Source organism: Haliotis cracherodii, unplaced genomic scaffold, assembly GCF_022045235.1.
Source record: "Haliotis cracherodii isolate W230 unplaced genomic scaffold, xgHalCrac1.p SCAF_6, whole genome shotgun sequence".
Lineage (NCBI taxonomy): Eukaryota > Metazoa > Mollusca > Gastropoda > Lepetellida > Haliotidae > Haliotis > Haliotis cracherodii.
In genome coordinates this window covers 37167595-37235730 of record NW_027266319.1, presented here as the reverse complement: position 1 = coordinate 37235730, position 68136 = coordinate 37167595, and the positions used below count along the sequence as shown (strand labels likewise).

The 68136-nt window shown below is 40.6% G+C and overlaps 2 protein-coding genes across 2 annotated transcripts; one reads left to right on the top strand and one right to left on the bottom strand.

Moving 5' to 3' along the window:
• The first annotated feature begins 7507 nt into the window (after positions 1-7507).
• LOC139445906 (calcium-activated chloride channel regulator 1-like) lies at positions 7508-45291 on the top strand. Its single transcript, XM_071227163.1, has 13 exons — positions 7508-7660; positions 22159-22450; positions 26005-26119; positions 29907-30069; positions 35946-36084; positions 36621-36727; positions 37253-37477; positions 37938-38225; positions 38804-39019; positions 39416-39689; positions 40127-40300; positions 42197-42418; positions 43656-45291. The coding sequence occupies exons 1-13, from the start codon at positions 7508-7510 to the stop codon at positions 44195-44197; spliced, it is 2910 nt and encodes a 969-aa protein (XP_071083264.1). The 3' UTR covers positions 44198-45291.
• Positions 45292-62078: 16787 nt separating this feature from the next.
• LOC139444822 (uncharacterized) lies at positions 62079-66257 on the bottom strand. Its single transcript, XM_071225793.1, has 3 exons — positions 65975-66257; positions 64188-64385; positions 62079-62284 (listed from the first exon to the last, which is right to left on the bottom strand). The coding sequence occupies exons 1-3, from the start codon at positions 66255-66257 to the stop codon at positions 62079-62081; spliced, it is 687 nt and encodes a 228-aa protein (XP_071081894.1).
• Between the last annotated feature and the right edge of the window lie 1879 nt (positions 66258-68136).

Below are 68136 nucleotides of genomic sequence, written 5' to 3'. Positions count from 1 at the left end.
ACTTTCTTTTGCCCGGCAGTTTAGTTTTAGGCGTCCAAACTTAAGGACCGACCCTTTAATATTCTGGAGAGGAGTCTGGAATTATTATCAGAGACGAAATATTTTTAGTGAACATACAAAACTTCGGAGCTTAACAGTTCTTTTCGTCCCACAACACATTAATTTTCAGGACATCTAACACGTCGAGTAAAAGATCTATTTTGGTTGGTAAATCCTGAGGACAAATTATTTTGACCTGGCAATTCCCTTTACTCTTGACACAGGCAAGGACACAGACCTATCAGAATATATTTTTCACAGAGAAATGTCAAGAACAGAGTTGAAGCAATGTTTAAATGAGTTCATTCCTATCCGTGTCCTGCTGCGTTCGACACGTGTAGCTTAACACCCAAGGCAAATCTCCAGGACAATATCCCAATGTTCATACGCCCTCGTTGTCACCGTTTTGAAGTCTTACTTAATGTTTTAATTGCTGTTGGCGCAACTCTGGGACGTCTCAGGGAGACCTGGTTCAGGACCACAAACATCCTAAAGTTGGGCAACAATTCGTGCTGTCTCTGTACTGTCAAGAGCATAAGGGCACACCATTAGTTATATCACACCATGCATATGTACATATGTTGCTTATTAAATACACAGCGGGCTGGCTATTTGTGACGGTATTACGCGTATATTTTTGGCATCATTGTTGCCAAATAAACGTCCGTGTATAGGGAAGTATTTGTAATATTTATTTATTTTGCTATTACAAAGGACAGTAACAAGGGATATTCACACTTGTGCCTCTATCTCAGAAAATCCAAATACAATACAATAGACATAGGTTGATCTATAGGCCAATGTGCACAATTATTCTTGGCGAAACCCTCATTGATGTAAAGGTGAAAGTTTGTATTAATCATTAAGGTATAAACATGTTGATCGAGTTTGGCCCTTGCTTCTATTTCGTTATGCATTTGTTCAAATGAGGTTAGTTTCAAGAACATAAACAAGCATAGATGAACCGTTTTATATAATTCATCTTTCCAGACTTTGTATACACATCGGCCAAGTTCAGGCAAGTTGTTTGCTTTTCGAAGATCAAACGAGTTTCTTTTCATTATTTCTCTGTGAAAATTTGCAAATGTAATACGCTAGTTAGGAGTGGTGCCCATCCTGTCACAGATATACAATGTTATGTATTTACAATTGTAAGTATGCGAAGGTGGCGGGGATATGATGATCCTGTCGCCTTGTTATCTACGGTTTGTCATCGTATTATCCGTGCTCGAGTGTTTAACATAACCGGGACATGTCTTTGACCTGTACTACTCTGGACTTTCCTCGTCATGATATAACCGAAGTAGCAGAATGAAAAAGACTCCACCTTCACATAAACAACAGCATAATGGCACAAGTTCAAGAACCGACTAACGCTCTTTTATCGCCGTAAAATTAGAGTGGTGACACATGGGGTTAAGGAACCTACCAACACTCACTAATCACCGTTACATTACAGTGATGACACATGGGGTTAAGGAACCTAACAACACTCACTAATCACCGTTACATTATAGTGATGACACATGGGGTTAAGGAACCTACCAACACTCACTAGTCCCCATTACATTGCAGTGATGACACATGGGGTTAAGGAACCTACCAACACTCACTAATCACCGTTACATTGCAGTGATGACACATGGGGTTCAAGAACCTACCAACACTCACTAATCACCGTTACATTACAGTGATGACACATGGGGTTTAAGAACCTACCAACACTCACTAATCACCGTTACATTACAGTGATGACACATGGGGTTTAAGAACCTTGCAACACTCACTAATCACCGTTACATTTCAGTGATGACACATGGGGTTCAAGAACCTTGCAACACTCACTAATCACCGTTACATTACAGTGATGACACATGGGGTTTGAGAACCTTGCAACACTCACTAATCACCGTTACATTACAGTGATGACACATGGGGTTCAAGAACCTTGCAACACTCACTAATCACCGTTACATTACAGTGATGACACATGGGGTTCAAGAACCTTGCAACACTCACTAATCACCGTTACATTACAGTGATGACACATGGGGTTCAAGAACCTTGCAACACTCACTAATCACCGTTACATTACAGTGATGACACATGGGGTTCAAGAACCTTGCAACACTCACTAATCACCGTTACATTACAGTGATGACACATGGGGTTCAAGAACCTTGCAACACTCACTAATCACCGTTACATTACAGTGATGACACATGGGGTTCAAGAACCTTGCAACACTCACTAATCACCGTTACATTACAGTGATGACACATGGGGTTTAAGAACCTTGCAACACTCACTAATCACCGTTACATTACAGTGATGACACATGGGGTTCAAGAACCTTGCAACACACACTAATCACCATTACATTACAGTGATGACACATGGGGTTCAAGAACCTTGCAACACTCACTAATCACCGTTACATTACAGTGATGACACATGGGGTTAAGGAACCTACCAACACTCACTAATCACCGTTACATTACAGTGATGACACATGGGGTTTGAGAACCTTGCAACACTCACTAATCACCGTTACATTGCAGTGATGACACATGGGGTTCAAGAACCTTGCAACACTCACTAATCACCGTTACATTACAGTGATGACACATGGGGTTAAGGAACCTACCAACACTCACTAATCACCGTTACATTACAGTGATGACACATGGGGTTTGAGAACCTTGCAACACTCACTAATCACCGTTACATTACAGTGATGACACATGGGGTGAAAGAACCTACCAACACTCACTAATCACCGTTACATTACAGTGATGACACATGGGGTTCAAGAACCTTGCAACACTCACTAATCACCGTTACATTACAGTGATGACACATGGGGTTCAAGAACCTTGCAACACCCACTAATCACCGTTACATTACAGTGATGACACATGGGGTGAAAGAACCTTGCAACACTCACTAATCACCGTTACATTACAGTGATGACACATGGGGTTCAAGAACCTTGAGACACTCACTAATCACCGTTACATTACAGTGATGACACATGGGGTTAAGGAACCTACCAACACTCACTAATCACCGTTACATTACAGTGATGACACATGGGGTTTGAGAACCTTGCAACACTCACTAATCACCGTTACATTACAGTGATGACACATGGGGTGAAAGAACCTACCAACACTCACTAATCACCGTTACATTACAGTGATGACACATGGGGTTCAAGAACCTTGCAACACTCACTAATCACCGTTACATTACAGTGATGACACATGGGGTTCAAGAACCTTGCAACACCCACTAATCACCGTTACATTACAGTGATGACACATGGGGTGAAAGAACCTACCAACACTCACTAATCACCGTTACATTACAGTGATGACACATGGGGTTTAAGAACCTTGCAACACTCACTAATCACCGTTACATTACAGTGATGACACATGGGGTTTGAGAACCTTGCAACACTCACTAATCACCGTTACATTACAGTGATGACACATGGGGTTCAAGAACCTTGCAACACTCACTAATCACCGTTACATTACAGTGATGACACATGGGGTTTAAGAACCTACCAACACTCACAAATCCCCGTTACATTACAGTGATGACACATGGGGTTCAAGAACCTTGCAACACTCACTAATCACCGTTACATTACAGTGATGACACATGGGGTTCAAGAACCTTGCAACACTCACTAATCACCGTTACATTACAGTGATGACACATGGGGTTTAAGAACCTACCAACACTCACAAATCACCGTTACATTACAGTGATGACACATGGGGTTTAAGAACCTTGCAACACTCACTAATCACCGTTACATTACAGTGATGACACATGGGGTTCAAGAACCTTGCAACACTCACTAATCACCGTTACATTACAGTGATGACACATGGGGTGAAAGAACCTTGCAACACTCACTAATCACCGTTACATTACAGTGATGACACATGGGGTTCAAGAACCTTGCAACACTCACTAATTACCGTTACATTACAGTGATGACACATGGGGTTTAAGAACCTACCAACACTCACAAATCACCGTTACATTACAGTGATGACACATGGGGTTTAAGAACCTTGCAACACTCACTAATCACCGTTACATTACAGTGATGACACATGGGGTTTGAGAACCTTGCAACACTCACTAATCACCGTTACATTACAGTGATGACACATGGGGTTCAAGAACCTTGCAACACTCACTAATCACCGTTACATTACAGTGATGACACATGGGGTTCAAGAACCTTGCAACACTCACTAATCACCGTTACATTACAGTGATGACACATGGGGTTTAAGAACCTACCAACACTCACAAATCACCGTTACATTACAGTGATGACACATTGGGTTCAAGAACCTTGCAACACTCACTAATCACCGTTACATTACAGTGATGACACATGGGGTTCAAGAACCTTGCAACACTCACTAATCACCGTTACATTACAGTGATGACACATGGGGTTTAAGAACCTACCAACACTCACAAATCACCGTTACATTACAGTGATGATACATGGGGTTTAAGAACCTTGCAACACTCACTAATCACCGTTACATTACAGTGATGACACATGGGGTTTGAGAACCTTGCAACACTCACTAATCACCGTTACATTACAGTGATGACACATGGGGTGAAAGAACCTTGCAACACTCACTAATCACCGTTACATTACAGTGATGACACATGGGGTTCAAGAACCTTGCAACACTCACTAATCACCGTTACATTACAGTGATGACACATGGGGTTTAAGAACCTACCAACACTCACAAATCACCGTTACATTACAGTGATGACACATGGGGTTTAAGAACCTTGCAACACTCACTAATCACCGTTATATTACAGTGATGACACATGGGGTTTGAGAACCTTGCAACACTCACTAATCACCGTTACATTACAGTGATGACACATGGGGTGAAAGAACCTTGCAACACTCACTAATCACCGTTACATTACAGTGATGACACATGGGGTTCAAGAACCTTGCAACACTCACTAATCACCGTTACATTACAGTGATGACACATGGGGTGAAAGAACCTACAAACACTCACTAATCACCGTTACATTACAGTGATGACACATGGGGTTCAAGAACCTTGCAACACTCACTAATCACCGTTACATTACAGTGATGACACATGGGGTTCAAGAACCTTGCAACACTCACTAATCAACGTTACATTACAGTGATGACACATGGGGTTAAAGAGCCTGGCAACAATTAAACCTCGTCTTAAATTCAAAAACTGACTAGAAATCCTTCGACTTAGCGTTCAGTCGCTTGAGTTGAAAACCAATGTAGTTTGTACACGAATATTTAAAAGTATTTTTGCCAGTGGATTGAAAAACAATTATGAAAATATTTGTATCAGCTTAATCATTGGAATAATTTCAGCGCAAATTCGACAAGCCATTGCTGTGGCCACAGCAGCGCCGACAAGTGATTTTGTAAAACGTTCTTTGTTGGCCTATCGATTTGTACGGTGCTCCACTCATATCTCAGCACAGAAAAGTAGGCTTGAAATGGCAAGGTTGGAAACCTGACTTTCATATAGGCTAGTGGACACACTTGCCTCGGGAAGATAAACTATAATTTGCAGATACGTTATGTTTTTATCTTACTTTGGATTATCTCAAAAGGCAGTGTATGTTGTTCAGCATGGAGTCGGGAGAGGGACGGCACTGTTAGCTATCGAATCTATATTTATGTGATTCACTATGGCGATTAACAATATTTAGGACATGAGGTCTGTGAGGCGATCTTCGGAATGTTGAAATGTTGATTCGAAACACACAGTTTAACAAAATGAAAGGGCAGTGTTTGAAAATAAATACAATAATTTATGTGAAACACACCCCATGTCATTAATGTTCATCATGTTGATTCAGGGTTCTCCAACCATCTCAGCTACTTAAGATTGTTCCAGCTAAATTGTAAATTTCGATTGTAGCTTACAATAGGTTTGTGCAAGTGTTCCTACTTTTAGGAAACCCACAGAGGTGAGTGTGCTGCGGACAAACACATGCATGCTCCACATGCTCCAGTAGGAAAATTAAACAGTGCCCTTGGAAAGGTGGAACTACTACAGTAACTACTACTACTACTACTACTACTACTACTACTACTACCATCACTACAACTACCACTCTACTACTGCTACTACTACTACGACTACTACTACTACTACTACCAGTAATAATAAGAAACCGACAGATTCATTTCTATAACCAAAAGAAATCGCTACTAAAAAGTCCGTTGCATGATTTCGATTTAACTGAGGGGCAAAAAAACCGTGTCAAGATATATTGTTTTGTTATTGAAAATTAAATAAAAACACCTGTTAAATTTGATCATGTCTATTAGCATCAGTCATTCCTGCGACAGTTTGTAAAAAGTAATCTGTTGCTGTGTAATGTAGTGTAAAAGCAGGTGATGAAGACTGGCGTTAGAAATAAATTTGCAACACTATGACTCCTACCATGTTTGAAATGTTGTACATATGTGCCGATGAAAACATATTTACTAATTTTCAAAGATAAGATTTCAAAGATTCTCATCAGCAGTTGTGTCATTTTTTTAAGAAAAAGTTTTACATGAACTTATATTAAAAAAAGATAAAACCAAGTGGAACTAGTCTTTGAGTGCTGACAAAGCGCCCGTACAGTTCAATATTTAATATCACTAGCTTAAGGTACTTTCAATTTAAAATCAAACATATCAAATCAACTGAGAGGTTTAGTTTTTGTCTCCCCAGTTTAAATTATAAGCATGTGTTTAAGAAACTCTGTCAGGTAGTGGTGATACGAGGTGTTCGCGAAAACCACATTATCATTACCAGTGATTCTCCAGGTTGTGGTTTGATATATTCACTTATAAATTGTTCAGAGCTCCATTTCCATAATGCGTGATGCTTCATATTTCAAGACATCGAAATATGCCCGCAAGCATCTCAATATCAGTACATTTCGTCAAGAAGTCTAATTGTCTAGACGAAGAAATCATACACCTATTTAAAAAAAAAGTAAAGACGCCCACAATTAATTGAAAATGTGTCACCTGATTGTAAAGGGCGCCGATATGACATCCATCAAAAACAACATCGTTTGATGTCAAGGTCCAGATTGGCCCACTAATGTAGATAGACAGAAACACTCGCAACGTTAAATGACAAGGCAGATGACGAAGACAAAAAGAGGAGGTCGTAGATATGGTCCTTGTCGCCGCGGGCTGCATACAACGTTGTACCTAAATCATTCCCTGCTCGCTGCAAGACAACATAGGCTAACACCTTGAAACATCGTGACTGAAGACGAAGGACTTGGTTGGAAGACGGTTGCCAGCGACATTTTGAGTACTTCGGGCACTGGAGCCGAACACTCTTCAGCTCGTCCACTTTTGTTAGTGTGTAATTGTGAAATGTGAAGCATGAATATACAGAACTTAAGTGTAGTTTGTCTCTGCCTGTGTTTGAAAGTCGTTGCGAGCCGAATGAGGCTGAACAATCATGGATATGAAAGAGTTATTATATCGATCGGCAATCACGTGAGGGAGGACCCTTTGTTGATAAAGCGCTTACAGGTAAATTCATTTATTTTTTCATATGTTAGAACTGTCTTAATGGCAGAGTGAGATGGATGGATACAATGGTTGTCCGGGATCATTATCAACACGCAAATCGACCTTTGATGAAAATTGAGTGTTAAGTTAATTGCACTGCCACCTTGTTTGTCCGGAAACCCGTTAATCCGGACACTTACATAACGTTTTCACATTGTCTTTATTCCATAGCAATGATTCATTAATCCACAATCCGGACATATGTCAATCGTAACAATTTCACTTGTCACGGTGCCTGTCGGATTGACAGGGTTTTGTTTAATAGAAATGTTTTATTCAATGTCTAAAGCTGTACAGGCCAGACATTCTTGAGGATGATGAACAAAGGTCACCTTGCTAGTGAGTGCTATCATTGTTCAACCGCCTCAAGACAACTCACCATAATTTGTATTACCGCATAGACGAACACTTTCTTTTTAGGGGAGTATGTAGGCTATTACTGAAGGCTGACAGTTTATAGGGGAGTAAAACTGCATTTAATGTTATACTGAGGCATTTGACATAACTACGAATGCAGTAATAAGAAGGTGAGCAGATATATGTAACGCAGCACAAAAATGTCAGAATTAAATAAAGAATAATTCAAATGTAAATAACGAAAATACATTTTCCTCCACTAATTATTTTGAAATAACACCTTCAGATACGAGCATAGCATATGTGGAAAGATGTGTACCACATTCAGATACACAATAATATAATCTCAGATACACATAGACTTCAAATCCCGTGAACATTCCTGTTTAGATATGATCTTTAGCAACCAATGCTTGTCGAAAGAGGCGACTTACGGGATCGCGTCGTCGGTCTCGCTGACCTTGGTTGATGCATGTCATCGTATCCCAATTGCGTGGATCGATACTTCTGATGTCAATCACTGGATTGTCTGGTCCAGACTCGATTATTTACAGACCGCCGTCATATAGCTAGAATTTTGCTGAGTGCGGCGTTAAACAACAAACCAAACCAAACTACGAACTTCAGTGACTGATATATTTTCAATACAACATACGTGAAATTATAATACTTAATATCCAAAACAGCACCATCTGAATCAGGAAATAATCAATCAATGTCTCGAAAAGAAATCCTCTTCTAGATTTATTAAAGGAAGAAGAAAGGTTGTGTTTGTGAAAGGTTTGTAAAACCTTTTAAAAAAACAGAGGTCACATGAAAAAAATCATGATCGCCAACAATAAGAGTGAGTGAGTTTTGTTTTACGCCGCTTTTAGCAATATTCCAGCAATATCACGGCGGGGGACACCAGAAATGGGTTTCACACATTGTACCCATGTCGAGAATCGAACTCGGGTCTTCGGCGTGACGAGCGATCGCTTTAACCACTAGGATACCCGACCGCCCCCCAACAATAAGAAAGCGACGAATTAAAATATTACACCTAAACGTATACTTACAAATGACTTACATAACAACTCAAGCCTAAAGCGTTTTGTCCCGTTTGGCATCCCGCGTGCTGAACATTTGAATTAACTTGTTGAAATCATAAATATGCAACGATGTGTTTGGATAGAGACTAATTAGTACATGATACTGAAAGTAATTGTGAAGAAAATTTGAGAGGCAACGACCCCGTGGAAATTCGGGGATGCATTTGATCCCCAGGAACCTTGCTGACGTAAGAGGCAACTTTTGATGCTCATGCTTTCAGACACTGGTTTTTATAAAGACTTGAATTTTTACAGGTTGCCGCAATATAGTTTGGATACTGCGACGAAAAGCAACATTCCCACACTGACTGACTCACTCACCTACTCACTGGAGATATAGAGCCTATTATACGAGCATGTGTGTCATACTGATTTTACGAAACGTGTGTCAGAATGCTTGTATTTCCCGAGCGAGAGTGAGTGTAAATACATGAATTCATACACGAGTTCCGTCAAATCAGAATGACACACATGTGAGTGTAATAATTTCCTTATTACCCTTTATTTCTTAATTCCTTGAGGTCCCCTTTAGAAAAATGCACTGATCACCACCGATGTCCAAGAAAACCACAATTTGTCGAATGAAGTTTGGGGGGGGGGGGGGGGGGGGGGGGGGCTTTTTATTTCGAATAAAATCTTTATTTCTGTTTAGATTACCACCAAAGACAATAAATAGATCTTAATTGGCTTTATGTTTTGTTGTTGATGGACGCATGACGTCAGTAACACTCCTACCTGTCAACACGAACTAGTGTGTCAAGTGGTGACGTGAAATGGGGTTACACGTCGCGCCTAGGATTATTCACTTATATAGCATGCACGTATGTGTCTGGCTGCTTGTACTAGTTCAGACTGATGCCTATTTAAAGTGCTAACCCACCATGCCGTAGTTTAACATGAATATCCCACTTAGACACAGTATACTTGTCCTTGTTGCCCTGCCAGACAGGGTAACAACAAGTACCATCTTTTAACGTCTTTTGGTACGACGCGGCCGGGGATCGAACACCGGACCTTTCGTTCTCCGGACAGACGCTGTTTCAATTGACCACGGAGGCGGTCTTGTGTCAAGTGGAGGTTGATCAGAAACACTAACGAACAATGTACCATGCTGATCCTTCCAGATAAGTCTGTAACTCTGTAAATTAACTGATTGAACGCACACCTTATTTTCTTAAAATGTCCTAGTTATCGTCCAAGTAAAACGTCATTGCATAACAATATGTTATCTGCTTGAAGTCATTTTGCGATCCAGACAGGTATTTCTTGCTAATTAATACTTAATATCTTTATATCTAAAGGCGTACAAAATAAATTTTATCAATAAAAAGATTTAATCAACATTGTAATTTGCTCTAATTTGTAGTACTATTCATAGGCATCCCGTATTTTACATTTGCATGAAATATGCATGGAATGGCACTCTGAATAATACTACACCAGAGGCATTCTACAGGCATACACTACTACACCAAGTTCATTATGTAAATTGGTGATCTTAAACACAACACAGAAGTTTATAAACGTGTTTGAATTTTAATGTTGAATGTTTTAATGTTAACGATGACGTATACCGCTTTTAAAATATTGATTTAAATTGAAAGACCTCCATGAAATAGTTTGATATTGCTGACGAGCACCAGTTACCCTATTCATTCATCATGGTAAGCAGTGTTCGTGACAAAGATTATTTATCAGTAACAACACTACATAAAATGTATTTCCATTTTTGAATTGTAAAGTGGATCATGGACCTAAATTACTGGGACAACATATTAGCATACCCCATCTCCCACCACCTCATTTGCACGATCGCGAAACCCCAACAATGTTTTTGATAGTGGACCTTCATATGTCCAGGACAACAACTTCTATGTCACCTGTCACCCTCAACTAACTGTTGACCAACGAGACAGGCATGCTTATTACTCCCAGCTGACCTCAATGAAAGTGTGACTGACCTTACACAGTGCCGAAACTTACACGATAGTTAATGACACTTTTTTAATGTTCTTGTTCTATGAGATGCCCATTACACACGCCAACTCAGACAAAAGACACCTCTGCTCACTTCAAAAACAATTACACACACACACCTCCTCACACGTCACATACATTTATTCAACAGATACACATCTCGGACAACCCACATCTGTTCTCAAACAAAGCACACCTATTCACGCAACAGACACATGACACTTCAAACAACAAGAACATATACTCAAACATACACATAAACACACTAATACTCATACAAAAAAAACACTTCCACGTCACACACATATTTACCCACACAACACACACACCTCATCAACTCACACAATACATACATCTACGCTCAAAACACTCTCTCTCTCTCTCTCTCTCTCTCTCTCTCTCTCTCTCTCTCTCACACACACACACACACACACACACATCTACTCTCACACGTTCACAACGCATACACATCTCTACGCATAAGCGCTTATGCACACGCGTCTATAATCACGCAACACATCTTTTCATACAACATACAACTTTACTCACGCAATCCCCACGTCTACGTTCACAGAACATACACGTTTCACAGTCCCACTCTCACATAAGACAAATACCACTGCCCGCGTGACACACATCTACGCATAACACACACAAACATAAGACCGTCAAAATGCGCAAACATAAATTCGTCAACACACAACCTGGACCATATGACCTTCAACACACGAACATAAGGCCGTCAACACGCACAAGCACAAGACGGTCAACACACTCGTATTACACCCTCAACACACACATGCATAAGGTCGTCAGCACGCACAAGCATTCGTCAGTCAACACACGCACGCACACACACACACACACACACACACACACACACACACACACACACACACACACACACACACACACACACACACACACACACACACACACACACACACACACATGTGTAAGACCGTCAACACAAACTAGCATAAGACTGTCAATACACACAAGCAAAAGACACATACAAACATAAAGCCGCCAATTAAGCACAAGTATATGTCAGTAAACACACACAAATAAATAACACCTGAAACACACACATGCATAATAAGATCGTCAACACACACAATCATAAGACCGTCAACACACACAAACATAGACCGTCAACACACACAACCATACATATTATGGTACCATACATAGACGCATTCTAGACGTATTCTAGGCAAGGATCACACTGGACTGTAAGTGTCACGCACGGCACATAAACAAATGATGTACTGTGTTCTTTTGGTTTTTATGACAAGGTTAGTAGCAGTTTTATGTCGCCGGTGGTAGTAAGATTGGTAAGACCTTGTGTTTGATTAAAACATTTAACCCAAATGCATATATAAAACATGCGGCGACATAACATAGTTTCTGCGACCGTATTCTTGTTAAGTCCTATATTCTTTTGAAAGGAGCAATAAACAAGGGCCACATGTGTGTATTATTATGTAAGACTGCGCCTGTTCCTTGCATGTGTCAGTACGATCAGAATAACATTGCTGGGGAGGTTATGTCCCACAGCATGACATGTATATAGAGTAACGCGAACGACAGCCCTCCTCGTCACCTGTGTCTCCTGTAACCGTGACCATTACGTCACATTACTGACTGAGTTATGTCACATACTTTACCAGTCACGTGTGAGTTGGCGATAACGGTAACAATCGGTCACCAAATATGGGATTAAAAGCAAATGAAAGTGTGTTACCGCCATGTTGACATACGTGAATCAAATACATGAAGGTAAACAGCCATACCCTTGTGACATTTTTCGGATGGAGAGGGTACATATATATCATTTTTCAAAAATGTCAGATTTTCGTTTCATGTTCGTCTTTAGGACATATTTCTTTTGATGATGCTCTTGTTTCAAACCTTCCTTGTTTTGTGGTCGTATTTCTGTTCCGTTTAAAAATCATTTTCGAGTATAAAAACTGGAACTCACCTACCTCACTTAATACAGAATCCTAGAATTCCAGACACAAACTAATCGATTACTTAATACCTTATACGTTTTATGAAAACAACATAAAAACAAGTTTCAATCATGGATATGCATTTAGTCAGGTGATGATACAATATTAAGCCAATCACAACGAACTATTTTCACCTTTTCGGGACATTACCTTGCGGTATTTTGAATACATTAAATACATGTCTCTCCGCAGTTCATACTTACCCTTAGGAATGTCAACTAATGTGTGTTATATTGCGGTCCGTGGCGTGGTGAGTGCTCAGGGGAATAATACGAGGGGTGAGTCCCTATACTGTTATGTCAAGGTGACATTTATCTTTGTTTATGTAAGAAAATGTACAACTTTATGGATAACAGCTTCTGGTTTATTGGATACAGCGACGTTTTCGATGAAGATTATTACACCGTTGTCTGAATACTCCAGCTGGATAACGGTGTAAGAATCTACATCGAAACGTCGCTGTAATAAACCAGAAGTTGTTATCCATAAATTTGCACGTGTTCTGATACACTCATCAACTTCAAGAATGGCAATTAAACAGTTTTCTTTGTTTAGACCTTTGTTCATCTTTGTTACTACTCAGACAATTAATGTGATCTTTGGCGCTGGACCTGCAAAACTCACGAAATTAATGTTTTTTTACGTTTGGTGTCCTATCGAATTTATATAATTTAGTTTTTTGGAATAAAACTGCACTGAAATAGAAAATTAACACAATAAGATGCAACTTAAGTCATGTCCATCGTCCTTTAAAAATCTAGCAACATAACTCTTGTCCTTAGCTTTAGGTGCAATGGTAATCCCTCTACTTCCATACAGCGTTACAATCTGGGGATAGGAAAAGTTAGATATCATAGAAGGAGTTCATTTAAACTTGCTGTGTTGTGATTCAAAAACGAATAGCTAGTAGCTACTCGTTTTTGAAACAACCCCGAAACGTGATGTTGTATGGTGAATTGGGACGATCCTCTTACAGTTACAGTAGAGTGTGTGAGCGAGCTGTTTCATTCGGGCATAACTTGCATCTGTGCACATACATTATCAGCTGTATGCACTACCATACAAATATATGATAACTGTTAATAAAGAAGTTGTTAACCGGCAATAATGTATTGGGAATGTACTACACAACCAAGGGGTTCTCTGTATGTGAACCCATGAGTATTTTGAACGCAGTGGTTGGTACCAATGGTTGACAATACATTGTTGAATAATCTACTGTCGAAGCAAATTTTAAAGGATGTTATTTTTAGTCAACAAAGCTTGATTCTGTAATCAACCGTCTTTTAAAAAACATTTATTGCTTTTAGAATAATTTTAATCATGTATTTAAACCCCCAACCATAACTTATCAGTTGAAACCGGACGATGGCTAAACATTCCCTGGGAAGACCATCGATTTCAACTTTGTAAACATTTTGCTGTTGGAGACAAGTACTTGTGTGAAGCTCTTCTCCAACAACGAAAAGTTCATATCAGTGACAAATATCTTAAATTCCCAAAGCTATATACATTTAAACACTATTGACTACCAACAGTGTCAAAGGAGAAAAAAGATCTCCCCAAATGCCTCAAATGTGTAAATAATACAATTATTAAAAACGAATAATGTCAATTACTTATATATAAATGTAATTATATATATAACACCATTGTTACGTTCAGCTCCACCCATTCCTTATTTCCAGATATTATGATTCCATTGGAAATATGTACATATGACATTGGTCCAAATTTGGACCATTCGTTCCTGCTGAAAAGAACGTTATGTCCATCTAAATGGTCGCGAGTACTTGGTCATTATTTATAGTGACCTCTATGCTGACAAGTTTAATATATTTGTATCAGCTAATTCAAATTATTCTTGTCGTTACCACCATGAAGATCAACTCCAGTATTTCTTTACTCCAACCAACTGCACATGAAGTTTGTACTCTAAACTATATACTCTAAACTCTGTTCTTTATGTTAAAAGCGGCGCTAAACCCAACTCACTCACTCACTCACTCACTCACTCACTCACTCAATGGTCTTTATGGAAATGGAAACGTTACAGAAAAGATCAATAAAGAAGTATTAAAATATGTTCATAATCTTTTATCAGCCTCTTGCAGCGTTCTAAACTTGAACAAATTGCAAAATTCAAAGCGGCGTCAAACCTAACTCATTCACTACATATGCAGTTATATAAGAGTAATCTTGTCACTTGTAAATCAGATGACATTAAACAGAACAATAGATTCGAGTGTCAAGATTCGAGATCTAGTGCCTATATTATCTTTGAACTGATTACAACTCAGTGATAAGAACTTTATTTAGTTCATTTATTTAGCTAAGTCACTCTTTCGCATACAGTAAACTACCCTGAGCCACGCGTCTCTTTAAACTTTCACAGTGTCATTACATGATTGTTTTTGAAAGTCAAGTGTCAAACTTAAGTCACGCGGCTGTAGCACATTTTATATGGGCGTTACAATTGTCAACGACAATACATTAATGCCACCATTGACTTTAATTCCATCTGTATCATTAATACATGAATCTTTGTTAATTTGTTCAAAACGAAAAACCGATTTAACATACCAATACAATTTCAATTTTCTGCTTCTACATTTACCTCTTTCAAACTTTGTGGAGTTAAATTGTCAGTGTCGATATGTTTTTGTTTTTATGTTCTTTAACAATATTGTTCAGCAATATTCCAGCAATATGACGTCGGTCTGTAAATAATCGAATCCCGCAGTGTTCTTGTTGAAATATTTCACATCTTTGTTTGTTGTTTAATGCTGCGGTCACCAATATTCGATCTATATGACTGCGATCTGTAAATAATAGTTTCTGGCCTAAATAATCCAGTCATTGACTTCATGAGCATCTCCGCAATTTGGATACGATAACATGCATCAACCAAGTCAGCGCGACTGGCCACAAGATCTCCTCTTATAATAAGCATTGGTTGCTGAAGACCAATGCTTACATGGATGTTCACGAAGCCTGACGCAAACGACATGTCTTAGTGGTCCATGAACCACGTAAGAAGAAACGCCTGAGGCATATGCTACTCATGCTAATTCTTACTGTTAAGCTCAATAATGTTTCATACTTACTTTTAAATTTTACATCTCTTGCCTATGATAAACATGTCAGGAAAATTTAATAGCTGGCAATGCTGTTCATAATCACTAATCATACCATTCGTCACTATATGGCTGAGATACTGCCGATATGGGTTAAATTTTAACTTACTTACCAATCATACCAAGTAACTGTTTTTGCTGACATAGCATCTTACCCCCATCATCATGCAGATCTATCAAACTAATAATCAGTTTCGTATAAGGAGGCAATTTGATATTAACTATTCAACAATATATCATTTAGTGTTGTCAGTTCATGACGCGATCCGCCACGTGTTCCCGAGGTCATATTGTATTACTAATGTATTATGAATGTGGGCGTGTCTGTGTTACTCTCAATACATATTTATATGTCATAAGACGAAACATGAAACAACGTTCTCTGTCATGTTAGAAGTAAACGTGAGTAAACTTGACGTCATGAAATAAAATATTCTCCTTAAAACTAATGTAGTAATTGTTGTGGAGTATAAAAACATCCTGCAAGTACGCAGCAACGGTGCTGGGTGTGTAATCTATTGATAAATCTAGTTTTATTTGAGTTGGAATTTTGAAGATACGTTAACGGATTCGGAACCTTTTAACAGGGGGGTGAATTTTTTCCGGTCGCTGTTTCACACATATAAATTGCGTATTTCATTTACACAAACCTTCTTGCATGTCCAGTTTTTTTAAACAATCTTAAAAGCCACAGCCCATGTAATATTTTCAATATTTATGTATTATTTTGTGTTATATCCAGTTTTGTTATATGTAATTACAGCAGGTATTCTTGTGGTGGATCAATAACTACTATTAAATATTTCTCCTTAAAGAGAATGGATAATAACAAATGTTAACTTAAAAGTAGAATGAGTTGTAATGGAGTGTAACCAGCCAGCAAGGAGAAACTTCAAATTATCTGTGCCCCAGTTTTTATTAAGTTACATCGGTGAAAAAGTACTTCCACGAATATTATGTAGGGTACCCTCAGTAGGGTACTGAGGCTTATTTTGCTCAAATTTAATATGAACGTGCTCAGTCCCACGTTGGGCGCAAATGTAGCGGCCATAAAAATGTCCCGTGATGGGATTCGAACCACGGACCTTCTGACCCGAATCGGACGCCTTGTCCACATGACCAACGAAGTTAACCCAAAGACATAACCAAAGAAGTAAGAATGTCATCTGTAGAATGACACAACGCCCTGCTACATTAGCATAATTTATATTTTTAAGTCGAAATGTCTCGTTTTTGTCAATAATTTATTATTTTTTATCAAGGTTTGTTTCTCGTTAATTCGATTATGTTTTCTTAATGTCGATTATTTTCTCGTTATTTCAATTTCATGTTTAAAAAAAATGACATTTCGAATGTTTTCTCAGTATTAAAGCCCATATAACGAGAAAAAAAATTTGAAATTACGACAAAAAACGAGAAACAGTCGAAAATTCGAGAAAGTAATGACTTCTATATACTAGTGTCTCAGGATTATATGATCTTAGTCACCGGCTCATCACACTCTATAATAAATTACCAGTCACCAAAGTACATGCACGTTTGTTTGACAGGGTTAATAATCGAATACTTCAAAGGTCACATGATTTTGTTCAAATACAATATATCAAAACATGATTGATAACATGTATATTTGGTTTGTCAAAACACCTGAGAAACGAATTGCGTTTTCTGGAAGGCTGGATATCTTTTGTGTCGCAAATAGTCCCTGATTACGTCAAAACGTGAGTCAGGAATATCCCTCTTGGTATAAGAAACAATTTCAGTATATTTGACACACAACTGCTATCATTCATTTTGTGTCAGTCATGAACAACTGATTGACAGTCGTGTCATATTTATATTCCCGCTGTTGATGTTAAAGCACGTGTCTGATGTAAGATCCATCACCGTCACACCTCGCACGTCCTCGCCCTTGCATTCTTATTCTCAAACGTTTTTTTTTTAATTTCATTTATACATAACAACAATTAAAAATAGAATTTTTAAATCATGTCAGACAATAGATCCAGGCACCCCCGCTCTTCCCTCAATCGCATATATTTACCAATTATAATGGGAGGGCGTAGTTTGATTCGTGATGATGCTCTTGATGACCGAATTGTATTGGGCACTTTTGTAACCTTTATTTGTCTCTTGTGAAGCATGTTGAGACATGATGAAAACAAGGCATTCCGAAGTTTTCCTAAACGAGCAAGGATATGGGACATAATCTCAATGTTGATTTTGTTGAAGGTTCTGTACTGCTGGATGGTACAGAAATGAGTGTCAGCCAAGTGAAGTGCCACATCAAATCGGGCTAGACTCAGCTTTTCAAGGAGAGGCTATCTGAACGACTACTGCATCGCGTTTATGTGAATTGTGTTGAAAAGATCAGTAACCCTGCAGAGTCCTTCGCTTGGATGAAGTCGGCTTGCCTGAAAAGTGAAACAGAAGGCTTTCTGTTTGCTGCTCAGGACCAGTCACTTCCCACACGAAGCGGTCATTGTGTGATTTTGCATCAAAATGTAAATAAGACATGTCCATTGTGCAATACATTTAATGAGACTGTCCAACACATTGTCAGTGGATGGCCAGCTTTGGCACACACTCAGTATCTTAAGCGACATTGAGTGGCTCGATCATTCTTCGCCATGCTTGTGGTTTTGACACAGAGGTTCATCCCTTGGTACGAACCAGAATATATGGAGAGCGACATGAAAAAATCTTTGGAATAGGTCCGTAGACAGGAATCCATGCCAACAAACCTGATCTTGTCCTTTTTGATAAATCCAATGAAATCATTATTATCATTCAATTTTATGTCCCTTTTGTCCCAAACCTGATTGATAAGATTCAGGAAAAACATGTCAAACATGCGGACCTCGCTTTTAAAATGTCACGCTAGCATCCCAAGTACCAAGTTGTCCGACTCCCCATATAGTTCTCGGTGCCTCCCAATCTTTTGACTGACATTTGGAATGTACCCGCCAATTTGTTGCCAAGAATACAGCCCATCTGACAATCTGGGTGATTTGACTTGCATACCTGAGTGACAGGCTTAATGTTGGCAGACAAACCATTCTGACGCAGGACGGAATCGCTCGAAGGACCCCAGGGCCCACTTGCACAAAGCGATCTTAGTGCTAAGATGATCGTAAATCCCATACTTTAACATAGGCTTACAATAGTCTTAGCGCTAAGATGATCGTAAATCCCATACTTTAACATAGGCTTACAATAGTCTTAGCGCTAAGATGATCGTAAATCCCATACTTTAACATAGGCTTACAGTAGTCTTAGCGCTAAGATCGCTTTGTGCAAGTGGGCCCAGGAGCACAAGGATACTGAGTGATAGCCTTATAACAAGCGGACGCCTATAGTTGTATAAAAGTATGAATATTTATCGGGACATTTCCCCCAAAATTGTGGAGTGAGGTAGGGCTTTTCAAATTGTTTTCATTGAACACCTTTCCTTTTTGATCGAGCCAAGACACAACTGGGAATACATTATTTATTGGTTTGTTATTTAACGCCGCTCCCAGTAATATTCAAGTTACATGAAGGCATTAAGGGGCTAAAACAAGTACTGGGCGGCTCGAAGTCAGTATGCTGTGTCTAATTGGGGTATCCATGTTGAAGTGCGGGATGGCATAGTGACAGCACTATAAAACTTACACCGGTACAAGCAGCCACACACACACACGCACGCACGCACGCACGCACGCACGCATTCATTGTACTATTTGATCATCGTTTGATGTTCAATTAACAATGCGACGTCCGCAACATATAGAACGTTTGAGGGCAACTTGTCTCAACTCAACGTATTAGCCGGTACACTTAATGTGCAACAGCCTGTGATAAGCTGATGTTGGAACAGGTTTCAGGTTCTACGGAATCGTGATCCAACAGCTAATGAAAGCCCCCGCTCAGAGTTACTGGCGTTAGGGGTTCCTGATCAAACAGTTCCACAGCCTCGTCTGATCCCCCGTTTGACTAATCGCCACATGTCAACCTGACGCCAATGGTGTAGGCAATGTAGGCACTGGGACAATACGATGTGCGGTGTAATATCTGACGAATCCAGATTCAACTTACCCTTCGTGACAGTCGCGGTCATGTTGTAGACGTGTCACTGAACGTAACACCAATGCCAATGTCCGCCAGAATGAGGTGAAGTGAAATGGGGTTTAACGTCGCGTCCAAGAGTATTGCACTTATATAGCGACGTGCATGTACGTGTGTGTGTTTGTGTGGCTGCTTGTACTAGTCCGGACTGATGCCGATTTATTAGTGCTAGCTCACTGAGATACCATGCCGCAGTTTAGCATGAATACCCCACTCAGACACAGTATACTGACTCCGTGCGGACCAGTGCTTGTTTTAGCTCCTTAATGCCGAGCGCCAGACAGGGTAACAACAAGTACTACCTTTTAACGTCTTTTGGTATGACGCTGCTGGGGATCGAACCCCGGACCTTCCGCTCTCGAGGCGGACGCTCTACCACTAGACCACGGAGGCGGTCCTCCTCCATACTGACCCGTATGGTGGAAGATCAGTGACGGTGTGGTTGACAGAAGGATATTACACATTGATGGGTCACAGCAACCTTGACACTGGCTCATATCGGGTTCCCTTTAGCACTTAACAGCGGTCGACGTTGGTTTTCAAACAGTTTAATGTACGAGTCCACAAATTGCACTGCACTAGCAGAACACTATTCTGCTAATATGACCAGCAGATACCCCAGATGTTTCATGAGCAAAGAAGGCGTCTTCTTGCCTTCATCAGCTCCCAACCATGCTAGAGGAACTAGGCCCTGTGCATCAAACACAGTGGGACAACATATCCTAGGTGACCATGATCATTCGATGCCACCTTGAAGCAACGAATGCTTGTTGAATCATTTCGGTTTACCCTTGACTAAGGAACAATGTTTCCTTAGTGACTTTGATGAACTGGTTTACCTTCAGTTGCCCTCAAGGTTATAGACTCATGATAATTATGATTTGTCAATTCCTTGTCATTTTGATGAGCTACTTATTACCAACATTAGACAACTTTTCATATTTCTCAGATGTCATTATTTGACATACGGTATAATTTGATAGTACATCTTGATCTTGTGCCAAATGGATGTACTTCAGACATGAAGGTCAGACTCGGAGTAATGTTTAAAACGCCCCCGTGTGAGCACTGGTGTACAACCTAATGCTAGCACAACACAGATATAATTCTTGTTTTAGATGACCACTGGGCCACTATTAGTGGTATTTAGGAACCGGATATTTAGATGGGGATAAGTTTACCCCAGTATTTACAAAAGAGCAAAAAAAGCCCGTTGAACCCGGATATCCTGAAAAGAATGCTTGTGAAAAGAGCATGTCTTGAAGCAGTCCCCGCAGTCTCTTACAGAAATCCCTTAGTAGTTCATAAGTATTAAGTAATTGCACATTCGCTGATATGACGCAAGTGAGGAAAAAATAGTGTAATAATCTACATTCATTCACCTCATTTTGATATCCAATACATTTCCCAATTCTCAAGGGTGGAGTGTTGGGTTGAGATCATTTGTCACGAAAGACTTTGGGTCTACTCCTATACAGATTTAATGTTCAGATCTCTATTTGGTTGCCTTTTACAATCAGCATAAGTTCCGGTGGACCTTCTCTAACTCGGAGAGGTAGCCTTGTGGTTACAAAATCTCTCATCACGCCGAAGGTCCTGGTTTCCCTACATGTGTGAAGTCCATTTTCTGGTGATATATTGCTAAAAGTGGGTAAAATCGTTCTCGCTCACTCACTTTAACTTGTAATTCCCGTAACAATATGTGTCTAACAATATTTTCTATAATTCTGAAACTTGAATTCATTTTTTTATTATGAAATTATCTTCTTTTTCAGCAATATCTAACAGTCACGTCACAATCCTTGTTCAGGGCAACGAAGAACCAGATATACTTCCGAGACTTTGTGGTAGTGATTCCCCAGAATTGGACAACCCTTCCTCACTATGAGAGCGCCACGGATGCTGACGTCCACCATGCGCAAATAATCATTGACAAAGCCAACCCAGCCTACGGCGAAGCCCCGTATGTTAAACAGTACGCGACGTGTGGAGAGGCGGGGTTGTACATCCATTTGACCCCAAACTACCTCCTGGACGATGAGGTCACACTCAAATGGGGACTACCTGGTAAGGAGATCACAACAGAGTTGTGTCATATACATGTACTTCAACGTTATTGACCGGATATTTGACTGGGCTGCGATCCACCCAAATGAGTGAACGGCTAAAATCGCTTCGCTGTGCGGACCAACAATGGAACCAGTTTTACGCGGATAACGCCTTTCCCGTTTTCTGTCTGATTTCAGAGGAGTGCATATTCAGCATTATTGTTTTTATTACTTATACTTATGAAGGAGACTTATTAAAGAGTAGTCACGGTTAAATAGATAACATAAAGTCACTTTCTCTTGGCGGATTTCATTACATTATGTGAAGGGGTTGTAAATTGTCAAATATGTACACGAACAAGTATGTTCTACTACTTTTCATTTGGGGCACATTTTCTTTTCGAATTAAAAGTGAGGAATCGAAAAAGTACTTTCGAATTTACGAGTGAACTCTTTAACCACTTACCAACCGTTCCTGTCTGATGGAGCCACATTTTGGAAAGATGGTATAACTTGTTTTTGGCAATACTGTCTTTCCATCTGTGAACAATTGACATGCTTTTGCATGTGTTTGTGACTTGTGCCACCGGTGGGGCAGGATAGGCTCACCTTTTCGCGAAAACCTGGTATCATCACTATTTGATAGTAATTCATAAACACATGTTCATGATACAGTCGGAATGGTACAATAGACTCTGCCTTTAGCAGAGATTTTTTTATTCATAATACATTGTAAAGTTTTTCAAAAGCGCGCTTTAGGTCAAGTGCTAATTCTACTACCAGTTGAGAAATTGAATGTGCTTTTTTTACAGCTTCCCACTCAACCTACCCACATCATATAATAACCGGTTTTTACACAAGCTTTTAGAACAAAACTGTCGTTCAATCAAATATTTACGATAAAGTTTATCTATTGTCATTTAGCCTGCTAATCTTTGAGACTAATTCTGTCAAATATCCTCCATTGATCATCAATTTAATAGACAGCCTCCGTGGTCGTGTGGATAGAACGTTTGCCCGGAGAGCGGAAGGACGGTGGTTCGATCCCAGGCTGCGTCAAACGCCTCGGGGTCAGCATATTGTGTCTGAGTTAAACTGCGGTATGGTATTTCAGTTGGTTAACACATTACAATCGGCCTTATAGAAGATCCGGAGTAGAATAGGTCTTCAGCAACCCATGCTTGCGGTAAAAAGCGACTGTGCTCGTCGTAAAAGGCGAGTAACGGGATCGGGTGGTCAGGCTCGCTGACTTAGTGGTTGCATGTTATCCAATTTGCTTGGATCGATGCTCATGATGTCAATCACTGGATTGTCTGGTCCAGACTCGATTATTTACAGACCGCCGTCATATAGCCGGAATATTGACAATGTGTGGCGTTAAACAACAAGCAAACACGCTACAAGCACACACACATACACACGTGCATGGACGTCGCGATATAAGTTGAGTAATCTTCAACGCAACATTAAAGTGTCTGTAGTTCCTCAAATAAACCTGACATAAACAGCCGATTTCATTACAGACGTATATGTAAGCTTGGATTAAAATGATCATGTTTCCAAGTTTTATTGCTATATTGGCATCTGACACGTCGTAAACAACAATATGTGACAGAGAGACCACACGAGTCTACAATTCATGACAATGTCTGCATACTGTTTCATTGTCATGATCGTCTTAAATGTGACTTTTATTTTGACATGAGTAAATACATATGTTCCCGGAGCAAACTTTAACTTACAATTCACTTGAAAACTTTAGTGAACATGTAGGTTGAATCACGAGGACCTTATGACTGATCACCTCGTGGTCTATCTCATTGTCGAGCAACATAATAATTTTTTTTTAATTGCTTTTATAATCGTCTTCATCAGATATTCAAGAACACTGTTCTCAACTGTGAGAACACTCTGAGACGCCCTTCGGGGTGCACGTGCAATATTTTCCTGAGCCTTTGCACGTGCAACATGCTATTTAGGTTATGAAATGCATGTTCGGGGCAAGAATACGATTCAAAGATTATTTGTCAATCAACTAAATATTACTTGCCCATGATGACGGGCCCTATGGGAGCCAACATAGCTGTGGCAAAGAAGAGTAATTTTAACGAAAATTTACTAAATCGCACGTTCGCTCAATGTATTAATGCCATACTGAATAAATCACAAATATCGCTTTTCGTAAAGGTATTTGTGCGCGTGCACGTGCTTGCGTGCGAGCGTGCTTGTGTGTATTTGGCGGGCGTGGGGGTAAGGGGGGTCGAACCTCCTGACACCTCCTTCCCCACCCCCACCCGATAGATCCGCCCCAGTGCAGCCACATTCTATGACCTTCACGTGGAGTTTTCACACCTCCTTATTTACTTGCACGCACTGTAATTGATCGGTGGTCATACTTGATGCTTTTGTTGAAGTAGATCATTGCTCACGATACTTGATGACATGATTGAAAATTGTCTGGTCCAGATTCGCTTGTTTATATATCGAATCTTAATTCAAGAATATTCCAGGGTGCAGTGTTAGACAAATAAAACAAAACAAAACAAAAACAAAACGCTTACACTTACATCTTATAGGATACGCTTAGCCTATTCGTGAACACCTGGTGTCATCCGAATTTTCAGTGATCTTTGGTTCGACCAATGGAATTTGTTGCGGCAGATGACCGAGACTGATCGTTTTCTAGCGCTGATGTTTTGACTTAAGCTGAGTACACATGGTGCAGAAGTAGTCTGCTTGTTAAAACGCTAGCACTTCATATCCAAAGGGGGCACGGGTGGCCCAGTCGTCTAAGGCGCCGCGATTCGCTGTGCAGAGTCGCTTCTCCTGGACACGCCAGAAACCTATGATTGTGGGTTCGAATCCAGGTTCACCCCGATTATGTTTCTAGGTTTGTCAGCACCATACCCGTGCTTGTGGGTTTCACCGAAGTGGTAAACGTCTGAGGCCTGCATTACTTCGGGATTTCCTCCCACATTAAGCTGACACACCGTGATATAACTGGAATAATGTTAAAAGTGGCGTTAAACCCAACTCACTCACTCACTCATATCCAAATCCCGGGTTTGACTTTTCCACATGGGTGAACGTATGAAGCCTTTTTTTTTTGATGTTACACACTGTTATAATCCTTGAACATTGAAAATACTCACTCACACATTCCCGTAAACGACGCGTGAAGATTCGGGTGGAGAATAAGTCTTCAGCAACCCATGTTTGCCGTAAAAGGTGACTATGCTTTAGGCGACTAACGGGATCGGATGGTCAGGCAAGCCGACTTGGTTGATGCATGTCATCGTATCCCAATTGCAGAAATCGATGCTCATAATGTCAATTATTTGATTTTTTGGCCCGGACGCTATCATTGAGCGCCCGCCGTCCTATAGTTGGAATATTACTGAGTGCGGCGTTAAACAACAAAAAAAAACAAACAGAAATTCCCGTAATGCTTCTCTGAAAGGAAGTCATCTTCTTAGTTATTGTAATTTATCAAAAGTCAACTCATTTAAAACACCATGCATCGATATGTCTTCTACGTGATTTTCTTTATATAGACCGTGATTCTATTTTCAGAGAAGACTTTGGTCCATGAGTGGGCACATCTACGGTGGGGATTGTTTGATGAGTATCCCATTGATCCGCAAGATACACCCTTCTACAGACATGCCGGCAAGTGGGAGCCAGTCAGGTGAGACTCAGGCTCTTGTCTTATATAAGGATGTACATGTAGTAAAACAAGCAACAATTACATTATGATTATATTTTTTCATCATGTAACTGATAATGATAATAGGGCCCCTTTTGATAATCCAATGGACCGCCGTCATATAGCTGGAATATTGCTGAGGGCGGCGTAAAACAACAAACCAAATAATTATCCTATGGCGTATCATCGTATGGCTCTTTCATAAATTTTATGTCAACCGCTCAACGTAACCACGAACATAAAGTCACGCGATAGTCAATGAGTATGTATAACAGGACGGCACATTAAACTACATTAAAGTGCTCAACATTCAATTGAAGGGAAGTATGTACGTACTGAGATGGCAGCAGTTGGAGTATTTCATTGTCAACTTACTTTCATTAACTTTAAATAAGGCTGAAAATTCTCCAGATCCAAGCAGCTAATCACGCACATTCAGGTCCCACGCTCAGAATATAGCTATCAATTAATGCTGAGTTGTATATCTTGGTATTGTATACGACTAAAGATTGTTGAGTTCATATTTACTCGTAAAGGATATGAAATGGGTCAGGGCCAGGTTATCTAAAGCGCCGCTAATCTCGCTGTGAAGAGTTGCGTACCATGGACGTGCGAGAATCCTATGGTCGCGGCTTCGATTCCCAGATTTCCACAATAACCAGTGATCATGTGCTTCCAGATTAAGCCGTGGTATATACTAATATACATCTGCTGTTTAAAGCCGCCCTAAACCCAACCATTTTCTGTATGAAATATCAATACCAACTGGTGCTTAGTGGTATGAGTTCATACAGAGCTGGTTTCTGAAAACAATTCTCTCATTCTCGAAATCAGCAACTCGATTTTGTCTTAAACATGTTCTAGTAAATATGGCGAATGTACAAATAAAATGAAATTGGCATTCCTAAGATCTGCACTCGTATCAGTTGGTGCTCAAATTCTTGAAGAGCATTGGTGAGGGAGTGAGCTAGTTGGGTTTAAGGACGCTTTGAACAGTGTTTCAGTAAAAAAGGACGTTGAGAAAAGTACATCATTGGAAAAACATTCATGTGATAGTCAGATCAGAATTTTAAGTCTGAAGCTAAAATCTAAGTGCTTAATCATATATTCATATTTTGATAATAACTGTCAGTCCAAACATAATCATGAAATTAAATATTGGTTTCTCTGAATATATTTTGTTGGTTAATGATGAATAAAAGAACATGCTAGCTGACGGTAAAGTGGTAATATTGACATGACATGTTCTAACTTGAAATCCTTTGTTAATACACTTCTATTGTCTTCTGTCTCTTTGCTGCATACATAATCTCAGAGCAAATATAAAAGGTCACGTTCTTGGAAAAAGAATATGCCAATCGTGAATCCGGATTTTCTGAACATGTTTTTTATTCTCAACTCGTTTTGTTTATGGACATGTTTAGGTTTTAAAAAAATGTTTAGATATTTGTGTGGGTGAAAATTCTCTGTTCATGTATGGAGACCAAAATTAAGAAGAGCTATGTCTGTTTTACTGTATTGTTTTCCGTCATTTAAGGAAGAGTAAACAAAAATGATGTGCACACAAAACACAATGACATACAACTTATGACATTAATGTGAGGTGTGGCTCATGTAAATAGGACGATCTCTTGTGTCACTGAGGGAAGAAAAGGAGCAAAGCAACATCCCTGTTGTCACATTTACCACGCTTGATGTTGTTCTTTCATGTGGAAATGTATTGTTTTTTTGTACCAAGGTTCTCTTAATCTTTGAAAATTAAAATATGCTTGTGTTTACTTAGGTTTTCGATTAAGTATTTTTTATCTTTTGACAAAACTGTATAAACTGAAAATTCGAAATTCCAAAATAATCTCATGCCTTTCCATCAATGTTTTAGTTAATTATCGGGTTATTTTCCCACCCTATGTATAAAGCGTTCTGACGGGAAAACATTTTGAGTTTTGACTTTGTTGACCTTATTACACATGACATCAAGCTGCAACTATGTTGGGAAGCGAAACTGGACCTTCGGTGTGTCGAGCGAACGCTTTACACACTAGGCTATCTGCCGAAGTATATTTGTCGTACACACGTTACCTAAGGAGACGACTAGGCATACCTCATGTGATATATAAAAAAAGTATAATGGCCACGCCCTCATGAAGGTCAGTGGCCAACTTTAGGATTCTGATGGACAAGTGACATGACCATTGTGTTCAGGTGAAGGATCCTTCCTTCAACTGCTACACGTGAACAACACAAACCATCATGAAGTGGCTGTAATTTGTCACGTCATATAAAGTGATGATTTGAGGTCTCTGAAGTTGAGGTGTGTTTACATGCCTTCAAATGGATGAAGTTTTATCAGGGTTTGTCCTGTCGTTGGACATTATCTAAGCATGAACATTCGGAGAATTCAAAGGACGCGAACGATATCATGTGAAAGGCACGGCATTTCGTTTTCTATTGTCCTTTTGACAATACATTGTGTACATATATGTTGTAAATTATTATTTATGATGACTTAGTTGAACAGATCCCCCAATGACAATACATGATGAACATTTAGGTTGTAAATTAATTACTTAATACTTAATTAAGCAGATTCCCCAATGACAATACATGATGAACACTTGGGTTGTAAACTGATTACTTAATACTTAATTAGACATATTCCTCAATGACAATACATGATGTACATATAGGTTTTAAATTAATTACTTAATACTTAATTAAGCAGATTCCCCAATGACAATACATGGTGTACATATAGGTTGTAAATTGATTACTTAATACTTAATTAGACATATTCCTCAATGACAATACATGATGTACATATAGGTTGTAAATTAATTACTTAATACTTAATTAAGCAGATTCCCCAATGACAATACATGGTGTACATATAGGTTGTAAATTGATTACTCAATACTTAATTAGACATATTCCTCAATGACAATACATGATGTACATATAGGTTGTTAATTAATAACCCCCTACTTAATTAGACATATTCCTCAATGACAATACATGATGTACATATAGGTTGTAAGTTAATTACTTAGTGCTTAATTAGACAGATCCTCCAATGGCCAAATATGCTAGACACATGTGGTCATATGTTTGATTAATACATTATTTTTTAAGTACATATAGGTTGTAAAGAAATACACTGTAGTGACAGGACTGGATATGACTTAATACAAATGACGGAGTAGATGACAAGTGGGCATTCATCAATCTGGGATTCGACATTCAAGATCAGCGGATTGCGGTTGACAAAGCGACGCATACAGTGGTGCGACATTCTTGACAATTCATGGTCACATGCTTCATTTACAAGTATTGGCTTTAAAAAGAACATCTAGAATAAGAAACAGGGAGTGAATATTTAAAACAACTGACTTTATATCTTCTGATTTGTTCTAATTATATTCTTTTTGTTATTTATCAGCAGATGTCTTGCAAGATGGCTCACACATGATATATAACGATTGACATAATAATTTGCATACGACTTGTAAACTGTGGTTTCATTAGTGTTTTGTGTGACAGCAAGTTTGATACATATGCATGTTATTGCGAATATATTGCTATACCCGAAGAAATGCATTAGCAATCATAATCAGGTTGCCCGCGACCAGAGGATCCTTGCATTTCTAGGAGACCCAACTCTGCAAATCCAATCATGGCGACATTGAATTTGTCAACAGCGTCGGTTGTAATCCTTTGTACAAAACATGTATATCGCAAACTGTGATTACAGTTATCAATGTTACTTTTCCAGATGTTCCACGGAAGTGGAAGGGGTTCTGCGAAGCGAGCGCACGAAAGGCGAGTGTCCATTTGACATGTACACCGGACAACCAGGAGATGGGTGCAAGTTCTACCCCATAATGAAGCACAACCAGGGCGTGTCGTCCATAATGTTCATGCAGTATCTAGACAGCGTAAGTGTCACCATATATTTCATAGTTGCGAGATATATTTATGTATATTGGTTTGTTGTTTAACGCCGCGCTTAACAATATTCCAGCAAAATGACGACGGTCTGTAAATTATCGATTCTAGACCAGACAATCCAGTAAATGACATCATGCACATTGATCCACGCAATTGGGATCGATGACATGCATCAACCAAGTCAGCGTACATGACCGCCCGATCATTTTAGTCGCCTCTTTCGGCAAGCTCAGTCGACTTTCAAGCCAAGCATTGGTTACTGAAGACCTATTCTAACCCGAATCTTCACGGGTTGACATATGTATGATATATACTAGAAGATGGTAAGGTGAAATGGTTTAAAGCCAGAAGCAGATTTTAAGTTCAGGATTACTTCACGTGTAGGTGTCTCCGTGGTCGATTGGATAGAGTGTGGAAAGTCGATGGTAACTTTGATCCCCGGCCGCGGCACATGAAAAGACATTAAAACATAGTACTTGTTGTTACCCTGCCTGGCACTCGGTATTAGGGGTAAAATAAGGACGGTTCAGCTCGGAGTCGGTATACTGTGGCCGGTACCGGTATAGGCAGCAACACACAGGCGCATGCACGTCGCGATGTAAGTGCAATTACAGTAAACTACGGTTATAACGAACACGCTTATAACGAACTGACGGATATAACGAACTTCTTTTTCGGTCCCGGCTATTTGCTGTAGTTATGCTGTATATATGCTTATAACGAACTACGGTTAAAACGAACTAAAATTAGTTATAACCGTACTTTACCGTATGTTGAACGCGACTTTAAACGCCATTCACCTCGCCTCATCCCACATCACCTCACCTCACCTCACCTCACCTCACCTCACCCAAGCGTACCGCACCCCGTCTTTAACATGATATTTAGATAGACATGACAACGTATTCTGATGACGTACGTTTGACATTTAGCACATTAACTTTAAATAAATGTGTTTTTCTGACGCGGACAACCAATATTATGTCAGGATATTCAGCATAAAATATTCAGTATGCACACGTAATAGATGTTCCCCTTGTGACAAGTGCACCAAATACATGGCTATATTTTTCACATTAAACATGTCGAAAACACCCTTGTACTTAACCATCAAGTGTACAGCTGAACCTATTTTGAATTTGATGTCATGACAATCACAGAACTGATTAACTTTACTCATATGTTCAAAATTGGTGTTCTTTACTTTCTTCTTTTTCTACTTACTTTCGTTGGAAAATGCCAGTATGGCTTGTCAAGTCTTTGATTGCCAGAACACTGGCATATATACATATAGACTGGGAGTGACAGCCGCCATCTTGGTCCTTATTCAAGATTCCGTGTGTGTGTGTGTGTGTGTGTGTGTGTGTGTGTGTGTGTGTGTGTGTCTGTCTGTACTAGTCCGGACTGATGCCGACTTATAGTGCTAGCCCACTGAGATACCACGCCGCAGTTACATGAATACTCCACTCAGACCCAGTATACTGACTCTGAGCTAGCTTGTCCTTGTTTTAGCCCCTTAATGCCGAGCGCCAGTGGGGCAGCCGCAAGTACCATATGTCTAGCAAGTACCATATGTCTAGGCCTCTTCTTTACCTCTCAACCTGCATGAAGAGGCACGGGTGGCCCAGTCGTCAGAGTTGCGTCCCTTGGGGACACCAGAAATCTATGATTATGGGGTCGAATCCCTGTTACCCCAGTTATGTTTCCAAGTTTGTTTCACCAAAGTTGTAAACGTCTGAGACCTGCATCACTTCGGGCTTTCATCCCACATTAAACTGATACACCGTGATATAACTGCAATACTGTTCAAAGCGACATTAAACCCAACTCACTCACTCGCTATAAGGAACCAAGGAGTAGCCCAGGAACGTTGTTACAATCAATAAAGAACGTGATATCAACAAGGCTTTGTTATATTAAAATGGGTCGAACCCATGGCCAGCAAAGATGAAATAACATCTGTTGACAGCTTTGTGCAAAATATGTATATATATTCCAGCATGCCAGTGATTTACCGCCCACAACATTTCATTTTTACTTTGTAATATGCTTTTAAAAAAGCTCAATTTGTCATGTGTCATGTATAGTGTTTTTTTCGACACACGCTGACGAGACAAATGAGGCATGCTTTCACCATAAACACTGCACAAGTACAAGCAAAATAGAAAAAAATCACATATTTTAATAATTTATGTCTGTTATTTCTGTATAAAATGATATGATTGATGATATAGGGCTATTGACACGAACCAGCTCAACGTAAACTGTGACACATTGGGTGGGACAATGCTTGTGTTTCACTTCAGCGGTGAAGTCTTAAAAAACTTAATATAAATAATAATGTTGGTGTACCATCCTCGCGTATATCAAGCATCTTGACACCCTAAACCAGGTGACAAATCCAATGAGGATCACCTACCGGGGGATGATGCAGGGCTTGTTGTTTTAAGTAATAAAATTAAGCTGGAGAAAGATGGATCACAACAAAGAGTGGAATGTATTTAGATAACAGATTGGCACAAGGACACGTTTTGTAACCGAACGAGTTCACCTTGACCTGACCTTCAGCGAAGGTAAAGTTAGAGAGGCCTGCTTGTAAATATGGCTTAAGTGCTGTAACTTTAAAGCCTCTTTAAGTATGTCGGTTATGTAGCGGCGTGTCAGTTTAAGGTAGGATGAAATCTATTATAATGGAATCCTACAAGCGACATTGTCACCCAAACAAGCCAAGAGTATCATCACTAACTAGAGCGCGACATCGCGACAATGCGACAAATGGTCAAAATATCGCGTTGCCGTATTAACACATTGTCGCGCTTTGGTTAATTTTGACCCTTTTTACTTGTTCATTTGAGGACGACAACGGGAGAATGTCCTTTTTAGGAGTCAAAAGAAAACCCATGTGACACAGTTCGTGGGTGGGTTCCATATTGGTGAAACCCACGAACACAGGTGCTGATAAACCCTCATAATCACACGAATCTTGGATTTAAGCCATGTTGGATGAAAGCTCAAACGTTAACCATTACAAAACCCCTCGTTCTTGCCATAAAATTGTGTCGCTGTGGCGAACTGTTATTCTAAATGTCGAGCATGGTGCTAGTGAGTGAGTGAGTGAGTTCGATTTAACGCCGCTTTTAACAGTATTCCAGTTATATCACGGCGTGTCAGCTTAATGTGGGAGGAAAGCCCGAAGTGATGCAGGTCTCAGACGTTAACCACTTCGATGAAACCCACGAGCACGGGTATAGTGCAGACAAACCTAGAAACATAATCGGGGTGAACCGGGATTCGAAGCCACAATCATAGGTGTCTGGCGTGTCCAGGGGACGTAACCTTAGACGACTGGGCCACCCGTGCCCCCAGCATGGGGCTGAAACCTATATACTAACTGAAGAAGTGAATAAAGCAACTCCTATACACACGGACTCCTATAAATACAAAAGTGTTTACTCACATGTGTTTACTTGTTCAACACACCCGTAAAGATCCGGTTAGAGAATATGTCTTCTGCAACCCATGCTTGCTGTGAGAGTAGGAGACTAGGCTTGTCGTAAAAGGCGACTAACGGAATCGGGTGGTCAGGCTCGCTGACTTGGTTGATGCATGTCATCGTTTCCCAATTGTGCAGATCGATGCTCACGATGTCAATCACTAGATTGCCTGGTCGTAACTCGATTATTGACAGACCGCTGTCATATAGCTTGAATATTGCTGAGTGCGGCGTTTTACAACAAACAAACACACAAAACATGTTAAACATAAAATAAAAGCCAACCCACCCATCAATTTCGTTTTGTGTGCAGGATAATTTATTGGCAATCTAACGTCTCCTTATTTGGGAAACTCGTAAAAATTCGCATAAGATAAAATATTAATAGTAGAATGATGGTTTCATTGGAATTAATCCCTTTGGTATATAGGAAACAAGGAAGCGTCCTGCCAGTTTCCGGTTGACTGACTCTGTGGCACATGTCACCTACGCAGTTAATGCATGTGTCACGTGACGCATGTGTCAGATGAACTGTGTCAACAGACCACCGGAAGTTAGGCCGCTGTCATGTCAGTCCTCTGTCAGCATGTGCCCGCGCATGTTGTCTGATGCGTTTATCCTGAGTTGAAGCAGCTGAGGTGGAAATTGGTTTGACGGAGTGTTCAAGTTTAGTGCACTTATATAGCGACGTGCATGCACATGTGTGTGTTTGGTATGACGCGGCTAGGAATTGAAGGCTCTCAGGCAGACGCTCTATTCACCAGACCACAGAAGCCAGAATGATAGGAAAGTTTTTTTTAATAAAACAAACCCTTTCAGAAACATATACAGTAAACTACGGTTATAACGAACACGCTTATAACGAACTGACGGATATAAGGAACTTACTTTTTGGTCCCGACTATTTGCTCTAGTTATGCTGTATATATGCTTATAACCAACTTCGGTTATAACGAACTAAAATTAGTAGTCCCTTTGAGTTCGTTATAACCGTACTTTACTGTACTAGTAATCACTTCGACATGTAACAACGTATGCAGACATATCGTATGTAAAATACTGTATTTATCGGATGAGAGGCTTTTATTAACTTCATAAACAACACCCACAATGAGCGAGTGAGTGAATGAGTGATCAGCGAGAAAGTGAGTATTGTTTAGTGTCGCTTTTAGCACCATTCCATCAACAACACAGCGGGGCAAACCAGCAATTGCTTTCCATCACTGGACTACTCCACCGACCCTCGTCATACAAAGCACCGTGTCAGTAGAGGTTATATTATATCAATGTATGTGTCAGGCGCGGTCGGGTAGAATAGTGGTTAAAGCGTTCGCTCATCACGCCGAAGACCCGGGTTCGATTCCCGACATGGGTACAATGTGTGAAGCCCATTTCTGGTGTCCCCATATCTGGAATGTTGCTAAAAGCGGCGTAAAACCATACTCACTCACTCAATGTATGTGTCCTATGTACCTACCTCAGCATAGGTTGCTTGCAGTAGGGCGGCGATGCTTGTCGGGCGACTAACGGGATCCGGTGGTCAGGCTCGTTGACTTGGATGAGGCATGTCATCGTATCCCAATTGCGTGGATCGATGTTCATGATGTCAATCACTGGATTGTCTGATCCAGACACGAGTGTTTACAGACCGCCGTCATATAGCTGGAATATTGCTGGGTGTGGCGTTAAACAACACCAAACGAACAAATAAAACTTATCTTAACTTGCATTAAAATACTCGTTTCTGATTGGTTACTGAATGCGAAAATTCTCCCACGTACCCTGCTGACCGATAAAGTATAAATTCCATTTAGCGTGATATAGGTTCTGACCATTACAAATACAGTGATTTGATTATAATATTTCAAAACTGAACACATATCAAATAGAGTTTAGCGAACTTAACCGAGTTTATCAGATTGTAATACAAGGGCGATAACTCTGGGTGTGTTTACGTTGTCAGCTCGCTGTCAAAATGTCACGCTGGTCATTCTGATGAAGATATTTAAAATTTGAATAAACGGACAAACATAATGTCCAAAAAGGAAATTCGTTGACAACCGGTCCCGCGGGGTGTTATATGCCCCACGTCATACACTAATAATGTCTGTTGAGCATGTAATACAGTTTTAACTGTTTAATGATTCACTAGGGCATTGTCTCCTGCATTTGCAAGATATCGCTATGTAGAGTTGCCTCCCTTTGTAGATTAAGGATCCGCATGTATGTATTCCAGATTTGAATACCAGTTTTCGATCCGAGTATGGTCCAATGCCTGTCTGTATCACTGTCAGCGTTATTTTCTCCACCATGAAACAGACACGCTTTGATAAACCTGAAACACTGAGCCAGTGACGTTTTCACTTCCAGATAACGGATTTCTGCGACGACCCCTACAGCGCCCCCGGGGAGTACCGCCACAACGTCTACGCCCCGAACAGACAAAACAGGCTGTGCAACTACCGGAGTGCATGGGAGGTCATGAGAAAACACGAGGACTTCAAAAAGAGTAAGCCTTAGCTTCATCATAGGGTACATCGTGGGTCACCAGAAGAAATGGACCTTTTGCTTCTTTTGAGTTGGTTAACTCAAAATACCCCTGAACAAAAATGTGTAGAGCTTCTGCCTGGTGAGCTAAAGGTTGGTGGTTCTAACCCAGCATACCAAAAGGAACGTTGCAAGTTGACACTTGCATTACGGGGACTGGTATCTCAGTGGACCAGCACTATACAATCAGCATTATTCCGGGCTAATACCATCTCTCTAGTGAAGTGAAATATTGACCCCAGTAGCCGGACCCTCCTATGCAAAATTCTATATTAAGGTGCGCTCAACGTTACATTTTCGCCTCAATTTGAACATGATGTACTGCTACCCCCCCCCCTCCCAAACCCCAACCCCTCCCCCCCTCCCCCCCCCCCCCCCCCCACACACACACACACACACACACACACCCCACCCCTCTCTCTGTTATGATACTGTGCATTAACCCAGTTATGTCATGCTTATATATATTATAATGTCAAGGTTATTTCCAACTTTCAGTCGGAGCGCCCCTCCCTGCATTCACGGACACCACGCCCAGGTTTCACTTTGTGCAGGTGAAACCAACAAGGAGAGTTCTCGTCCTTGACGCCTCCGGGAGTATGACGGTACATTGGTATTCTTCTTGTATAACGATACAGCTGGCCCAAAATATTAGCTTGCAGAGTTGCGTCCCTGGGGCACGCCAGACGCCTATGATTGTGGGTTCGATTCCCGGTTCGCCGAGATTATGTTTGTAGGCTTGTCAGCACCATACCCGTGCTCGTTGGTTTCACCGAAGTGGTAAACGTTTGAGACCTGCATCACTTCGGGCTTTCCTCCCACATTAAGCTGACACGCCGATCTGAAATACTGTTTAAAGTGGTGTTAAACCCAACTTACTGGCTAAGAGGACAAGTCGTTTTTTTCCTTAACATATGTTCATGTATCGCAATATATATAAATCCTATTCATTAGTGTGTGTGTATGTGTATGTGTATGAGACATATACTTGTCATGTTAGATCCGAAGGTTTTGTCTAAATGCTGTTAATTTTTTAATATTGGTGAATATTGTCACGCTCACTGTATATAACCCCCTGATAATTCTGCAAAATGACTGTCGGTGGCCTAACTCTCTCTTTTGCACACCAGGGGCCATCTATGGAAATACTGCGCCAAGCGGCAAGCAACTACATTCTGACCAGCGTTGAGAGTGGAAGCTGGCTTGGTATAGTACAGTTTAACACGGATGCAACAACACTGTCTGAGATGGTTCACATCAAGTCTCAGGCAGACCGAGAACTTCTCACCAACCGTCTGCCCACCTACGCAGAAGGCAAGACAAGTATTGGCGCTGGTCTTGGAAAGGCTCTTACGGTAGGCGTATGTCCCAATAACATGTTGTTGAGAAGTTAATGGTTGCATGTTCCTAACATACACAAAAGTAGCATAGAGATCCATTTTAGAATGGGAGATAACCCCGCCCATCAGATTAGTGTGGGCTGATCATTGAAACGGGATTAACGAAATGATAAGATAATCGCGTTGAGCGTAATATGTCAAACATCTTCGATGGACTGCTTGCTGGTGGACGTTTAAAGGTATCAACGATTAGGTCTACTTAGAGTTCAATTCATTTGTCAATTATTGTATCTTTCACGAACTGTCAAGTAATGTTTCTGGACGGTTTTGATCGTGCTTATATGTGTTAAGTTTAACGCAAACTGACCAGGGAATAGCTGCAGAATTGCTGATGAGGCATTAATCACTGATCACTCACTCACCCACTCAATGGGAAATGAAACATATTACATTATATTGGAATTAATATTAACAGGCCCTAGAAAGTTCGAAGACCGGTAAAGGTGGAACTTTGATATTGATTACTGACGGCAAGGAGAACAAATCTCCGTGGATAAAGGATATCAAACCGAGGCTCTTCAATAGCAAGGTCATGATTCACGCCATCGCCTACACGCAACAAGCGGAAGCAAGCATTGCGCAGCTCGCGGGGGAAACAGAAGGGCGGACGTTTTTCTTCACTGGCGAATCCAACTCCACTTCTTTGATTGACGGACTTGCTGCGACTGTTGAAAAACAAAGCTTCGACGATTTTGCGGTCTCTGTAAGAGTTTTGTTCTCCTTAGCTTGATTTCCTAGTATTGACATTCATTAAATATAACCCAACAAAAATGTGTTTGTTTAACGCCGCACTGAGCAGTATTCCGGCTAAAAAACTGCGGTCCGAAATAATCGAGTCTGGACCAGATAAACCAGTGATTGACACCATGAGCATCGATCTTCGAAATCGGGAAACGACGACGGGCATCAACCGAATTGACCACCCGATTCCGTTACAAACATGGGTTGCTGAAGATCAATTCTAAACTGGATCTATTGCCATGTTTAATTCTGTGATCTTCTGGTCTATGATATCCTAACGATAACAGAATGTTGAACGGTATCGTGACCTTGACCTTCACAGTGTAAATGGAAGGCTGGGTCGTACTTGCCCGTTTCGTGAAAATTATAATGATCGTATGTGTATCCTGAATTGATTGCATCCATTCTGATTGGTTTTTCCTCTGGGGTGCGCATGCGGATACTAGGCATTAAAACACAAATACATCACAATTCACATAAATGCATGATAATTAATATACGGTAAATGCATTTTGTTTTGTTTACAAACTATGGATACAGGTGAGTTCTGAAGCTGCGCAAGTACTTCGAAAGACTCCTCACGTCGGAAGCTTTACCATCGACAGCACCATCGGCCGCGAGACAACGGTGACCATCACCTCAAACAAACCAGTCGATGTCGTCTTAAGTGATCCAACTGAGGCCAGGGCAAATACGGATGTCTTCAGAAACAGCACCAACGGCATTATGACGGTGATGATACCAGGTCTTGCAATGGTAAGAATACCATTTGTGGTTCCAGTAGCAGGGCTGATCAAACATGGGTCTCTGCAAAGTGATTTCTTCCTGGCTGTTCGAAACCATTTATTACTATCCCAGAAGTAATTTAAACATACACATCTACAAAATAAAAAATAACACCCCAATGGAGCATAAAACGATTCTTAGGTCTGGAGCTGCGGCAATCTAGACTTGGTAAATCATTCTAGACTTGAGTTAGGTTCATTTTCGTATTTATTCTCAGGGGCCGGGGAGAACGATTACGTTAAACCGACCTCGCCAAGTCACAACGTAAACACGATACATACAGACACAAATTATATCGTTTAGCTATCGTGCACATGCTTTATCGTTTTGCCAAGATGCATATATCATACCGAGTTTGATTTACAGAAAGGCAAATGGAAGTACACAGTAACAGCCATAGGACCATACGCCAACGCCCTGGTACACGTGCAGTCCAAGGCGAGGTCAAAAGGTCATGACGTCGTTCACGCACGATCCTGGGTTTCCACGGAATTGTTAACATTTGAAACCAAAGCCAGGTTCACTATTTTTGCTGATGTAACTCGAGGTACTGCCCCCGTCCTTGGTGCCAAGGTCAAGGCCACAATGGAAAGGCCAGGAGCAGGTACCTCTGAGGTGGAACTACTCGACGATGGTGTCGGTACGTATAAGAAATGATGTTCTTGCCTGAACTAAAAGATGACACTGTTCGAGGACAATATAACTAAAGAGCTGAGTTATTCAATTGTTATAACAAGCATTAATGAATTATGATAACGTTCAAGTGAACTGATCCCTAGCCATACCAGGATCTGCTAGTCGTGGGTTCGAATCCCGGACTGTCCTCGCTTTTGGTTCTTGGTACCAGGCCTTTGTTTTGCCAAAGTGTGTTACTACGGCAGTTGTTTCTTCGGACGCTCTTGCCACAAAAAGTTATGACGACGTGGTGTAACAGAAATGTTCTCCAAAGTTACCTTAAAATTTAAAAAGCTCTTTCATGTCTATCACGGTTCACATGTACATCTCTCTGTATGTCTGTATTTCTCTCTCTGTCTCTCAAAATCTTAATAAAATACATTATGCAAATATTCCTTTTAGGCTCCGATCTGATCAAGGACGATGGGATATATTCATCGTACATTCTTCCACGTGATCTTAAAGGGAATGGAAGATATAACATGAAGGTGAAGGTTATTGGGACAAACGTGTTAACCAAGGTCATTACGAAAGGTCACCAGACAGGCGCTCTTGAAACCGGAAATTCAGGAAACGGTAAATATTACACATCGAAAATACACTGAAACCTCTTTACAACGACGTTCTGGGGTTAGAAGGCTACTGTCGGAATCGGGTGGTCAGACATGTCATCGTATCCAAATTGTGTAGATCGATGCTCATGATTATTTACAGACTGCCGTCATGCAGCTGGAATATAACTGACTGCGGCGTCAAGCAATAAACAACAAACAAACACACATAACGAAGACTTTGGTCTATCAAGGTATCCGTACCTCGGTTCAACGGAATGTTGTTACTTCAAGTTCGAGGTAACTAAGTTTTAATGTTGTAGTGTTTTAGGTTTTATAGTACAGATTGTGATATCATAAACTTTCTGCACATGACAGAGGCGATAGGGTAGAGCAGTGGTTAAGGCGTTGACACGTCACACAAGACCAGTGTGTGAAGCAAAACAATTCTAGCCGAAATAGTGCTGAAACCGATGTTACACCGTACTCGTTCACTCTCCTTGTTCCAACGAACGATCAACGAAATATGTAGGTGTCACTTAATAAAACTACATTTTATCAATACGTATATCCATCCCCTCGCCAGTATAGAGGTCAGATCGGCGTTATCGTCACTGTTGTACTGACGAATTGCCATTTGTCATTGTAGCGAATGTGACAGTATCCACACTGTTAGTTGTTACATTAGACGTGTTGGAACACCCCCAGGCTTGACACAGTGGCATGTTCCAAACGCAGGATTCCGGCTTAGACACCATGGCAAACGCCATTGACCTTCGATTTGGCGCTTACGATGGTGTACTGTGCCGTGTACGTCACGTTCTCGCGATTTCACGATCTCGTTACCTCGCGAGACCGAAACATAGCCGCCTCCATGTAATGACCGAAGAGTGTTAGATTGGCATATTCAGAGACTTTTTTATTTTAAATTAGAATTTATTTAAAAAAACAATATATACATATGCACACTCAATGACCCCTGACGTCACAGGGCATTGTTTCGCCGGTGTGACTGGCAACAAAATACTACAAATTACGTCATAGAGTATTGACAAGTTTGTGGTACTGTATTCTAAAGGTAGGCCAAAAATAAATGTGAAAATTATAGTGGAATATTCCTTTAATATACGTACCAGACATGTTTTACAATATATACACACCGGGGGATTTTCGCAGATGTTTCCTCTATCCATACATTTTATGTAACCTTTTGTAATTCTACTAATAACTTTGATCTTACTTTTGACGTAAATTGTAAGGTGCTGTATTTGTATCCAAAGCAAACTTAGCTACGTCCTTTGTGAGTCTGTATTAAAATGTAAACGTTAAAACAGTATTAGAGCTAAGATTGCTTTGTGGAATAGACTCTTATTGGTGCAAAAAAAATATCATCTGATGTCAGGGAGCAGAGGAAGCATGTGTAAGGGGAGCCAAATACCTACTGCCGTTGAACAGTTACAAAATGTGTCAGAAAACTGATTCCGTTTCAGAATTTCAATATGAGTAGATCACGTTGTAAACAAATACAATGTACGTAGTTCGTCAAAAAAACCAAAGGATACAATTTTAAACAATGGCATTTTTGTCTTCAATTTTTACATTTTGGCATTACTTTTTTCACTATATCAATATGATATGTTCGAGTCACTAAGGAAAACGGATGGCTCAGTCGTCTAAGGCCCAGCGATTGTGCATAGGTTCGTCCCTGAGGCACTCCAGAAACATATGGTCGTGGATTCACCCTGATTATGTTTCTAGGTTTCTCAGCACCATACCCATGCTCGAAGGTTTCACCAATTAGTGAACATCCAAAGACCTGAAACACTTCTGGTGTTTCTTCCAACACGAAGCTGACACGTCGTGATATGACAAAACTACTGTTCACAGCGGCGTTTAAGCAACACTCACACCTTCATTTCAGTAATGAAGTCCGGGCCGGAGACAGAAAGTGTGGGCGACTTCCAAAGAGTGACAACAGCGGGGGAGTTTCGAGTACAGGGATACCCGTCAGTTGAACCTGACATTCGAGACGTCATTCCACCTGCGAAGATTGGTGACCTCACCGTGACGTCGTTTGACCCAGATGTTGGAGTTGTGGCGCTGGAATGGACTGCCGTTGGTGACGACATGGGTCGAGGGAGAGGTAATACGACGGAATTGTGGGAGGATATGGTACTAATGAGGATAAAACAATAAATCGACAACTATAATGTTTAAACACACAGACGAAAATGTACGAACATGATGTATAGATTTATGAGATTCCTTTGTCAATGTGTTGCAACAAGCGTATTATTCAAGCAACGACCAAGGGTGAAAAATTTCCAGCAAAAGTCCTCGCTTTCAACTGGCAGTAATTTAATTAGGAATTGACTTTCACTTTATGTAAGTTCATTGGATCATGAACCTTCATAGAATGAGGGCCCAACTGTATATTTTACCATTTATCCCTCACACTATGAACGTTCATACTCCAATGAACTCAAACAGAGAATAAGTGAATTCTTTTACTTTTTTGTATCAATTTATGGGATGTAGCGCTAGATTTATAGGTGTGACTTCATATTTACACCGACAGCCATACAACAACCAGCTGTATCGCGGAATAAAATAGTTTCCCCAAAAGAGAGGTGACACGGGCGTATGTATGCTCAGCTTGCTGTACAGGAACATCCGTTGTTTGTTTACAAGAAATGTATTCAACTACTATCATCATTGGGTGAGAAATGTCTAATGTTTAATAATTACCTCAGCAAGCCCCAGCGCGTCGTAAAACATTCACATCAAGAACAAGACGTTTAAAATGGCCGACACGATAAATGCAACGGGAGAAATTTCCTAAGTTGTTACTGAACTTATGGCGGTCACATTTGTAAGTCATCATTGATCATTTAGCCGATCATTGAAAGGTGATTTTAAAGATGTGTCAAATAGATTCTAAGGTAAATTCATGGAATGATGTAGACTGTAACTGTAGGCTATTATTGTATAAACGTCAAATTGTAACGTACGCCTATGAACGTCAGATTCGCGGTCATGTGATCGGCCTCTAGATCTCCAGTGGAAAAGCCGAATATCGTGTTAACTTTGAATGGAGAACTTATTCGAGTGAACTGTTTGTTTTCGAAAAAACAAGTATTTTGTTAAATATTCAGATTTGGGATTAAAGGGTTCGGGTTCGGTTCCACATAATTATGGGTACAAGGTTTGAAGCCCATTCTTGGTGTCCCCCGCCGTGAAACTGCTGAAATATTGCAGAAAGCTGCGTAAAACCATACTCACTCACTCATTCGTTTTCTATATTCTTCAATATATTATTGCCCCCAAAGTGTCATGTACTTTGTTGCATTACTGACATGAAAATGTTTTTCTTTTCTCAGCAACTGGATATAAGATCCATATGTCCAGGGATATAGGGGAGTTACTGCACCGCATCGATACCACAGAAGACGTAAGCAGCTTGGCACGCAATAGGACTTTACAAGAGCCGAAGGTTGTCGGTCGGGTGGAACAACTGGAACTGCAGATGAAACAGGTGAACAAGAACGACACCATATTCCTGGCTCTGCGAGCATACGATGACGCGAACAACTACGGCGAAACATCCAACATCGTTTCCGTCTCAAACGTCGACGAGGTTGCTGTGCCACGTCAGCGCGTTGACGTTCCGATGACGTCGTTTCTTGCTGTCATCATTGCACCAATGGTTGGATTTGTGTTGTTTCTTGTGTTGATGACGATTGTGTGTTTGGTATGGTCAGGCAAACGACAGACGGAACACAGTAGGAGGAAAATGTTTCGAGCGGACAGTACGTCCTCATTGAAGTCCGTAACATCGGAGTTTCCTCACATGAACTACCGAGTCGATGGCGCGTATGTTAAACGCTGGAAGGAAGAACCTTCTTCGTGGACCATGCCGTGAAGCCCGTTACCAACTTATTCACGTATGCCAAAGACTCTATATAGTGCTGCATTAACTGAGAGAGAAGTACAACACGCACTGACACGCTATTAGTGTTATGATCGTGGAATATAATCATTTCTCATGAACAAGGGTAAGCTGGTCATTGGACGATAGATTGATCTGTTCCAGCGAAACTGCAAACCGGTGGCTTCGAGAGATAGCGATAGGTATTTGTCATATGTGGCAAAGGATATGACAACACTATATAACTGAGAATTTATTTATGATGCTAAAACATATATCGTTGTGTTTTGTATCGGTGTCATTGCATTTATTCATTGAAGAGAAACCCATACGAAACATAAGAGAGCAGGTAGATACATGTGCAAAATATACACAATACTCTCCAGTTGAGGTGGACAAAGACGTATTTCGAAATAATAATTCGAGTTTCGAGAAGAACGTTCCACAGGAGGTGCTAATCTACACAGGAACATTCAGATGATGGTTAAACTACGTGGTCAATAGGATTTCTAAATAGCCGTGTACATAAAGACATTTTACCACAGACCCTGTAAATGTGTGTCAGCCTTCTGCGACAGTTTTGTCCTGATTGTGATCTTTGATTTGCCCTGAAAGTGATCTTTGATTTGCCAGCACCAAATCTTGTTTACATACGTTTACGAGAGTGGGGTCAGTGGCGTCAGGCGCCGAAAAGTGCCGTGTAGAGTTGTGCTCCTTAGCCGATGAAGGATCCGCAAGACGTGCAACTGGAGATAGGGAAAGAGTGACATCCATGTTCGTGTTTCACCAGATTTGGACCTGTAGCATCTAGTGCTTTGCTCCCTCTGTAGGCTGTCAGGTGAGGATGTAACTGGTCATTGATCAGCTGCTGTGCACGGGTGGCCATATGACTTTGTGACGGTGCCCGGTAGTTCGATTACCTACACGGACGCAACGTGGTAAGTCCATTCTTGGTGGCCCCGTCGTGAAAGAAGTGGCATAGTGTTATAAGCGGCGTTAACCATTGTCTTCTAATTCACTGTTGTCACATGTGCAAAGACGGACTCACACGACGTTGAGTATTGTTTTGAAAAATTTTCCTGATGGAATCAAAGAAGATGGATACCTTTCTGTAGAAAACATAACATGCTGCGTGTATATCTCGATGTATATAGATAGTACTGTGAACGTTAGCCACAAGCTTACCTCTACAGATATATTTTGATATCATATTATTTTGTCTAGTATGTAATAAACATATTGCTCGATGACCCTGTTTGTTCCAGACTGCGATTACTCAGTTTAACTAATTAGTGTCCATTATACCTATGTAAGAGAAAAAGGCCAGAAAACAAAATGAATGGACACTTATTTATTCCAACTGTAACCTTGTTTAACCGTACCGTATAACTCAAAGTGAAATTTTTCCATTTATTTTGAACGTCAATGCTAGAGGATAACCAGTCTTGATTATCCGCCGAAACAGATTCCATTTGGCGTATAGGGAAAAATGGCTGCGAAACTATATGAATGGAAGACTTAAAAATCAAGTCTTCGCGAAAGGGGTAATCATGTTCGGCCCTACCGGTATTCACACAATATGTGTGTGTGTGTGTGTGTGTGTGTGTGTGTGTGTGTGTGTGTGTGTGTGTGTGTGTGTGTGTGTGTGTGTGAAAAAACAAGAAAAAAGAATTCCTCCTACACATTTCTACATGATCATGACACAGCTCCACAACAACCAAGCCTGATACTTCGTGTTAAGGGCAGACAGAGTGTTGTTTCTTCTGATTTGGCAGAGTGCCACGAACATGCCAACATGAATATTGTGGCTACGCCCACTTTGACACCTTACATTAGGCCGGAGTTGCCGAGTAGGGTGTGTTCATGTACGTGAACGTGATAATAAAACAGCTTTCAAGATCTCCATCTATCTTACATAACTTCATCTGACAAATAAGACGGATTGATGTTGTGTTCAAACAGGAATGGTGCAGGTGGCTCGTTACCTCCAGCGTGCCCACCTGGAAAAAGTAATTATTGGGTTATATAAAGGTTTTTTTTTTCTTTTGATTTCCTAATATGGAAGGGTTCTCACCGTTTGTACTGTTTCTTTTTATATAAATAGTTTGTTGAAATGGGGCGCGGTCGCCTCGCGGCCAGAGGCGTTCCAAAACACTATGCAGAATTGCGGCCCTTTGTCATGCTAGGATCCAGTGCAAGTGAATCCAAAATCCGTACTGATTATGATATTTTGTTTAACAGCACTTTTCACCCAAATTGAAAGCATCTTCGATCTGAGTTGCCTGGGCTTCCTCCAACTCGAAGCTGCTACGCCCTGATACTTGTGAAATACTGTACAATCGGTCCATTTCTCTATTGATGGACTATTGCTATAAAACGGCGTACAACTAAACTCACTCGCTCACAGTTTGGGTGTACGCAAAAACAGAGTGAGCGAATGAGTGAGTGAAATATTTTACGTTGCACGTGTAATACTATATGCGTCATGGGAGCAGTGTTGACAAAAGAAAAGCAGCGTGATTTTATTGATTTCTAAGATGCACATCTAGAATTATCTCCATTTAACTTGTTTTTGTGGATTAGATGTTTCATGAAGACTACATTATTATTATTATTATTATTATTATTATTATTATATTATTATTATTATTATTATTATTATTATTATTATTATTATAACGGAACTGCAAGCCATATTTCTATAATCCATTTCAGACTTCCCGCAATGGAGACCGCCTCCGTGGTCTAGTAGTAGAGCGTCCGCCCGGAGAGTGGAAGATCCGGGGTTCGATCCCCTACCGCGTCATGCCAAAAGACGTTAAAAGATGGTACTTGTTGTTACCCTGTCTGACGCTCGGCATTAAAGCGCTAAAACAAGGACTGGTCAGCTCGGAGTCAGTATACTGTGTCTGGTGTTATGCATGTTAAACTGCGGCATGGTATCTCAGTGAGCTAGCACTTTAAATCGGCATCAGTCCGGACGAGTACAAGCAGCCACACGAACACACAAACGCATATGCACGTCGCTATATAAGTGCAAAAATCGTTAAACCCCATTTCACCTCACCTCACCACGTTGGACTTTTCTCCTGGAAACTGTCGATAGGACTCCCTGTGACAGAAATGCTTCACCCAGAGACGGGCACATCGGTAGTTACTCGATATTACAATCTGTCTGTTCTGTCTTGTTTTAATGCGCAAAAAAAGATTTTTAACTCGCTTTCCCGACAGAACTTTAACTGCCATGCCATGATTTGTCAGACATACTCCAGTGGTACAATACAGGCACATAAACTAACTTTTTATGGGTGCTTCAATCATCTTACACAATTATACCACCATCCTTACAAGCTATCATTAACTACCTTAAAACACAATATATAAATACGCTGTGCATACTTTGCGCCAATATATTCGGAAAACACCATCAAATTACTTCAAAGTAGAAAACAGTTCGAAATAGGTAACACAAATTTTATTAATCATCCTACTTCTTGCTGCATAAATTAAGTAAAACGTAGCATAACTATCCGCAACCCGTGAAGTATTGGTGTAGAATATGTCTTCAGAAACCCATGCTTGCCGTAAAAGGCGACTATTCTTGATGTAAGAGGCGGCTAACGGTTCATGCATGTCATCGTATCCCATTTGCGTGGATCGATGCTCACGATGTCAATCATTGGATTGTCTGGTCCAGACTGGGTTATTTACAGACCGCCGTCATATAGCTGGAATATTGCTGAGTGCGGCGTTACACAACAAATAAAAAAACAAAAAAACAAAAAAAAAAACAACAAAGAAACATAGATGCTTCCTGTCATCAGCCCCACTCTGTTAAATTGTTTGATAGTCATTACTTAGAAGTTGACGGATGACAAGGTAGACACAATTTTATGGATAACAACTTCTTTGGTACTGTAAAAAGCGATCCTGACAAAGTTATTTCACCTTTCAGATTGGAAACAAGCATCAGTAACCCCAATTCATTAACAGACAATGTACATAAATGCTCAAAATATAGAACTGTCTTGCTTGACAACGGTATAAGGATCTATATCCAAACGTCGCTTTTTACAGAATCAAAGAAGTTGTTGTCCATAAGATTGTGTCTATCTATCCCCACTCTGGTATTGAGAACTCGCTCTGTTTTAATAACCTGTATATTTTGTGGCTGATAATGACGACTTCTGGCTAAACATAGCTTACTGAAGATATTTGAAACAATGATATACAGATCTCTGCTTTTCAAATATCATTTAGAACAGACAGACAAAAACGAGGTGCGGCGTTGCGGTATACGTTACAAATAATTTATGCGCTAAAATAATCGTAAATTTAAAAATTGCCGAGTTTCAGGCGATATGGATAAAACTCGCATTAAACTGGTACTTTTTAACGAGCAGATAAAAGCGTCTATCATTGGAACTTAATTATTCAGTCAGTAGGCAATGCAGTTTGTCTTAATATGTTTACCTTTCTTTCAACAGAGATATTCTAAGTGGAACCAGTCAAAAGACAGTATGTACGGTTTAAAGTAAATAATTACAGAACCTACAAGAGTAACCCCTTATTCTAACACCCTGATTGATCTAATGGTCGTATCCTGTGTAAACAATGTAAGAATGTCTGGTGTACTAGATCCGACCGGTAGTGATCACTGTTCAATCTTTGTTAATATAAAAGAAAGTATAACCCAAGTGACACCTTCAAGAGAAAAATAACTATCCTTTGGCAGATGTAGGATGGTATAAATGAAGGTATTAATGGCATAGACTCTGATAGTCTTTTTTCATCTGATAATATCAATATTATCACTGAATATTTGACTCCGAGATATATTCAATATAATATATACCGAATAAGACTGTCCCTTTAAGGTCAAAGGATCCTCTATGGATAAATAATGATATGGAAGCGTAATCGTATTCACAAAATTGCTAAAAATCGAAATCGCCTATCAAATTGGGTAAAACGTAGACTATGCAGGAAGAAAGTAATATCATCAGTCAGTGTAGCTCATGAATTAATATGGAAGGTATTACAAATGTCCTGAATGGATTCTTCTTCGATGATCAATTATTGTCCGAGAATTTAAATCTAGAAGAAGTTTGTGATATTCTTCTTTTCGTAGATACTACTAGGGCAACATGACCAGATGGTACAGGTAACAAGTTACTTACTTAAACAACGAGTTATCTAGCTCCAATCCAGACAAAGTTATTTCACTTTTCAGTTTGGAAACAAGCATCAGTAACGCCAATTCATAAAACAGACAATGTACATGAATGCTCAAACTATAGAACTGTAGTACTTACAAGCTGCTCAGCCAATTCTTTTTAAAAGTGTACTATGTTTATCCGTCTTTAGGTAAAACGAACTACTGGCTAACTTACATTCATGTCAGGTGACTCAACATCATATCAACTCACGTACTTATATAGTTTTATTGCAAGGGTATTAGACGAATTCCTTTGTTTAGATCTGTTGTTTTTATGATGTGAGCTAAGCTTTTGATAGATTATGGCATAAAGTGTTGTCATCCGTAAACTCAATATTTATGGCATCAAGGGAGATCTTCTGAAATGGTTCGAAAGTTATTTAGAAAATATAGTCCAAAAAATAGTCAATTATGGTTATAGATCAGACTTTTACACATGCTGGTGTCCCCCAAGGGTCGGTCCTTGCACCGCTACGTTTTATTGTTTATAGAAACTACATTGTCGAATACATGTCACCATTGAAGATCAAATCTCTGCAGCAAATTGTATCAATAACAATTTAGCAAAGACTAAATGGCAAGTAGGTTTCAACCCCAATAGGACCAAAACTTTAACATTCAGTTAAAACTCGATTCCGATGTAAGATCAAACATATATTTGGAGGGTGCTCTGATTAAGGAAAAACATAAGTCATAAATATTTTGGAATTACACCTCAAAGTGATTGTTCATGGAAAATACAATTCAACGAAATTATTAGAAGAGTTAGTCAAATTATCAACTGCCTAAATAGTTTTAAGTACAGACTGACAAGAAATCCAAACTAACTTGAAATATATGGTAAAAATGTATCCCCCAAACCTCAGAAAAGGATAACAAAGTCAACTTTTAAATTGGTGGTCATAGCTTCAACACGAGGGCCCAGTTGGCACAAACAGGCAGGAAATCAAAAGAGTGGTGACATTTACAGGATATTTTCGGTGATGTCCTCATTTAATCAATAGAGATCTTTAATCGGTAAGTAGGTTCGGGTAGTTTTCCAATCAAGACACAAAAAAGAGTTCATGGCTTGATATTGTTCTTAACCAATTAAAATGATATATGAGGACATGTGACAAAGGCTAGGCTCGAACACTTGAAAATAATACCGTCAACATAAGGATAGGAGAGCGCGGGTTTTTTCAGACGCTCGAGTCAAACTCCTATCAATCCCCACTACTATCAATTCCCACTCAGTGACGAGCCTGGCCGGTCTGATCCTGTCCTGTAGATAGATGATAGATTGACTGAGGTGTAGTAACGTTATGTGAGTATAAAACATTGTGTTGCATGAGTCATTGCATATGTGTGTGCCGGTACATGAATGGCTATGGTATAAGTACATGTAGGAGTAGGTCAAATTACTCCTCACTCCTTGACGAAGACAAATTCTGACGACCGGGCGGGCTGCAGTCATCGCATAACTGACCATGACGACACAGAAAAGCAATATGTTTAGGTAATTGTAGAAGCGTCACATTAAGCACAAAACATTGTGTACACATCTTTTATTCTGCATCACTTCGACTACATGTACATCGCCTTCGTGGTCTAGTGGTAGAGTTATGGAGTATGGAGTTCCTCCAGTGTTCGCGCAGCAGCATACACGCGACAGTTAATGTTATGCAAAGAACAGTCAACATTGGAAACTGTATGGAGTTCCTCCAGTGTTCGCGCAGCAGCATACACGCGACAGTTAATGTCATGCAAAGAACAGTCAACATTGGAAACTGTATGGAGTTCCTCCAGTGTTCGCGCAGCAGCATACACGCGGCAGTTAATGTCATGCAAAGAACAGTCAACATTGGAAACTGTATGGAGTTCCTCCAGTGTTCTCGCAGCAGCATACACGCGACAGTTAATGTCATGCAAAGAACAGTCAACATTGGAAACTGTATGGAGTTCCTCCAGTGTTCGCGCAGCAGCATACACGCGACAGTTAATGTCATGCTAAGAACAGTCAACATTGGAAACTGTATGGAGTTCCTCCAGTGTTCTCGCAGCAGCATACACGCGACAGTTAATGTCATGCTAAGAACAGTCAACATTGGAAACTGTATGGAGTTCATCCAGTGTTCGCGCAGCAGCATACACGTGACAGTTAATGTCATGCTAAGAACAGTCAACATTGGAAACTGTATGGAGTTCCTCCAGTGTTCGCGCAGCAGCATACACGCGGCAGTTAATGTCATGCTAAGAACAGTCCATTTTGAGTGACAGAAATAATGTCATTTAATGTATCAATTTGCTTGTATGAAAATGACTGGTTAAATTGTTACATTGGCCTCCAATTCTCAATCAGTAAATAACATATTAGATTATAAAATGTCATAAACAAATTATACAAGGGATCATCAGAAAAGATCATTTACAGAAGAGGGGTCGAAATCTTCGAGGACGACATCAGGGATTTCTGTTTGAGAGCCTCTGTGTGGGTCATCAGTGACAACTGTATCAGGTAGTTTAGGAGAACAATGAGAACGTTCATTTTCAATTTCGGGTCTGCTACTGTTGGAACTGAGGGTTCATGCAAAGGTGGCTGCCGAGTGTTGGCAGTTAGCTCACCAGGTTCACGGCCCATGGACAGCTGGTCAGGAATAGTCTGCTCTGTCACGTATGCATACATTGGCATGGCTTAGTCCCAAATCTGCTCCAGTAATTTGCCATCTATTCGTGGTATTTCTGGCCATCTTTACGTGCAAAGTGATATAAAGGGTTATAGTGAGTGAGTATTATTTTACGCCGCTTGTAGCAATATTCCAGCAATATCACGGCGGGGGACACCAGAAATGGGCTTCATATATTGTACCCATGTCGGGAATCGAACCCAGGTCTTCGGCCTGACGAGCGAAAGCTTTAACCACTAGGCTACCCGACCGCCCCTATAAAAGGTTATACGTTGATGATGCGCCATTGTCCATGAGCTATGCAATGGTAATAGTAAAATTTAATACTATTTGAAACACAACAGCTCCAAGCAGTTAGTCACAGCCAATCGCCCACAAATCAAACAAGGTAAGATACATGAATGGGCATAACCAGTGCTTCACTGACATCTTTAAATTGTATCTTTGTGTCCACATGGTTTGGGAAAGCCTGACGAAAACAATGGTTACAATTGATGGCTAATAAGATACCACTCGTCAGTCAGACAGACAGACAGATATATTTGTATAAAGGCTATTGGACCCATTGTACAAATATTAATACATTTACATCAAATTTATCTGAGAGTTACCAGATTCATCCTTTTTTGTGTTGAGAACACGTATATTAGACATTTTGAAAAAAATATCTTTGTATCATTTTTGGATAATTGACAGGGTCTTTCTAAACAAACATAATGATGATAACTGTAAGAGGATAAAGAGGACAATTGGATATAAGATGAAGTTCATCCTCAATCACATGGCAGTGTTTACATAAGAAGGCATCATCCTCAAAATTAGCAACACCCCTACGAACAAGTTGAATACCAAGAGTATTTTGTCCGCATCTAAATTTGGTTACTAGCCTTCTATATTCACAATGCTTAATATTTGATAAATATTTTTCGCTAACAATATAAGATTTATGCAGTTGAGAATAGAACGAGAAAGTCTTGCTGCCTAGAGATGTATGCCAATCTTAAAACGACCAACTCTTTCGCTGAACATATGTATATATCATTCTGTATTGCCAACGCTTTGTGCAACCCATACATCCCCAAAACCATAATGACTTAGCAAAAGTCTGTTATGCGATGCCCAGTTGGGACGTTTTCAGCAATGGATAATAACATTTTATAACACTTTTTAGGTATCTGTTTGGATTCATTTGCATTATCTTAAGCCAATATGTAATGCATGATACCACATGTGATACTAAATGAACATTTGCATTGATGTTGTTGACAATAAACATGTATTTTACGTACGCATCAACGGCTGCTTCACCAACTTTTGACGAAATACAATGGTGATGTGGAGTCCAAGAGGCCTTTGGGTGTTATGGTGTGTCCTAGTGGGTGTGATGGTGTGTCCTAGTGGGTGTGATGGTGTGTCCTAGTGGGTGTGATGGTGTGTCCTAGTGGGTGTGATGGTGTGGCCTAGTGGGTGTGATGGTGTGGCCTAGTGGACGTGATGGTGTGGCCAGGTGGGGGTGATGGTGTGGCCTTGTGATGGTGTCGCCAAGTAGTGGTGATGGTGTCGCCTAGTGGACGTGATGGTGTCGCCTAGTGGGTGTGACAGTGTCGCCTTGTGGGGGTGATGGTGTCGCCTTGTGGGTGTGATAGTGTCGCCTTGTCGGCTGATGGTGTCGCCTTGTGGGGGTGATGGTGTGGCCTAGTGTGGGGAGATGGTGTGGCCTAGTGGGTGTGATGGTGTGGCCTAGTGGGTGTGATGGTGTGGCCTAGTGGGCGTGATGGTGTGGCCTAGGGTAGGGAGAGTGGTGGGTTGGCCTAGTGGGTGTGATGGTGTGGCCTAGTGGGTGTGATGGTGTGGCCTAGGGTAGGGAGAGCGATGGTGTGGCCTAGTGGACGTGATGGTGTGGCCTTGTGGGTGTGATGGTGTCGCCTTGTGGGGGGATGGTGTCGCGGGTGTGATGGGTTGACCTAGTGGGTGTGATGGTGTGGCCTAGTGGACGTGATGGTGTGGCCAGGTGGGGGTGATGGTGTGGCCTTGTGATGGTGTCGCCAAGTAGGGGTGATGGTGTCGCCTAGTTGGTGTGGTGGGTTGGCCTAGTGGGTGTGATGGTGTGGCCTAGTGGGTGTGATGGTGTGGCCTAGGGTAGGGAGAGTGATGGTGTGGCCTAGTGGACTTGATGGTGTCGCCTTGTGGGGGTGATGGTGTCGCCTTGTGGGGGTGATGGTGTCGCCTTGTGGGGGTGATGGTGTGTCCTAGTGGGTGTGACGGTGTGGCCTAGGGTAGGGAGAGTGATGGTGTTGCCTTGTGATGGTGTCGCCAAGTAGGGGTGATGGTGTTGCCTTGTGGGGGTGATGGTGTTGCCTCGTGGGTGTGATAGTGTCGCCTTGTGGGGGTGATGGTGTCGCCTAGTGGGGGTGATGGTGTGGCCTAGTGGGTGTGGTGGTATGGCCTAGTGGGTGTGATGGTGTCGCCTTGTGGGGGTGATGGTGTCGCCGTGTGGGTGTGATGGGGTCGCCTTGTGGGGGTGGAGGTGTCGCCTATTGTGGGGAGATGGTATCGCCTAGTGGGCGTGATGGTGTGTCCTAGTGGGCGTGATGGTGTGGCCTAGTGGGTGTGATGGTGTGGCCTAGTGGATGTGATGATGAGGCCTAGTTGACGTGATGGTGTGGTCTTTTGGCTGCGATGGTGTGGTTTACTGAGCGTGATGGTAAGAGATTGTGGGTGTGATGGTGATGAGGCTTTATCTGATGGCCACCGATGGGTTGTTGGATGAGGGCGTGTGTTCATGTGTGGACCTTATGGGTGTGATAATGTGGCCTAGTGGGGGTGATGGCGTGGCCTTGTGATGGTGTCGCCAAGTAGGGGTGATGGTGTCGCCTTGTGGAGTTATGGTGTCGCCTTGTGGGGGTGATGGTGTCGCCTTGTGGGGGTGATGGTGTCACCTAGTGGGGGGAGATGGTATCTCCTAGTGGGTGTGATCGTGTGACCTTGTGGGGGTGATGGTATGGCCTAGTGGGTGTGATGGTGTGGCCTAGTGGGTGTGATGGTGAGGCCTAGTGGGGGTGATGGTGTCGCATTGTGGGTGTGATGGTGTGGCATAGTGGGTGTGATGGTGTCACCTTGTGGGTGTGATGGTGTGGCCTAGTGGGTGTGATGGTGACGCCTTGTAGGGGTGATGGTGTCGCCTTGTGGACTGATGGTGTCGCCTTGTGGGTGTGATGGTGTCGCCTTGTGGGTGTGATGGTATCGCATTGTGGGTGTGATGGTGTCGCCTTGTGGGGGTGATGGTGTCACCTTGTGGGTGTGATGGTGTGGCCTAGTGGGTGTGATGGTGTCGCCTTGTAGGGGTGATGGTGTCGCCTTGTGGACTGATGGTGTCGCCTTGTGGGGGTGATGGTGTCGCCTTGTGGGGGTGATGGTGTCGCCTTGTGGGTGTGATGGTGTCGCCTAGTGGGTATGATGGTGTGGCCTAATGGGGGGAGATGGTATCGCCTTGTGGGTGTGATGGGTTGGCCTAGTTGGTGTGAGATAAGATTGGGTAGTTGTGGGGGACAACGTTGACATGGGTGTTGCGGTCCAGTTGGTAGTGTGCTTGCACAAGGTTCGGGTTTGAACCAACTTACAAACGTATAAAACTCATCCTTAGCCGCACCGAGTGTGACAAGTCTGTAATAAAGTTAGATCCATACATACACCAACTGATTGCAAGCACACAGTTGAAAAATCAGTAAAAACAAACTTGACTCATTATCCAAGTTTATCCATACCGACATTTTTATTGTTTCAGATCAGAGGGTCAATACGAAGGCTTCCTGGCGCTGTAACAAACCTTAATTTTTTTTTATTTTTCGTGAAAAATCGAATTCATACTTGTTCAGTTTCGATTTCAGATATGCACTTTGTAATTGATAAATCCATCAATATCTTTTCCACACAACAACAAAGGCTTGAATTGATAATTTTACTTTTTCAAAGATGAAGTGCAGTAGCTGCACGGCATGATATTGACGGAGTTCACTGGCGGATATTATTGTAGTGAAACCGTCGAACATGGGTATTGTGATGTCGAACCAACGATCCTAATCGGGGTTGATCAGGGTTTCGAACTCAATGCCAGCTGTAAACAACGTCTCCGCGAAATCCTCTGTCCATGACGAACAAAACATTGAAATATTACATCTAATTTTTGTACCACCATTATTAGGGATCACTGTGTGACATTTTGTTTATGTTCATGGTTACTAAAACTTAATATATAGTAGAGTGGAAGAGATAGTCTCGTCGTTACAGCCACTGGCAGCGACGTCGTACACCAGGGTAAACAGCGTGAAGGCCATTTGTGGTGTCCCCCTCTGTGGTACGGCTGTACTACTTTTACTTCAGACGGAAAATGGTAAAGAAATAAAACTATGTCTCTCGCGTATCGATTTTATTGTATCTTCTGTGCATAGGACATACATCTGATAATTAAAATAACTCATACAGATTCATTCATTCTGTCACTGCACCACTTATCCCTCTCCACAATACTCTCTGTGAAGATGAGACCGCCTCCGTGGTCCAGTGGTAGAGCGTCCGCCCGGAGAGCGATCCCCGGCCGCGTCATACCAAAAGACGTCAAAAGATGGTACTTGTTGTTACCCTGTCTGGTGCTCGGCATTAAGGGACTAAAACAAGGATTGGTCGGCTCGGAGTCACTATACTGTGGGGTATTGTGGGGTATTCATGTTAAACTACGACCTGGTATCTCAGTGGGCTAGCACTATAAATCGGCATCAGTCCGGACTAGCACAAGATGCTACACACACAGACACACACGCTATATAAGTGCAATAGTCTTGAACGCGATGCTAAACTCCATTGCAAATGAGTTATTTATCAGTTTCATTTTACCTTGATGCTCTGTAGATAGTTGTCTGCAGTTGTCCGCATCAATGTGTTCGATTTTTCTAAGATCCCTCGAACGTTTAACGGAAAGGTCTCAGCATGGACAGTGGAAGTCACTATCAAAAGCACGGCAGTCGTAAAGCCGTGTGTGTCCACCATTAGCCTAGGTCACTGCGCGACAAGACCATGTAACCAAGAAGACTGCGGATGACACCTTGTGGTATGACTGCCCATTGTTTGTTTGTTGTTTAACGCCGTACTCAGCTATATTCCAGCTTTATGACGGCGGTCTTGAATTAATCTAGTCTTGACAAGATAATCCAGTGATTGAAAACATGAACATCGATCCACGTAATTGGGATACGATGACATGTATCAACCAAGTCAGCGAGCCTGACCACCCGATTCCCTTAGTCGCCTCTTACGACAAGCATTGTCGCCTTTTACTGCAAGCATGGGTTGCTGAAGACCTATTCTACCCGGATCTTCTCGGGTGTCATGGAGTAAGAAGAAACTAATCACAGATTATGTGGCCCTGATTGACGTTGACGTAAATGTCTGTTTAGCACACCCCGAAGATTGGTTGAGATGCGGTTGCCTTGACTTCCACGCAGTACGTTTATGTTCAGGAAATCAGTGCAACCTCGTGATGGGTCGGGACGGTCATTTTCATGCTGATAAATGGCATTTTGTGCTTGCAGGGCTGGGACAAAATGAGGACGTCAGATCTCGTCACGATAATGCACACCGTGGTACGACAACTGCCCAGGATCATTTCATACGGCTACCTCATTTGTGACAAAGGTATACAACAGCGTCATGATTCGAGAAGTCGAGGACTGCGGAGATCATCTGATATTCCAGCCCAAGTTTTCAAGTGAATAAATTTTGTGCATTCGTTCAGGTTATAAATATTGGTTTCCCTCATAAATATACATTAAATGCAACACAGCCATGTTGACATGTCGAATGCCACGTTTACAAGCACAGAACATGATACTGATCTAGAAAATTAAAATGCAATATACCGGAGTCAGTTGCTTGACCTGACATACTCAGGCCACATACTCCCATTTGTTTTGCAATGATGAAAACAGTCATATGACCATACCTTCTGTCTTGGTTTGGCGCTGAGTGTTACCTATATATGTTACAAGAATGTGTCCATGGCTTTACCTTTTGTCTCATTTCCATTCTATAAAATTAATAACGATTCGTTTCACGAAAGAGCCAGGCTGATCATACATTAACCAAAGGCATTAATGTCAATCAATGACCAAAATCTCTGAGTATGTTTAGTTCAGTTAACTAGTTCAATAATCATAAGAAACATTATAGCTAAAATGGATAGAATTATCATTAAACCGCCCGCACGTTATCAGAAATGAGCGGGCCACTGTAACTTGATAATGCCCTCATATTGCTTGACGACGGGCCATTATCAAGCCCGTTGTTAAGTGACGTCATAGGGTAGAGAAAATGACGTCACGTATTATAGTGACGTCATCTGGTTTGTTCTTTGACGTTTCCATATTTGTAACATGTGGTCAGTGACATTCGTGTTGATTACAGTAAATGTTTCAAAACCGATGTTGTTGTTTCTTTTTACTTAATAACAAATTCCATCCATTTTAGCTATAATAACGGTAACGCTCTTTTTCAGGGCATTATCATTTGCCAGAAGCCCTCGGTCTTTTCAACTGCCCTCCTTCGTCGGGCAGTTAATGGAAGACACATACAAAGGCAAGTCAAGTGTTCATTTAAAAACAAAAGCACGGGAAGTTCAAAAGTCAAAATAGCGAATTGCATCAGACATAAGTTTTGTGACTGATGCGTCACCAGTCTACCATACATCTTTCAGAGAGCCTTATTAAGGCACTGAATATTGTAACTCTGATCAAACCACTTTTGAGTCGTATGGCGCTCTTTGAACATATTGACATACCATAGGGTCAACATACTATGCTTCAGCCATCAAACACGTGAATGCAATGTTTGTAGAATAAACACATTTACCGAAATGATTTTGCACGCGACATAATGTATGGGAGCGTCAATGACACAAACGTACGTTGTAGCCTCAAGCATTGAATATCGAACATGTTTACATCTATAGCTAGATAAAAGTATGAATCCATTGGTTGAAACGTTAGATGTACTTTTGATTTTATTTACACTTTAAAACCATGTATTAAATTTTTCATGATCAGTATAAACATTAAACTGAATTCTATATTATGAGTGTTGATTCAGCTTAATGGCATATTTTAATTTCAGAGAATCTTTTGACACCTGTATCAATACGAGTGGATCAGGGTGACAAATCTAACCTAATAATAATATATCTAATATCAAAAGACACTTTGATGGACTGATTTGTTTTGTTGTGAAACATGATCCTGAATCAATAATTGTATAGGATGTGATGACCTACTCGATATTTCCACTCTTCCATTCTCTGAGGCCGACCATCTACATGTGAAATTACTGTCTGCTATGCAGCGTTTGAAATAAGTTCCTAACAGTACTCGTCAGCCAGGCTCTACTTTTACTAGCCAATTGTAGATTTAAGTGGCTAGTTGCTTTACACTACCCAATACAAGGAGAAATCAGGTAGCAGAGGAAGTAAATATTAAACAAGGTTTTGTAACTTGCATAAAAAGCAGGACAAATGTCACAAAACATCCCTGAAATCAGCCATTCAAACACAAGTTAATTACCATTTTGGCTGGAAATTCCCGTTTCGAACTTTTATATTTGACAGCTGAATAGCAAAATATGATAGCTCACCGTATAGACAATTAAGTTAGCCAGTTGGGCTACCTTGATTTTATTTCCACTCAGCAGATCTTGATGTGGAAGTAGTGCAGGTCTTAGACGTTTATCTCTTGTATTTGATGAAAAAAAGAAAAAGGGTATAGAACTGACAAACCTTACCTGGATTCTCCCCCACAAACATCGGAAGGATGACGCCATCACAAACACAAGCAACAAATTAACAAGTCAGAATTAACCAATGCGCTACACAGCGACAATGTCCCTTCTAGGATTCCATAGTAATGCCCATTGGACTGTCTCTTTATATCTCGATAATGTACTTTTATTGTTCTCTTCCTACTTAAAGGGGAAGTGTACACGCAAAAATCTCTTTCTTTCTTTTTCTAAACAAAACGCAATTTTAGAATAATTATTAGTTAATATCTGTGTTTGAAAATGTAAACTCATTTTTTTCACAGAGAAATTAGGAAGCTCACAATAGTGTGAAAATGATATGCCGTTATGAGGCCTTCGTTTTTCGAGCTAAACAGGCCTGAGTTATCCCCCTTAGATTATGACGTAATTGGTGCCAATTCAACTGGATCCCTGTCTATTCTTAACGCAAAAGATATCAAGTACCAGTTTGCGGTTAAACAACATGGCCTACGACACACTCTGGCGCAGTGGTGACTCACCATAACACTATGCTGGCTGGCATCTGAGACGCTAGAATCACACACCTGTACCTACACCACGTGAAGCGGCTCTAACATAGCATGATGACGTCATAATGTTTATCAATTGGCACTAATGACGTCATATTGCAAGGGGCATAAGCCATGGTGTTTTTGTTATGAAAATAGAACAATTGGTAAATGTGAAAAATATAAATCGTTTTAATGCAAAACATATGTTAATAAATGTGATATTTTTATATTTTTGTCTATGACACTACTAGGTTAACACTTTTAATGTGGAAAAAGTACAAGAAAAATAGGTTCATTTCCGTGTGAACTTGCCCTTTAAAGAACAGTAAATAACATAGTTGGCGTGCACAAAAGAAACTGAACTATACTATAGACGGTAGAATTACAAAGCATATTGATTGAACTTTTTATTAACACCAAGAAGAAACATTCATAACATCTTGTAACAACCTATAAGGATTGTGTCATTTTAAAAAAAATATGTACACCTTCATTTGATGTTATGACTTCATCTTGATTGCAATGGTTTTCTGTTATACGTGACGGTGTGTGAGATTCATATTGATCATATAAGCAACTACTTCTAAATCGGCTAGTAGTAAAACATTTCAGCGTCATCAAAACACAAAGAAACGGCTTGTTTGCGGTTACTTGAAGCATACTTTCCAGCGAAACAATAAGCTTCTATGTCATCATGTTATTTCATATAGAGAACATGCACACACAGACTGTGAGTATCATAGACAACATTATTGATCTGAGATAAAAGCAATATTCAGCGACCCGCGAATATGAGTATATATACACAAAGTATCCAAAAGATGAAACAAACAACAAACAAGACATTTAAAATTTAGAATAATTCTGTTTGTACCTGATGACCTCGGGACATGAGACGAAATTTCATCTCTTTTACGTCATTTTTACACTTGTATGGGTTCTGTGTTATCGTTGACTGAAAACACAAACGCATGTGTACAGAAAACATTTTGGAATGAACGTGAAAGAAATTGAGCCTGCGAACCTATTAATCTGATTTAGTGTAGTTGTTTATTAAGTAAATTTGCAATGTGTGGTATTATTGATATTCGATGCCAGGAAACTGAATATTTTTAAACATTTTTTTTATAAGCTCTTTCTAATAGAATATCCTGTCGGTTGAATATTCGATAACAGATGCAATTGCGACACTCGACATTGTAAATACAACAGTTAAATGAATCTCCTTTGTCAGGAACAACAGCAGTTGTGAGACAGACATGGCGTCCCGCTAAAGTCCAATGAAGACATATTAACAATAAATGTCAAATATATCGTACATAATAACTGATTTTGTTGTTTAATGCCCCACTGAGCAAAATGCCAGCTATGTGGTGGCGGCCCATGAATACTGGTCGATATTGTGAACAACATTCACGCCATTTGGGGAACGAAAACACTCGTCTTTTACGACCATCATGTGTACGTGCCTGGGGACCCATGCGTCATAACACGTTTTGACAACATATGGACAGACAATTATTACGTTTTCATAATTATGTGGGTTTTTCTAAAACCTGAAGATTATTTTTTTCCCTCCATTCTATCCGGGAACATTTTTTTTCAAACCCCAGGCCTCCCCAACCAGAGTATTAAATGGTTGGTTACATGTATTTTTCACAGAAGAAGTAGTCAGTGTAGTCACATCTGGCGTCATGCTGACCAGTAGTATCTATGGCTATGCAGTCTTGACCCTTTGAGGCCCCGTTTGGCTGACCGCTTGCCCAATACGTGTTTGTCATCACGACCGCGGTTGTCTCCTCCCAGTACACCCATTGCCCACTGCCAATCCGATCTCCTTGGATGTACGCTGTAACATAGTAAAAGTGATTAGAAAATCCCCATCCACCAAAAAAATGTTCTTACAGAGAATAAAGAAGTTGTTATCCATAAAAAGTTTCATATCTTCAAACTTCTAAATGCCTATCAAAGACTTGATCCGACATCAAGATGGAGGAAGTAAGAGATGTCAATCAGTTCAACTGTATCGCCCAGAACAACATCAAGACCAACAAATTACAAAGAACAATGAAGTTGTTATCCATTAATAATTCAGGTTATAATGGGTTTTTATGAATGAATATCTTTAAATATAATAGTATGTAATGTTATTTTATGTATGAACAAAATACGTTTTCTAAACAATACAAAATGACTTTCCGAAATTCGACTTTCTTCATAAATATAGTTTTACACCTGACATTAATATTGTTACAAACTTAAGCAGGAATACATATATATTGTCACTGAAACACTTTCATTGATTTTGCATGAGTGTCTGATTGAACATATTCCAAACGCTAATTTCCATGTCGCTGTGACATGCATGTCTCGAATTACTTAATTATTTATAAGATGACAATCTTCACTGTTAATCCTCATCACTATTGTATTGTACATTTACTGTCAACCAACCTGAACATGCTGTGCAATCATGTCACTTGTCATTAATTACTTTTATATATATTTATGACGTAATCCATGCCAGCTGACCATGGCTATATACGCCTTGGGCCAAAGACTCCGAAAACTGACAGAATTATTTCAATTTGCTTTGTGTTGAAAACTAGTGTAGAGACTACATTCGCTTGGTCTTTTTAATTTGATGAGTGAACCACATTGTCGGCAAACCTATAGATATCTAAGGGTGACGGGCGAGTGGGACGACCATCCGAAATTAGCTATGCTACAATATACCTGCCGATAAAGGCAGGAGAGCTCACCCTTGGCCGAGCTAGTGTTCAGCTGGGTGCTCCGGGACTCCACCACAACAGCCACTACCAATATGTCAATATATATATGCCCAATGCAAACTTGTTTATACAACGCTTGCCGTAAAAGGCGACTATGCTTGACGTAAGAGACAACTAACGGGTTCGGGTGGTCAGGCTCGCTGACTTGGTTTATGCATGTTATCGTGTCCCAATAGCGTGGATCGATGTCGATCATTGCATTGTCTGGTCCAGACTGGATTATTTACAGACCGCCGTCATATAGCTGAAATATTGCTGAGTGCTGCGTTAAACAACAAATATCCAAACAAACAAACATATACATGAAACCATTATCAACGTACATGTAACAAGCATCTTCAACTATATATATTTAGTTTTCGAAATAAGATCTTTTATTTACACAAAACATTTTGAATTGCAAGGCAGAATTCGAATTTGCAATGAAAGAAAATATAAATTTTCAGGATTCCTATGGGTCCACATTCAGCCTGGTTAAAGAAACACATTATATATATATGCAATAAAATGAAAAGGAGAGACGTGTTGTGTTATTTGCGTCTAACACTCAAGAGTCGTTTGTTTGTTTGTTTGTTTGTTGTTTAACGCCGCCTTCAGCAATGTTCCAGCTGTATAACTGCAGTCTGTAAATAATCGAGTCTGGACCAGATAAGCCAGTGATTGACATCATGAGCTTCAATCTACTCAATTGGAATACGATGACATACATCAACCAAGTCAGGAGCCTGATCACCCGATCCCGTAAGTTGCCTCTTACGACAAGCATAGTTGCCTGTTAGTGTTACGGCAAGCATGACATGCTGAAGACCTATTCTGACCTGGATCTTCAGGGGGCGGGTCTATTTTAGAGTATTCAGGACCCTTCAGTGTTCTTCACTATTATGTTTGTATTTGTGTTTACGTCTTCATATGGCAGTGGACATGTGCTTGAAATGGCAGTTAAGCCAAAGACATATTCACCGTATGAGCCTGATGGCACGATGTCTTTGAAGAAATTCTGTTTCTTGTTTGTGTCAACCTTGAGAAGATCGGAACCTCCTTCGCTGATACATGTGCTCTTGGCCACTTGGTGCGTTACTTTATTGGTGTGGTATTTGTAACAAACGTTCATTTTAGGTTTATACTTGTAGCCCTTACCAATAGGACAGACCGGGTACACTGGAAGAGAAAAAGACAGATTATGCAGGATAACCTTTACATTCTTTACAATAGTATCTGACTTGAAGAGTATTCGCAGAACAATGATGACACATAACAATACCAAGGGAACATGGTTGTAAGTTGTTGGTTTGTTGTTTAACGCCGCACTCAGCAATATTCAAGCTATATGAGGGCGGTCTGTAAATAATCTGGACCAGACAATCCAGTGATTTATGTCATGAGCATCGATCCACGCAATTGGGATCGATGACATGCATCGACCAAGTCAGCGAGCCTGACCGCCCAATCCCGTTAGTCGCCTCTTACGACAACTATAGTCCCCTTTTACGGCAAGCAGGGGTTGCTGAAGACCTATTCTACCCCGGATCTTCACAGTGATAAAGAAAACGTGGTCACCGGTTTATTAAATAACTTCTAAATGCACGACTGGTTGACAATTCAAAATATATTCAATCTGCGCTCAATCAGATTACAAATTAATTCAATCAGCGCAAATCTACATGTACAACCAGGTTTCAGTCAAACAACTGTATTACAGTTATAAAAAGGAAGGTAACTAAAAGAACACTTTGACAAGATATAGTCTCGTTGCGTCGACTGCCGATTAAGTACGCTGCGAACATTTAACACCTGAGCAAATTAACTCAACACTATAATGAGTGAATAACTTCGGCTCAGTAAACAAAGGAGAAATAAACACCGAGAGCTTATCCCTAGAATGAGTCACTTAGAGTGAGTTTGGTTGTACGCCGCTTTTAGCAATATTCCAGCAATATCACGGCGGCGGACACCAGAAATGGGCTTCACACATTGTACCCATGTCGGGAATCGAACCCGGGTCTTCGGCGTGACGAGCGAACACTTTAACCACTAGGCTACCCTAGTTCGTTATAACCGTAGTTTACTGTATATGACTTTTGGATAACAGTTTCCACACTTTGTGCGCTTTGACTTGAAGTATTCACGTTTTGTCGTACGATAGACATAACACTTTGATGGTCCTTAACGTTAACACTTACGCCTTGTCCGGTTAGATAGCCTAAGGTATTATTTTCATCAACCGACCACAAAAATCGTCACGATCCTACATTCGGTTTCGGTTCGGGATCTCAGAAAAATGTTCCATTCCGAAACTCTTTTTAATGAAATCAACCCTGAAAACAAACGCTGTTTTTCGAGATTTTTCAAATCAGGAAAGCATGGAGGGAATTGACGTTTGAGCTTCGTACAATTTCGAATTAAGACTGGAGTCGTCGGGGAATTAAAGGTTCACCTACCCACCAATCTTCTGTTGTCATGAATGATATTCAGTGAAACATTCATATAACTGTCACCGCTATTGTACCTTTTACGCTCAATGGAATCCGTTTATTCACTGGCGTTGACGTTTTATATTAATAAAACAAATAGCGTGAAACATTTGTTTATGTATAAACAAGAAATTATAAAATGTTCAGATATAGTTGAATCTATATTAGAAAAACCCTCTACCGCACTTTGAAACAAAATAAAGAGCACATCTCTTCACTGGGATTACAGACCGACCAAACAATCTGAGAGCATCACAAATAATTACTTTAACTTACGGGGTTTGGGAATTCCTGCAAAAACTCCATTGCACTCCGGGCCTCTTTTAAAGTTGTATATCAACAAGTCCATATTAGAAGTTGCCGAGGGATCCGCCTGAATGCTTCCCTGGTACAAATAACACGCCGTATGAAGGGTGCCGAACGCCATGGCCTCACACGTAGACTCACGTATACATTCATGGGCACAGTCAAGTACACTGTCCACCTTCACAACCGCCATGTAATTGGTAGGTAGGGTATTAATCAGGACAAGATCAAACAACATCTGAACACTAGCCATGTTAAACTTGCAGAGTGAATCCCCCGATGCGATCTGATGAACAAACGGATTCTTACTGATTTTTAAATGATATGAGTTTTATCATTCTAACATCAAGGGTACATATTGTCTCTGATTTCTGGAAGCCAATAGTCAATGCTTGTTGAAATGCTATTAATCCATTACATCCTGAGGCAACTCGTCAACGACATTGATTTCAGCTCCCCATCGCGTGGAGTTTGTCTTCCTTAAGAGGAAGCCTTAATTTATTACTGAGCTGAAGATGTGTGCATCCTCTGATGCATTGCTCTGCTCTTGCTGACCCCGTCCAGACATCCATGTACATGACATGTGTTTGTTTGCCGTTAAACGCTGCAATTACACTGCCAGAAGACAAATCGATGAATTAAACAAATGTTTTACATCATTTGAATGCTTATTGACACGTTGAAGATTTATTTATTTGTATGTTTGTTGTTTGACGTCACGCCCAGCTCCATTCTAGCTTTATGACGGCGGTCTGTAAATAATCGAGTCTAGACATTCCAGTGATTGGCATCATGAACATCGGTCTACACAGTTGGGATACGATGACATGCATCAACGAAGTCAGGGAGTCTGACGACTCGATCCCGTGAGTCGCCTCTTACGACAGGCATGGTTTGATGTAGGCCAATTCTAACTCCGGTCTTCACAGGTGCCAGGTACTTGACCACACTTATACACTCCCAACATTTAACTGTGTGCAGTCAAACAGTGTACTGTACACTGACTCCAATGAGAAGGTTCTGAGGTGAGGTGAAAAGGGGTTTCAACGTCGCGTTCAAAATTATTGCACACACAAAACAAAGTGTATGTACGCCGCCGGGGATCGTACCATCGACCTTCCACAGACGCTCTATCCATAAGACCACAGAGGCGGTATCTGAACAATGGCAGGAAGAACGTATATATCATGTACATTACAGAAGCTGGCGACACGTTGAATGGTACTCCAGGGTCTTTGGTTATATCCAATCTTGTTTTATAAGTGTTTTAAGAAGTCTTTTTCTTTTTGTTCGTGGCAAAATTTGCAAATGAGTTATTCAGTTTGATTATACCCTGATGCTCTGTAGATAGTTGTCTGCAGTTGTCCGCATCAATGTCGTCGATACTTTCTTTTATTATCATTGGTCATATGTCAGATAATGTGTAACGCCGTTCAAAGCACTACCAATGGAATGTAAGAGTTCAGAGTAGTTCCTTCAGGTGTCCAAGGAACTTGTGAACAATGTGATACCCGACCTGCGTCACTTGGTGCTTCCCTTCCACATTAAACTAACATGTCTTGATCTAACAGAATAATCTAAGACCCTGAAGATGCCAAACCTACATCAATTATTACTATAATCCCCCAACCTCTAACGTGCATCGGATACACATTAATTCCACCTCCTATGTGCGGGTATTGATTACCGAAACAAATTTGTTGTAACAAGCAGTACCTTTATTGAAATTAGAGCTTGACATGGTCAGGATACAAAATACCCAATTATAAATACCACTAATGCTGCACCACCCTCTCATTGTTTCATCATATGTTTAGAAAAATATTATACGATTAAAGTGCTCAATAATGGGGTACGGTCCGGTTCTAGACGTCCCTATCCATGCTCATCTTTTAACTGTTCACCGACTATCGACCTGATATCTCGTCCTAAGACTCAATACACCTTAGTTGTTATTTTGTGGTTGGTCATAAAAACTACAATAAAACGAAAAGCAGAACAGTTATATTGATAGCCACTATATACATACCAAACAAAACATTCAAGGAGACACACCGGAGGAACAAATGAAGATGATGAATGATATGATGAATCATGAATAAATCTTTTATGGGAGCACCGATTACTTATTA

Bases quoted from the DNA above. Each gene is read 5' to 3' on its own strand.
- LOC139445906 (XM_071227163.1), top strand. From the start codon at position 7,508: ATGAATATACAGAACTTAAGTGTAGTTTGTCTCTGCCTGTGTTTGAAA. The intron at 30,070-35,945 runs GTAAGTGTCACC...TTTCACTTCCAG, and splicing joins TCATGCAGTATCTAGACAGC to ATAACGGATTTCTGCGACGA. The intron at 37,478-37,937 runs GTAGGCGTATGT...TAATATTAACAG, and splicing joins GTCTTGGAAAGGCTCTTACG to GCCCTAGAAAGTTCGAAGAC.
- LOC139444822 (XM_071225793.1), bottom strand. From the start codon at position 66,257: ATGGCTAGTGTTCAGATGTTGTTTGATCTTGTCCTGATTAATACCCTA. The intron at 64,386-65,974 runs GTAAGTTAAAGT...TTTCTCTTCCAG, and splicing joins TGCAGGAATTCCCAAACCCC to TGTACCCGGTCTGTCCTATT. The intron at 62,285-64,187 runs GTGAATATGTCT...ACTATGTTACAG, and splicing joins CGTGCCATCAGGCTCATACG to CGTACATCCAAGGAGATCGG.